Source organism: Onychomys torridus, chromosome 4, assembly GCF_903995425.1.
Source record: "Onychomys torridus chromosome 4, mOncTor1.1, whole genome shotgun sequence".
Taxonomy (NCBI): domain Eukaryota; kingdom Metazoa; phylum Chordata; class Mammalia; order Rodentia; family Cricetidae; genus Onychomys; species Onychomys torridus.
The window spans coordinates 140,504,299-140,575,053 of NC_050446.1; the positions used below are offsets into that span (position 1 = coordinate 140,504,299).

General features: G+C 45.7%; 3 protein-coding genes across 4 annotated transcripts; all 3 read right to left on the reverse strand.

Moving 5' to 3' along the window:
• Positions 1–3,264: 3,264 nt before the first annotated feature.
• LOC118581181 (BPI fold-containing family A member 5-like) lies at positions 3,265–7,530 on the reverse strand. Its single transcript, XM_036183150.1, has 7 exons — positions 7,296–7,530; positions 6,725–6,881; positions 5,369–5,476; positions 4,929–5,078; positions 3,954–4,032; positions 3,612–3,675; positions 3,265–3,305 (listed from the first exon to the last, which is right to left on the reverse strand). The coding sequence occupies exons 1-7, from the start codon at positions 7,528–7,530 to the stop codon at positions 3,265–3,267; spliced, it is 834 nt and encodes a 277-aa protein (XP_036039043.1).
• A 13,745-nt stretch (positions 7,531–21,275) lies between these two features.
• Positions 21,276–25,143, reverse strand: LOC118581134 (BPI fold-containing family A member 1-like). Its single transcript, XM_036183087.1, has 7 exons — positions 24,957–25,143; positions 24,628–24,787; positions 23,596–23,703; positions 23,146–23,298; positions 22,015–22,093; positions 21,659–21,722; positions 21,276–21,316 (listed from the first exon to the last, which is right to left on the reverse strand). The coding sequence occupies exons 1-7, from the start codon at positions 25,141–25,143 to the stop codon at positions 21,276–21,278; spliced, it is 792 nt and encodes a 263-aa protein (XP_036038980.1).
• A 7,158-nt stretch (positions 25,144–32,301) lies between these two features.
• Positions 32,302–38,070, reverse strand: Bpifa3 (BPI fold containing family A member 3). Of its 2 annotated transcripts, none has more exons than XM_036183118.1 (7): positions 37,744–38,070; positions 37,142–37,292; positions 35,240–35,347; positions 34,372–34,521; positions 33,420–33,504; positions 33,004–33,067; positions 32,302–32,517 (listed from the first exon to the last, which is right to left on the reverse strand). In XM_036183118.1, the coding sequence occupies exons 1-7, from the start codon at positions 37,868–37,870 to the stop codon at positions 32,504–32,506; spliced, it is 699 nt and encodes a 232-aa protein (XP_036039011.1). In that variant the 5' UTR covers positions 37,871–38,070; the 3' UTR covers positions 32,302–32,503. The 2 variants fall into 2 exon arrangements, with proteins under 2 accessions (XP_036039011.1, XP_036039010.1); XM_036183117.1 differs by having other exon boundaries at positions 32,302–32,522.
• Positions 38,071–70,755: the final 32,685 nt, after the last annotated feature.

The window sequence follows — 70,755 nt, forward strand, 5'->3', positions numbered from 1 at the left end:
GTGGAGTTCCACAGGGAAATATGTGGGTCCCTTAAGGACTCTGTTGGTGCTGTCTGATATTTTGAATTAAGAATTGATGGTTCTGGTTAGCTCTGGATCACTAAAAGTCAAAGCTTTGCTTTGCTGGGACAATCAATGCTGGTCAGCAGAAGTTGAGAAATTAGTGGTGATTAAGAAGAGACCAGCATCACTGAAGCAAAATCTTCTGGAAAGTGTTCCCTCAGGGTCATTTCACTGAAATGGTGGTCCAGAGGGGACCAGGGCTGTATATTCTGTGCTGGAAGCCAAATTTGATATGTGTAAGAGTCTCCTAGGTAGTGCTGGTTTGTTTGTTTGATTGTTTGTTGGTTTGTTTTGAGACAGGGTTTCTCTGTGTAGCTTTGGAGCCTGTCTTGGAACTTGCTCTATAGACCAGGCTGGCTTCAAACTCACAGAGATCCACCTGCCTCTGCCTTCCAAGTGCTGGAATCAAAGGTGTGTGCCACCACTGCCCAGCTAGTAGTGCTGGTTTTGAAGGCATAAAGGGATTACGGAGAACAATTGAGACTTGGCACTGTTTTGGCAGGATTTGAGTCTCTGAAGAGAATCTGGGAGAGACCATTGGTAAAGGTTCAGCTTCAGCTGTAGAAGAAGCACCAGGGATGAAGAGGTCATGGAGAGGAGTTGAGGACTGGCACTGTGTGGCAGAATCAGAGTCCCTAAAGAGAGCTCAGGAGAGGCTATTGGTGAAGTTGCAGCCAAGTTGCTGGGGAGATGTCAACATTTTGGAGATTCCAGTTCCATACATGGTGTGACTACCAAGGATCAGCAGCTAAGAAGTGAATGGGAGGCCAGTTCCCACCTTTACAAGTGTTTTTATGAGGAGGAGAGAGGGATAAGAAAATATTAGATAGAAAGATAGTGAAGAGGAGAAAGACAGAAACACAGGATAGCTTCGGGAGGACCTGGGTCAATACACAATGGCCTTTTCTGTTTATTCGAAAGGGCTTTTTATAACAATGCCAAGGGGTAAGTCAAAAGACACCCCCCCCCCCCCCCCCCGATCAAAACACACCACACAGCCAAGTGTAGATCCTTCCAAACACCTGGTAACCATGCCCATTGTCAAATCATCCCCTTATGCAGCCCTGCTGGGTAAAGCAAGCTCAGATTATCAGACCCTGAGTAAATTCTCACTAGGAAACCTCTGTGGGTCTCCACAGAAGAGGAGCTAGTTTGAGCCCCAGGGAGCACTGTCATGTGGCAAGCCCATCAGTGCCCCAGAAGTCTGACACTGAGGTTTATACAGTTGGACTTTAGTTTTGCATTGGTCTGATTGTGACTGTGCCCTGGTTCTCTCCTCTTCGAGTAAGAAAGGGTTGAACTTATTTTTTATTTTACAGGAGCCCACGATTGAGAAGGTGTTGGAATTTTAGAGAGACTGAACTCTTAGAGTATTTGAATTTTTAAAGACCGAGACTTTTAAAAATTGGAATGTTTTATATTGCAATACTAGCATTAACATGCCATCTTGGGGAAAAGGGAGAAAGGAAAAATTTGTTGCCAAGGGGCCAATTGTGCTGACTAATTTGTGTCAACTTGACACAAGCTGGAGTCATTTGGGGAGAGGGACTCTCAGTTGAGAAAGTGTCTCAGTAGTGCATTTTTTAATTAATTATTAATGTGGGAGGGCCCATCTCACTGGGGGTGATGCCAGGCCAGACAGGCAGTCCTGGGGTCTATAAGAAAGCAGGCTGAGGAGCAAGTCAGTAAGCAGCGTTCCTCCATGGCTTCTGCTTCAGTTTCTTGCTTCCAGGTTCCTCCCTTGAGTTCCTTCCCTGGCTTCCTCCAGTGATGGATTTATAAGCTGTGGTGTGAAAGAAACCTTTTCCTCCCAAGTTGCTTTTGGTCATTTTTTAAAAATCTTAGCTTTATTTATTTATTAATTTATTATGTGTGTGTATATGAATGTTTTGCTTGCATGTATATATGTGTACCCTGTGTGTGTGCCTGGTGCCTCCAGAAACCAGAAGAGGGCACTGAGTCTCCTGGAACTGGAGTTATAGATGGTTATGAGTCATCATGTGGATGCCACAAATCAAACCCAGGCCCTTTGCAAGAGCAACAATGTTCGTAACTAGTGAGCCATCTCTCTAGGGCCTGGTCATGTGTTTTATCACAGTAATATAAACCTTGGGTTAGATGCCCAGCCTGAGATATAGACGGGAGCCATATATATATGTTTTTACACACACAGTCCTTCCATGCACTGGACATCTCTTCTATCCGCTGCTTCACTTTTTGTGTGGTAACACTGTGTGTGCAAACATCTATGCCTGAGTAATTATCCACTCCCAGCTTCCTCACCGACACTCTGTAAGGACAGTAGGGCAGTTATCTGAACCCCAGCCCTCAGCTCTTCAAGACCACTCAGCTCTGTCTTGTGATGTCCAGCTCTGGTGTGGCCATGGCTACTGAGGCAGGGCTCTCTCCAGCCTCTAAAGCCTCAAGAGATGGGAGGAACATAAGACCCCAGTGTAGAAGCAGAGCCATTTTATTTAGTGATGAACATAGAATATTCATTAAGTCTGAGAAAGGAGGAGAGTGGGTTCCTTGAGAAGATGGCCATGACATTTTCCAGGACTTGGGTCCCCTTCTGTGAACCATGGGAAGCTGGGCAGGAGGAAGAAGACAGAGCAGCAAGAAATTGTTCTGTTGATAGAAGAGTTCAATCAGGAAGGAGGCTTAAGGTCAGCGACTCTCACTGGTACTGTTCCATCACCACCTGACACTCTGTGGGATGGGAACATGCTAAGACTCAATGCTGTCTCTGTGGCTTCTTGTGTGTGTGTGTTTGAGTGTGTGTCTGTGTACTCCTGAGGGCTTGGCTAGTGAGTTGCATATATGTGCCCATGTAGATGAGCATTTGACTGTCATGTCTATGTGCTTGAGTATGTACCCATGATCACATATGTTTCTCTTTGAAGCTGTATTGCTGTGGTTCTGGTTCGTCTCCACATCTGTCAGTCATTCTATTGATTTCATGCATCTCTGTGTCTCTGTCTATGTTTGGCTCTTTCCTGGGGTATTGCTATAGCTTGGGTCTACCATCTTTCCCCAAAGCCCATGTGTTAAGGTCTTAGTGCCCAGAGTGGTGCTGCTGTGGGTGCTGTTGTCTCAAGAGCCTTGCTTTCCTGTCCTAGAGGATGACAGCTAGTCCACAAATGCTGGGAGATGGGAACAGCACTTACTATCTCAGCAGAGACAGGGCCTTTCTTGGAAGACTTAGGCCTTAATGACAAATTGTACTCCATGCAGCAGCAAGTCTAGAAAAAAAATGACTAAAGTTATGATCCAGAGGGAAAGGAGGCCGAAAAGAACCTGAGTGTCTCCTGAGGCCCTGGAGCACCAGCCATGCTCAACCAACCATACCCAGACATGTCAGGGAGCTCTAGGTGTTCCCCTCCAGCCAGCCTAGCTGTTCTCAGGTCAGGCTGAGGAGGAAGCAGACTTTATCTCAAACACATCTGGATCATTCATGGGAACAAAGACACCTCCAACCAGGGAGGGTGTGGCTAATGAGACCTGGCTGCCCCATGGTGTGTAGGGACAAAACTGGAAACAGTACTTACCAGCAACGTCATGCATCAGAGTGACATCCAAGAGGCCAAGAATCCCATTGACCAGAGGACATACCTGACCCAGGCCAGAGAGGGAAGTTAGCCACAGGGCCTCCTGCAAGGAGACCCTCAGAGAAGCAGCATGCCCAAGGTGGGGTATGTTCAGGGATACTTCTACAGCCCAGAAGAAGCCAACCAATGTGTTTGGAGGGGTGGAAAGAGGTAACACATACAGATGGACACAAGACAGCTGGACTGATGGATAGCTATTTCTCATACAGAGCAGTTCAATTTAGCTCAGCCCAAGAAGCTCTAAGACCCCTAGAGCAGGGGACTGTCCCTTTGATCTCTTACCACACCCTGCACCAGGCCAGGAATGACTTTAGTCAAGATGTCTGTGAGGCTGTCTATCAGGCTTTGAAGGGGACTGAGTCTGGAAGAGAGACATAGGTGTGACCCAGAGGCTTGGGGTTGGTCTGGAGAAGTTCAGTAGCCAGTATGCACACTCAATCTTGGCACCCAGTACCTGAGACCAGGCCTTGCACACTCATGTCCAGGCAGATGTAATAAGGATCCTAGATGAAGAGAGTTACACCCAGCCCAGCTGTGCACACACAGAGGAATGTAGAATAAACACAAATTTCAAGGACATAGTAGGTACACAACAAGACTGTGGGATCCATGGATGCATGAAAAGCACTTAGCTTGTAGTTGTCATGGAGACTTAGTGAAATGATACACACAAAGCCCACAATATGCGTATTTAGCAAATGTATAGGTCCTATACACTATGAATGACTGGGCCTTCCCATGTGACAGGCAGCTGGAACAAATAAGTGCTACATCTATTTACCTCTTAGGAAGATTCTGTCAATAACCTCAATATAGGGTGTTTTTTTTTGTTTTTGTTTTTGTTTTTGTTTTTTGTTATAGATAAGCAAAGCCAGGCCAAATGGGGAGGAACCCTGGCCAGGCTCATGTCAGAGGCTCTCTGGTTCTCCTCATCAGATTATAAAAGGTAGTCTTAAACCATATTCTATATTGTCTATCCAGCATAGAATTGGTCATCTTGGTTCAAGAAGGGCTAAGTGCACATTTATTCATCCATTTATTCATCTGTTCATATACCTGCCTATACATGTCTCCCTACCCACCAAACATCTTACCATCCATTCATCCATCCATCCATCCATCCATCCATCCACCCATCAATCTATCCTCCACACACCCATCCATGCTTCCTCCCCCAACACATCTTTCATCCTGCCCTCTTGATCATCATTTTATCCTGCTGCCGCCGGGCAGGAGAAGCCAGCCCTTTGTCCTTACTTGTTAAGCAGCGAGATACGTAAGCTGCCAGGAGAGTGAATACAGTCACCAATGACCAGACGGCTCCTCCCATAAATGTCTCTCACAGCATAGACTTCTGCAGTGACATCCAGCTTCACAGCCAGCTCCAACAGACTTCCAACCACGAGTCTGACAGAGAAGGCACAAACAGCTCTAATGGCATCTGGCTTCTCCCATTCCAAGGTGGAGGGTTTCTTCTTGGCAGGAAGGAGTGCCAGCCTCACCTCACTCCATTTTGTTACAGTGGTATTGATCTCTGTGCCCAGTAGAAAACAAGGTTCAGAGAGATCGTGTGTTTCCCACATGATCTGAGTTTGTTCAACACACCAAATAGGTAAGGTTCAAGGCTCGGGCCTTTGCAGCTTTCCATGGCCATCAGGCCATCCTCCTGGCTACCACCAGCCTTGGGACCTACTCACGTGTTCACTTTGAGTTCAAAACCCAGAGGGATGGTGACGTAGAGGCGGTGGAAGTCATAGCTCTGCACGAGACCAAGTTCCAGCAGCTGGGGATTAGTGACTCTTATGCTGGTCAGGGAGGAACACGAGCATGTTAAGCCTCAAACCAGAGAACGACCTTTAACTAAATTTACTCATCCCAGAGGAAGAGCTGGCCTCCTGGCATGAGGACAGTCTTGGAATCAGAACCACCTGGGGTTCTGAGCCATGCCTCTATCATTTCAAACTTTCTTCTGGATCAGATCCCAACATACCCTCTGTTTACCTCAAGTCTAGGAGACATTTGAGGAAAGGGATTGAGTATGCTAGTTTGGAGCCCTTCAAAAAAAGAGGCTGACTTTTAACTTGGCGGGAAGATGAGTCATTGGGTATGGGGAGGGTGGATGGAGGAGGGAGTGGTTGGATGAAGGCAGGAAGAACGGATGGATGCATGGATGGGTACATTGTCAATAGAGATGACACAGCCTGCCCTGATCTCTAAGAGGCAGGAAGTTGGGAAGAATTCAGAAAGGGTGGGAGGGAGCCTTCCCTGAGCCATCCATGGTGCCAGGTATTTACCCTTCCCTCTTCTCCTCCACAGTCTTTCTCTGATGTACAATCCCCATCTCACAGATGGAGAAACCAAGCCCAGGAGACCAGGTGTCTGACCTTGGTCATCCAGCACAGACAGTTCTTATGGCAATCAAACTGAAGTCCATCTGACCGTCTACAGGTCAGGAAGCAAAGGCCTGGGGAGCTGGGAATCCTGGTAATAGTCCAATATAACTAAGGACCAGGGCTCGAGTATCTGGTCCCTGGTGACAAGCTCCCCATTGTGGCTTTGTGCCTAGGAAGTTCTCGGGTGGCTCACGGGAAGCTCCACATCAGGTCTCAGTCACATCACTTAGGTGATAGGGTTGAGGACAGGTTAGTGACAGCTGACATTCCCCAGATGGGATGAGCACAGTGTCTGCAGTGGGTGGAAAAAGTCCCAGCTTGGGGCTTCCCTGAGTTAGATTCCTGACTCTGCACCACCCTAGCTATATGAGCACAGGCACATCTCTGTGCCTCAGTTTTTCCATTTGGGAACTGAGGATTATGGAGCTGACATGGAAGGGTTGTCATGGGGATAATAGCTGGTGCTGGAGCCCAGGATGTGCCTTAGGACCGAGGGCAACTCCAGGTCCAAGGGCCACTGTTCCTGGTAGAGTGGAGAGAGGCCTGGGGACCTAGTCTTGGTTCCATGCTCAGCCCCCCCCGCCTCTGTAGGGCTGCTGCCTGGGGCTGGCAGGTCTTCAGCTGTTAGTGGGAACTGAATCCCTCTTTGGGGCTACTCACTCGAGGATGTTGTTCAGGATTGGGATTGATGAAATCACTTTTCCAAGCACCCCGACCAGCCCACCAGCATTGCTTCCTGCAGGTCTCACGTAGCTCAGGAGAGGCATGTGTTCCAGAAAGCCCAGAATCCCCCCAGACAGCAGGCCTTGGCTGAAAGCTGCAGAGTGGAGAATCTCAGGGTTCACATCTGCTAACTCTAGAGCAGCAGTTCTCAATCTGTGGGTTGCAACCCATATGGGGGTTAAATGACCCTTTCACAGGGGTCTGCTAAGACCATCAGAAAACATAGATATTTATATTACAATTCATAACAGTAGCAAAATTACAGCTATGAAGTTGCAACAAAAATAATGTTATGGTTGGGGTCACCATAACATAAGGAACTGTATTAAAGGGTTGAAGCATTAGGGAGGTTGAGAACCAATGTTCTAGAGTCTTAGCTCTTCTCACTGATGATTCCCTTCCTATTATTGGGAAGTTGTATAGATCAGAGCATACACACACACACACACACACACACACACACACACACACACACACACCTGAAAGAGACTGTCACAGACTCACTTACCATCTCTGAAGTTTTTAGCAAGATAGTCTGTAGGATATGTGGATATGACTGGGGTTGCCCCATAGGGCAGGCTCTGGCCCAGGTGCAAGGGCCGGCAGTGACCCACAGATGTGGGCAGGCCCTGGTTCAGTGGCAAGGGCAGACCCTGGTTCAGTGGCAAAGGCAGGCCTGCCAGCTGGGCCGAGCTCTGGGCCAGCAGCCCACAGAGGACAACGAGGCTCCCAACTAGAAACATCTCTTGGTATCTGCAGAAAGAATGGCAAGTCACTGTGGTATGGATATCAGAGGATTCTCTGCATTGTCTGCCCTGTCTCAGGCATGAGTTTCTTTTCTCCCCTGAACCCCAGGGGTGATAACTAGCAACAATAGCTAACACTGCCATAGTGTAGTCTGTCCCAGGCCACAGGCTGATACATTCAGTCACCAACTTCGTTGTCCCTGCATCCTCAGATGTGACAACCCCTACTGCACGGTTGGAGCAGAGGCCCAGTGATTCAAGGCAGTCTCCCCCAAGGTCATAAGTTGTAGCAGTGGGAGGAGCTGAAGTCAAGTGTGCCTGACCCAGAAACTTGTGTGGTTAAGTGACCATCAGATTTACTCTGGGACGTGACTATGGTGGTGGCCTGACCCTTTGCCCTCACCCCTGCTCTGCAGTGAGGATGGAGAGACTCCAATATGGTAGAGGCTGAAGATCTGAACTGCTTGGCCATCATCATCCCTGCTAAGGGATGATTTGTTGGCCTATGTTCAGACCATGATGGTTTGTGGATACCATCAAGAGCCATCGAATGTCCAAGGTCACATGACCAGAGACAGCTTCTCAACTGTGATGGCAACCTCAATTTCCCTAGAGTGTTGACTTAGGGCATGTAGAGAGCTCACGACTCTATCAATGCTGCCCTCTCTAGGAAAGGTGAGTGAATGGCCAGTCCTTGCCCCTGGCCAAGACCATCGCTGTTTCTCTTGTAAGGTCCCCAGTTATTGACAGTACAATCTGTGAGCACCAGGCTACAGTGAGGGGCTTGGCCTCCTGCTACCCGGAGTGTCTGTGGTGCAGAGGAAGGGGCAGGTCTCACCTGAGCTTCAAGGTCTTGGAGGCTGTCCTGGGATCCTCTCCTCCAACTTCTGCTGAGCAGCTGACAGCCTCTTTTATAGAGCAGGACTCAGGAAACATGAGATTAGATGATGTGCTTCTGGATAATTCCAAATTCTGCAATCTGGTGGCATCTTTCAGGGTTCTGCCAAGTAAATAATTACCAATCACCCAATCAGGTGAGTCAGCTGTTTGGTCCACAAGTTAAACAAGACGACTTAAGACAGCAGGTTATTAAAGACTTCATGGTCTCATGCATGAGGCTGACGTTGGAGATCCATGCTCGTGAGTGGCAGGAAGATCAGGTTTGGAATGGAGAGGAGCGGCCCTGTTAGGAACATCATCCTTAGCTCTCAGATCATATCCTTCCCTGGTCTTGTTCTTTTTCTCTGTTTGGTGATTTTTTGCTCACGCAATACATGTGGCCTTCTCAGCTCTGAACTATCCCTTAATTCTGTGCGTGCGTGCGTGTGTGCATGTGTGTGTGTGTGTGTGTGTGTGTGTGTGTGTGTAGGTGTGTGCGCACGCACATGTACATGGTGTTTTCTAAGTCCCTGGTGCATGATGGTTAGGTGCCTATAGGTCCTCACAAGGTTCCTGGTGGGGATGCTGCTTGTTTCCAGAGGAGAAAACTGAGGTGTGGTTAGGACAGGGCAGAGTTAGAAGTCAACTCACCAGGTCATTACAGCATTCAAACAATGGCAGCATTGAGCATGTGCCAGGTCCTCAGAGCCCCAGGGGTGGGATAGACAAGTGTTTACAGTGAGAAAGGGGACTGTGGTGTGGGGTGCAGGGCAGAGAGACGCTCGGTCTTTCTCCTGACCAGTGTGCTGAGAGATGAGGACAGCCTCCGCTAATTCGCTTGCCCTTTGCTTTCCTGCATCATGCTTCCCCTTCTTTTTTTCTGTTTCTGAATTTTTAATTACATTTTAACTTATTTTACATACCAACCACAGTTACTTCTCCCTCCTCTCCTCCCATCCCCTCCCCCACCTCCCTGTCTTCTCTCCCCTCCCCCATCCATTCCTCCTCTGTCTCCATTCAGAATGGGTAAGGTCTCCCATGGGAGTCGACAAAGCATGGCATATCGAGTTGAGGCAGGACCAAGCTCCCCCATGCCCACACCTCAAGCCTGAGCAAGGCATCCCACTATAGGGAATAGGTTCCAAAAAGCCAGCTCATGCATCAGGACAGATCCTGGTCCCACTGCTAGGCACCCCACAAACACACCAAGCTACACAACTGTCACCCACATGCAGAAGTGCGGTCCCATGCAGGCTCCACAAGCTCCGGTCAGCTGTCTCTATAGGTTTCCCCATCATGATCTTGACCACCCCCTTGCTCATATAATTCTTCCTCCCTCTCTTCAATTGGACTCCTGAGGTTGGCCCAGTGCTTGGCTGTGGATCTCTGCATCTGCTTCCATGAGTTACTGGATGAAGGGTCTATGATGATAATTAGGGTAGTCACCAATCTGATTACAGGAGAAGGCTAGTTCAGGGACCCTCTCCACTATTGCTAGGAGTCTTGCAGATTCCCAGAAATTTCCCTAGCACTAGGTTTCTGCCTAACCCCATAACAACTCTATCAAGATATTTCTTTCCTTGCTCTCCCGTCCCTCCCCAACTCGACCATCCTGATCCCTCATGTTCCCATCCACCTTCTCTCCCTCTGTTTACCTAGAAGATCTCATCTATTTCCCTTTCCCAAGAAAATCCATGCTTCCCTCTTAGCGTCCTCCTTGTTACCTAGTTTCTTTAAGGATGTGGATCATAGTCTAGTTGTCCTTTGCTTTATATCTACTATCCACTTCTGAGTGAGTACATACTGTGTTTGTCTTTCTGGGTTTGGGTTACCTTACTCAGGATGGTTTCTTCTAGTTCCATCCATTTGCCTGAAAATTCCATGATGTCATTGTTTTTTACCGCTGAGGTCTCTCTTGAATGTACTGTTCACGTTGGCTTTGCGGGCTGTTTCCTCAGTTTCAGTTTCCTCTGCCCAGTGCTAGAAACCTGAAATACTACAGGGATACTAAGAGTCACCTGTTACGGAGTTTGTGACCCCTGGAAAAGACCATAGACTCAGTTCAATTATAATGAAAAGATTCATTGATTAGCTCCTAGCAGGATGAACAATCTCTTAGATAAATTTGAGATTGCCGTGGAGCAGGGGTGTGGGGAAGGCTTCTAAAGGAGAAAACCACACGAAGACTTTCAATACCTGCCAAGTTAAGGGGTTAAGGCAACTCAAAACAATCATTGGGTATCTGCGTAAGCAAGTTACAGAAACAAAACAGCAGTTAGCCATATCATAATAAGTAGATAGTCATAGTTGTACATTTCTGGATAGGGGGGTGGTCACTGAGATCAGGGTTACTGGGAACTTCTCTTCCGGGGACTGGAGTCAGAGACAAAGGGCTGGTGGGTACCAAGATGGATGCCTACTCAAGAGTTTCTTCAGCAGACAGTCCATGGTAACCCTCTCTGTTCAACATCCCATAGTAATGTCACTCACCATAGTAATGCCACTCACCATAGTAATGTCACTCACCATAGTAATTCCACTCACTTTGTCAGAACCACAGCATGGGATTCACCTGTATCTGTCTCCTCAGGTTTTCCCATCTAGTTCTTTCAGGTTAAAAGCTCTTAATTGGACGCATTAATGCACATAACATATGTACCAAACAACCCAGGGGCCAGATATTTGATTTCTCATAATAACAACATAAGACACATTTGTTCGGGAGACATTTAATAAGACGTGCCAACAGATGTTCAAAACTCATACCGAGCTTGAATATTCTAGCTAACCCAGAATCTCCAAGCTTGATGTTTTGCTTTGATGTTGACTGGTTTCAGATCCTGGTGTGGCACGGTGTGAGCAGCTTCCTTGGTGACCTTCTCTTGAGGCCAGTGTGAACTGAGTCATCACACCATGAACACACTCCTCCTCATCTAGGTATTATCTGTCTTTGTTCCCTTTATAATTAGACTAGTCAGGTCAATACCTTCACAGTGTTCTATTACACTGTGCAGGGCTGTAGCAGTTTTAATGAGAGTACTCATCACAGGCCCATGGATCGTAACGCTTGGCCTTGGTTGGTGGCACAGTGGGAGCCCGGCTGGAATTTCATCACGGGAAGTGGGCTTTGACGTCCTGTAGCTTCATCTCACTTGCAGTTCATTCTTTGGGGTCCCCATATGTTGATAGAAATGTGACCAACCAGTTTCCTGCTCAAGCTGTCTGCTGCCATGCCTCCCCACCATCATGGATTTCCCTCTGCAACCATAAGCCAAAACAGACTCTGCCTGTAAGTTGCTTTTGGTCATGGCATTTTAGCACAGCAACAGAAAAGTAACTAATGCAAGGACTGTGTTGTTTCCGTTGAGAATGCCATCATAGTAATGGGTGATGTTGGATGCTTCAGCTTATGGAGCAAATTCACCTCAGAAACAACTGCATTTTTCAGATTCCACCATGGAGCCATAGTCAATCAAGTTCTTTCCAAACCAGTATCTTGACACTGATCTTTCTTTGGATCTTCTGACAGTGGCCACTGGAGCCCATGCTAGTGCTGTGGAGACTCTTATGGTCCTCTTCATTGAAGAGGTATGACAAGCCACCACTGATGAACCATCACCACCTTACCATCTTCCAAACCATGCTGCCCCAGCCCCTGCTTAATTCACACCTAGTAAACCATTGAGCCCAGAGCCAGAGGGCAGGAATTTCTCAGTTCCAGAGGCTGGAACCCATGGCCTTGGACCTGCTCAGCACACACTTTGCTATTGAGCTACACTCTCCTCTCCCACATTTTTATTGATAAGTCTATAACTTTACTCAGGGCCTAATAATTAATATATGGAAAGTGGTAAGTGCATATACCATTAGTACCCAGTTGGACATTAATCACATTCAAATTAAGTTTCTTCCAGAAAGTAGGCTGGCCATGTACAGAGCTTAGTCGTTAGAGGGCAAGCCTGGGCTTAACCTGTAGCGCTGTATAAAATAGAAGTGGTACATTCCTGTAATCCAGGTGTCTGGAGGTGGAGGCAGGAGGATCAGAAAGCTAAGGTCATCCTTGCTTACAAAGGGAGTTTTGAGGCCAGCTTGTGCTAGAGACCAAGTTGTCTTTTTGTTATTGTTACCTGTTTTTATAGTACTAGACTTGCCAGGAGCCCATGAGTTTCCCACCAGCAGCAAATTACCTGAGTGGTGGACCTTGACTGCTGGCGTCTGATAGACCCACGGCTTACAAGCTGTGTGACTTTGGGCTTTTAAGGCTCCATATCTGAGAAGATGAGATGAAATCCTTGCGAGCCCAGCTGGAGGAGTTCCTTCACAGTCCTGGAGGAGGACTAGTGTGTACATCAGCTCCGTCTTGTGGTTGCAGAGCTAACTGCACATTGATGCCTGATGAGGAGACAGAGGGCAGACCTAGGTCCCTTTATTACCTGCATTTACATCATTGTTCCTTTAAATGGTCTCTCTACTTTTCGAAGGGTAAAAGAGTTACAGGCAAAAATACATTTACACTGTCCTCTGTGTGTGTTTGTGAATGTATGTTCATGTATGTACAAGGGCATATATGTTTACGTGAATGTTCATGTGTGTGGCAGCCACTGTCCCTCAGAGGCTGTCCACATTGTTGTTTGAGAGAGAGTCTCTTACTGATGTAAAATTTGCCAAGAAGGTTAGGCTTGAGAGCCAGTGAATCTCAGAGATTCGTCTCTGCCTCTTCGATGCTGGGGCTACAAGTATGTGCGACCATGCCAAGGGATGTGTGTGTGTGTGTGTGTGTGTGTGTGCATGTGTGTATATGTGTGTGTATATTTGTGTGTTTATCTGTATATATGTATGTGTGCTTATGTGTGTGCATGTATGTGTGTGTGTATGTGTGAATGTGTGTGCATGTATGTGTGTGCATGTGTGTGTGTGTGTGTGTGTGTGTGTGTGTGTGTGTGTGTGTATTCCAGAGGACAAGCTTCAGTCTGTGCAAGGCAAGGCAGGCTTGAAAGGCAAGCACTTTACCTCCTGAGCCACTCCCAACCTTGTCATCTTATCCTTGCCTTGTACTCATCTGTAAGGTGTTCTTTATTTTTCTCCATTCCTTCCACTTTGCTGCCTTCCTTCTCTTCCAGCGTGAAGGACCCCCTGGAGGGCATGCTTCTTAGTGTCCGGTCTTGGGTTGTTTTGATCCTTTCTGTTTTTTTCTGGGAATACACCGACATCCATCCACTCACCCCAGACAGGGCGCTGCGGCTGGCCAAAGCGATGAGTTGAGAGGAAACTGCCACAAAATGTTTAGGCAGAAGTGATTTAAGTTTGCCAGACGTGGAGGCGCACACCTTCCGTCCCAACACTTGAGAGGCAGAGGCAGGTGGATCTCTGTGAGTTTGGGATCACACTGAGAGACCTAATCAAAAACGAAAGTCCTCCTACAGTTTTTATTCTGAGGTGCTGGGGTTAGGACAAGGCCTCATCTACCTGACACACCCCACTGCTGAGCTTCACCACAAGCCCCCTTTTCCCTCTTAGAGCACAGGGCCTCTGGATACTGAGTTCTTGGCTGAGAGTCTTGCCTCTTAGAACCCACAATTTCAGTCTGTTCGTCTCCCTTAGCTCACCGTGCTTCTCAGCTCCAGAGGTTTGGAAGTTTTTTCTCATTGATCTCTGTCATAGCATTGACACTCTCTATTTGAAAGACATTGTTCTGATATTTTTCTGTAGTTTTTTCACATGGTTTCTGTTGGGTTTGAATGAGAAAGGCCTCCACAGGCTCATATAATTAAATGATTGGGCCCCAGTTAGTGGACCTGTTTGGGAAGGATTAGGAGGTGTGGCTTGTTGGAGGAGGTGTGTCACTGGGGGGTGGGACTTTGAGGTTTCAAATGCCCATGCCAGGCCCAGTCTCTGTGACACCTGAAAGTTCTGAATCTGTTGTAGACTCTCAGCTACTGCTCCAGGGCCATGCCTGCTTGCTGCTATACTTCTTGTCATGAGGATCAAGGACTCACCCTCTGAAACTGTGAGCCAGCCCCCAATTAAAAGCTTCCTTTTGTAAGTTGCCTTAGTCATGATATTTAATCACAGCAATACAACAATGATTAAAAGTTTCTTGGATGTATGTTTATTGAACATATTTAAAATAGAAAAATTTTAAGTCTTTGTGTAGTAAGTTCAACATCTGAGAGTCCTTGGGTACTTCTCAAATGTAGGAGCTATATTTTCTTGTTCTTTTGTGTGTCTCATACTTTTTATAAATAGAACAATTAATATGATATTTTCCACCGGTGAATGTTTCGTCTGCATGCATGTATGTGCACCATGTGCATGGCATGAAATGCTCATGGAGTCCAGAAGAGGGCACCAGATTCCCTGGAACTGGAGTTACAGATGGTTGTGAGCCACCATGTGGGTGCTGGGAACCAAACCCAGGTCCTTGAGAAGAGCAGTAAGGGCTCTTAACCACTGAGCCATCTCTGCAGCCCCTGCTTCAGGCCTCTGTGCCTCATACCTATAAGTATAATACAACCACTTTGCAAATTGGATCGTTCCTCCCTTGCAGACTTTTCTTTTTGTTGTTGTAACTGGTTGTTTCAGGCATCTGTCTAATATTGAACTAATTCTTAAGCTTCTCTTCTTTGTGGTGTGTGGCTTCCTGGTTGTGCCGAGAGAGGAAGTCCTTTGCATACAGTGTTTTGACCCTTGGCTTGGCCAGGTTAAGAATGAGCCCTGGGCCTGGGACACTTCCATACTTTCATCCATAGTGGTGGAGATTCTGCTCCATGATATTTGTTGCCTGCAGCAGCCTAAAGAGTTCCTTTCCCTCTGCAGCCTCTGCACTCAGGTGAAACTGGATCCTTGGTTTCGCCAGAGAAAAGGATTCCAGTAGGAGCTTGTGTGGGAGACCAGCTGGGTGACCGGCTCCCACATTTTACCCAGGGTACTCTTGAGGAGTGCGGGATAAGATATTTAGATAGAAGGACAGAGGGGAGAGAGACAGATGGAAACACAGGGTAGCCTCGGGAGGGCCTGGATCTTTATCCATTGGCCCCTTCTGTCTCTTCTAAAGGGCTTTTTAAAAGGAATGCCAAGGGGTGGAGCAAAAGTCCTCCCCCCAGCATAGCCAAGTGCTTTCCAATCACCTGGTAACCATGCACATGGTCAAGCAATCCTCTAATGCAGCTCTGCTGGGTAAAGCCAGCTCAGATCTAGCTAGGAAACCTTTGTGGGCCTCCACAAGCTTGAATAGAGAGGAGCTGGAGTTTGTTGAAAAGGAGATGCTTAGCATAGATGTACACACATGCGTGTGAGAAGGGGAGGCATACCCAGGGCGTAGTGTGGGCCTCTCAAAGTGGAGCCAGCCTTCATCTTCTAAATTTATAACTGTCATACATACAATTTTGGCAGTTTTTGAAAGTTTTGTATTTAAAGGGCTGCCAAGGAATTTAAATGACGTAACAGAGTGTTTCCTGAGGTGCAGCAAACAAGATTATAAATAACTTATAACTCCTTAGATCATAGGGATTGGAGAAGTTAGTGTATCTCGTATCTTTATGTATACAAAAGTTCATAGTATTTGTGTGTGTGTGTGTGTGTGTGTGTGTGTGTGTGTGTGTGTATGTGTGATTCTCAGAAAGTATCTGGGGGAGGAGGGAGGCTCTACCTGAGGTTTTACACCCAGGCCTTAATCATGGTTTATTAATATTCTAGCATTGTCCCCTGAAAATATATTTCTATAGAAAAGGCAGTTTGTCTCTATGTTATAGCAACCCACAGAGAAAATGTTATCTTAACTGGAGTTACTCTCAGCAGCTGAGAGTTTTTAACCAAACCCCAGAGTGAGGAGTAGCTTTTCCTTCCAGCGGCCCACAACATCCCCATCTTTCTGTCTGGACTCAGTTACCATGAGATAAGAGGCCACAACACCCGTGCCTTGCCTGGGGATCCCTCTGCTTTAGACTGTCCTTCTTCACTGTGCATCAGCGTATGCATTAATGGCGGCAGAGGGGCCCCAGCTTTCAGATTTGCAGACTTCCGGGGGGGGGGGGATAGAAGTCTTTGTGGCCCAGCAGGGGTGTTCCTGGCTAGTTGCTGTCATCAGCTGCTGGTGTGGCCTCTCTCCTCCTCTGCCCTGTGTAAGTAAAGCATGATCATTAGGTGGTGAGCTGCTCCACACAACCCGGTCCTTCCTGCTGAAACTGTGAGTCAAAATAAATGTCACTTATGGATTTGTTCAGACATTTGTCTAGTCAGACAGTGACTGGAAACTATCAGCATTGTCCTAGCCAGCACCCAACTCTCCTGTGCTTTCCTTGAAGACGTCATCAACAGCAAGCCATGGGGACAAGCGTTTAAATTCTGCTCTGGGGGTTGGTGACCAGTATGTGCTGTTCTGCTCAGCAGTCTGGCACAGTAAGCAGGGTTACCAAGGAAACGGGCCACAACATTGTCAAATTACTCCAAGATGGGGTTAGCAGTGGGGTAGGGGGTGATGGGCTGACTAGGAGCTGGCCATCCTTTGGCTTTACAGGGACAATGTGGTGAATGAAGTCTCATCACATCCCAGATGATGCCTGGAGCACGTGGAGGGGCCTGTGCAAGGAACCCTCCCTGGTCTGGGTTGCTTGAGGCCCCCTAGTAAGACCTGTTTTCATGCATTGATGAAACTTACAGTCTTAATGAGAATGAGGCTTAAAATCAGGTCATTCTAAGGGACAGATTTGACAGTGAAAGAGCAGTATGGAAAAAAGGCCGGAGAAGCCTCACACCACAGCCAGATTGGCACTTGTTTGATAAAGGACCATCGCAGATATAAATGTTTGAGGCTGAATGGTGATCTCAGGGATGGGGCCAAATGACTGGTGGCCTTGTTACCCTGTTAAGATAAAAAAGGAGCCAGAGGAGGATGCAGACTTTCCTGTGGCTTTTGCATATTGGTGCTTCCATGACAAGATTTTCTGGTCTCCTTTGGAGACAATGGAAACAGATGACATCAGGTAATTTGAGGCTGATTTGCTGACCCAGGGTGTTTTTCTGCCTGTGGTGCTTATGTGCATATGGGCGGGGCTTTTTTTTTGCATTTTTGAGTGTTAGTGACTATGGTTCTTATTGCTTAGTGCATCACAGCATTGACACATTGGCTACTTGTGGAATAGAATGCCATCAGCACCCAAGGGAATATGCCTGCTCATAGTTAAGGATTTGAGCCATAGGAGGCAGATGCGTGAACCACTGCCTGCCAGCCAATCCCCAGTGGGTTAGTCAGCAAAAGCTATGCTGTGTAGCTGGAGGGAAATGAGATGCTTTCTTTGTTCATCCAGTAATTACTGAGGCAGAATGTCACAAACAACCTTGTCACTATGGAGAGGCCACTTTAGTTCACAAGGCTTCCAGGCATGAAGGCTGGCAGTGAGCTACAACAAACCAGATGCCTTTGACCCTGGGATAGCAGGTGCCATCACTGTCACTGAGACAGTGGCGCCCCCACTGGAGATTGGCATGCTGTTATTGGCTTGGTTAGTGCTGTTTTCGCCGTCTCCTTCTGAGATAGGGATGTAGACCGCTTATATGCCCACCTATCACTGCCCACAATCTGCTTCTGAAGGAAGACTTGCACCTCTGTAGCATGCCACACGTGGGTGGGGTTTGAGCATCAACAGGCCCAGGAACAGGAAAGTTCTAGTTACCCAGTATATCGATGACCTTCTGAGAGTAGAGCACCCTGAGAAACCAGAACTGATACTGACCTCAGTCCTTAACTAAACTAAACTCCAGAGTCTTGAATAGCAGGTGCATTTCCCAGGGGTCACATGGACAGGGAGCCAAGAGCATATCCCCCAAATGGTCAAATGATTTTTTTGCCTTTGGTAGTATCCATCATATGGGTTTGGGCTGAAGAGATGGCTCAGCAGGAAATGGTACTTGCCACCAAGCCTCATAATATGACAAGGGTTTTTGAGATCTAAGGACTGCATGTACTCTACCTAGATGCTTTTACTTTGGTCCCCTTAATCAAGGTGGCTTGCAAAGCCACTTGTTTTAAATGCCTTGGAAGACATTTAACAAGCCCTAGCCCATACATGGCCTTTAAGGCTTCTGGAGCTGCTGGCCCAGTGACACTGCCGGTGTCCAAATCTTTTGCCTATGCGGATTGGCTTTTATGGCAACAGGAACTATTCCTGGGGTGCACAGCTTCTAGGTTGTTGGATGCATATGTTGCCTGAAATGATTTCCGGACATACATCTTCAAATGGCAGCTCTTTGCTTACTACTGGGTGCTAGAGAAGACAAGACCATACACCTTATCATGGTGCATGACTTGAACTGCCTTCACTTGAATGAAGCCCCACTAATACAAATGAAGAGATCAAACAGAACTCTATTTCCAAATGGAATTGATACATACAAGAATGGCCCAGCCATAATCTCTAGGGTCTGGGAGGCTCCATGATCAAATAGTCAGCTCATCAGGAGGGACTGAACAACCAGATATGGTCTAAGATTCAAATATGTGCTGACATACTGACAGTTCTGCAGAACTAAAGGCCCATGGGGTACATGGGACCAAGGCGGTTCTTAGCTTTAATATGCGCTGAATGAGTGAGTCAATTCTGGTTCAGATTGACCTGCTGGGGCCTGGTGCTGGAACTAAACTGAGAGCAATGGCCTCTCATCATCTTATTCAACACACCTTAGTCTATACCACTTGGCTCACAGAATTTTCAGGTTAGCCAGAGGTGAGAGCCTAGGTCCTCCTTGGGCTGTTTTGAACCTCACCTCCTGCCCCACCCCAACACACACTCACCAGTGCGTTGTGTTTGTCTTCAATGTGAACACCACCTCAGGCAGCTGGCTAAGCAAGACCCCTGATTGTTTCTCAGCAAATACAGATGAACGATCTGTGCTACATTCCTAGTCTGTGAACTCTGCATCAGGTCAAATGAAGGCCAACTTAAAAATGTGCAGGGACCCAGTGAGCAGGCCACATGTTGCCATCACTCTGGGAAAAAGGCCTTGGAGTTGCTCTAACCCCTCCCTGGCTCTGGTGTCCACTGGCTGCCTTTTTTTTTTCTTTTTCTTTTTAACCAAGACTGTGGGCTTTTGATTTTCTGATGACCCAGAATTCTATACAATCTCAACTTTCCCCGTCTTCCTTTCTCACTTCCTCAAAATCAAGTTTCCCCTTAAAAACAACGACAGCTCCTGTTAGTCTCTTCACTGCTTTTCACAAGCAGTGAACCCTCGGACCACGGTGTTCTCGCTTCTACTCTTTCCTTTGTCATTTCTGTCCTACTGCTGCCGGAAGAACAGAAGAGAGGCCAGCAGGACAATGTCCTTTAGCTTTCCAGGTGTCTTCTTACAGGTCTCTCCAGCATCTTCACACAGAGTGGCCCCATTCAGGCCCTCTCTTCCTGCCATGATCAGTTCCTGGTTACCTCCAACACCTAGCCCGAGATGTGGACCAGAACCACATGTGTCCCCACACACCCTCCTCTCATGTTCAGCTCTGGAACCTGTCTACTATCGGCCTCTTCACTTCTTGTGTGGTAACCCGTGTGTGAGCATCGATGCCTGAGTGCTCATCCACACCACCTAAGAACAGCAGGGTAGCCATCCTAATCTCCATTCACCTGAACCCAAGCCCTCAGCTCTTCAAGACCACTCAGACACAGGATGTGAGACTCTAGGGCACGGCCCTGACTGCCCAGGTAGTGCTTTGTCTAGCTTCTTCTAAAGTTTCAGGTAATGGTGAACAACACAAGACATTATTGCAGATGAAGAGCGATTTTATTTAGTGATGATCATGGGATTAATCATTCCTAATGGGAAAGGAGACCAAGTTCCTTGGGGAGAAGGTAAGCATATCATTTCCCAGGACATAGGCCCTCTTCTGTGAGACATGGGAAGCTGGGCAAGAGGCAGCAGACTGAGCAGCAGCAATTCTTCTCTGTTGGGAGAATTCAGTCAGGAGGGAGGCGTGAAGTCAGTGTCTCTCGCTTGTATTGTTCATCATCAAACTGGCCCTCTGAGGGATGGAGGCATTCTGAGACCCAAGGATAAGATCTCAGCCATAAGGAGCCTGGCTCTTTGTACCTGTGTGGACTTGACTGTAGTGAGTCTGTATATGTTTGTATGTATGTGTAAGCATAGTGGTGTGAGACTGTATGCATTTGTATCACATATGTATCTGGCTGGCATGTGTGTGGTGTGTGTGTGTGTGTGTGTGTGTGTGTGTGTGTGTGTGTGTGTGTGTGTATGTGTGTGTGTGTATCCATGATGATGCATGTTTCTTTTGCAGTTGTGTTGATGTGGCACCTGTGTCTCTCCACCTCTGCCAGCTTTTCTGTGGACCTTTGTGTGTATTCCTGTGTGTGTTCATGTGGACACTTGTCTCTCTTTGGATAGTGCTATAACTTGAATCTTAGATGTTCTCTGAAGGGCCCAGATGTTAAAGGTGTGGTCCCCACAGTGGTGATCCTGGGAGACAGTGGAACCAGTGGGAGTGGAGTTTCTGGGCAGTGGGAGGTCTTTAGGTGACTGGCCATGCCCTCAGAGGGAACTGGAATTGTACCTCTTGCTGTCTTTTGGCTACTGAATGAATGAATGGCTTATTCTACTATAACATGCTGCCTTATCATGGCCTCAAAGCAATGGAACAATTCATCATGGACTGTGAGCCAAAAGAAACCCTTTTCTCTTTATAAGTTGGTTATCTTAGGTCTCTCATTAGAGTGATGGAAAGCTGACTAACACTGATGACGTTGTCCCTGGATTCCTGCTCCCTTCTAGAAGGACAATGGCCAAGCCTCAAATACTGAAGAATGTGGAAGAGTTACGCACCAGCTCAACTAAAGGCAGATCCTCCCTTCCTGGGAGGCCTAGATCTTGATGACAAATTGTAGTCCATGGATCAGTAATTCTGGACAACAAAACAACACAAAAGCCAGGTTAGAGTCACAATCTGGTGGGGAAGGAGTCCTGCAAGAGCTCTGGTCACCAGCCATGCTTGCCACCACACTCAGGCATGTGGGGAAGCATGAGCCTCCTTCTCCAGACAGCCCAGCCATTCTCAGGTCAGGCTGAGAGGGTGAGGCAGGCTTTACCTCAAACTCATCTGGATTCATGGGGACAAAGATACCCCCAAAGAGGGAGGGATGAGGTCAGTGAGGTCTGGCTGTCCCCTGATGTGCCAGGACAAAACTCCTGGGTGGGGGAACTGATGCTTCCTTGGAGTGGGAGAAGACTTGGAAACAGTACTTACCAGCAATGTCATGCACCAGGGTGACATCCAAACGGCTGAGAATCCCATTGACCAGAGGACATACCTGACCCAGGCCAGAGAGGGGAGTTAGACACAGGACCTCCTGCAAGGAGACTCTTGGAGAAGCAGCATGCCCAAGGTGGAATATATTCAGGGAAACTTTCTACAGCCCAGAAGAAGCCAACCAATGTGTTTGGAGGGGTGGAAAGAGGTAACACAGACAGCAGGACATAGGACAGCTGGACTGAGGATAGATATTTCTCATACAGAGTAGCTCAAGTTCACTCCAGGGCTCTCTTTCAGCCCAAGAAACATGAAGACCCATGGGACAGGGGATTGTCTTTTTGGTCCCTTACCTTTTCCTGCACCAGGTCAGGAAGGACTTTAGTCAGGATCCCTGTGAGGCTGTCTAAAACGCTTTGAAGGGGACTGAGTCTGGAACAGAAAAGCATGCATGTGGCTCAGAGGCTTGGGGTTGGTCTGGAGCAGGTCAGCAGCCACTACACACACTCCGTCTCAGCATCCAGTAACTAAGACCAGGCCTTGCACACTCATGTCCATGGCAGATGTAATAGCAAGGATCCTAGATGAAGACTCTTACACCTAGTCCAGGAATGCACACACAGAGGAGTGTAGAATAAACACACATTTCAAGGACATAGTAGGTACAAAACAAGACTGTGGAATCCATGAATGTATGAATAGAGCTTAGTAGGTAGTTGTCATGGGGACTTAGTGAAATGATACACACAAACCCCAATATACATATTTAGCAAATGTGAGCCACAGTGTGGACAGGTACTAGACACTATGAATGACTGGGCCTTCCCATGTGACAGGCAACTGGAACAAATAAGTGCTACATCTATTTACCTCTTAGCAGGATTCTGTCAATAACCTCAATGTAGTTTCATATTACAAATGAATAAGATGAGACAAAACTGGAGAAATACTAGTGAAGTTCATATCCCCTGTGACAGGTGGGGCTCAAATTCAAACTATTTATTGCCTAGTCCATTGTAAAATTGGTCATCCTATTATAAATATGATGATACAATAAACAAAATAATGTTCTCTAACACCACCTAACTTACTTTTTGAGTAACTCACAGTATTAAAATTTGTCTCTTTGTAATAACTAGATAAGATAATTTTAGATAGATTCTCTGTGAGGGTCCATGAAGCAGGTAAAACAGACAAAAAGTACTAATATCGCAATATATACACTGTTGCTTTTTCATAGCATTAAAGCATTGGCCATTCTGTCTAACAAGAGAGAAGTGAGCATTCATGTATTCATTTACTTATCCATCTGTCCATGTCTGTATATTTTCCCTTCCCTCACCAAACACACATCCATCAGTCTAGCTACCCACCCCCTCCTCACACACATCCTCCTTTCTATACTGTCACTCATCTGTCTACCCATTGTTCCGTAACTCCACACTGCTGTCTCTGGGTGGGAGAAGCTAGCTAGTTAGCCTCACCCATTGAGCAAGGTGATTTGCAGGCTGCCAGGGGAGTGGGTGCAGTCTCCAAGGACCAGGTGGATCCTCCCCTGATTATCTTTCACGGCTAAGACTTCTGCGGTGATGTTCAGCTTCACAGCCAGTTCCAAAATTCCAATTCCAACCAGGGGCCTGCCAGAAAAGGAGGAAACAACCCCACTGGTACCTGACCCTTCCCTGCATTTCAAGGGGGAGGGTTTCTTCTTGAGAGAAAAACCAGGCTCACCTCACCCTATCATTTTCATAATAGTTTTCACTTCCCAAGTAGGAGAAAGCGAGGCTCAGAGAGGTCAAACTACATGGCTAAGTTTGCTCCACAAAAAGGCAAATGTGCTAAGGTTGGAGACCCAGGCATTTGCAGCTTCTCAGAGCCATCAAGCTCTCCCTTTGTGAGCCATCCCCTTATTCACCCCCTTGAGACCTACTCACGTATTCACTTTGAGTCTCAAGCCCAGAGGGATGGTAACATAGAGGCGATGGCCGTCAGGGCTCTGCACAAGGCCAAGTTCCAGCAGTTGGGCGTCAGTGATTTTTATGCTGTTTTGGGGCAAATATTAGAGGGATGAAAATCAGTGCCTCAAGTCTGAAGCCTGGAAACCACTTTCACACAAATTTACCCATCTCAGAGGGGGAGCTGGCCACTCAAGATGAGGAAGACAGGAAGACAGTCTTCCAGTCACATCCATCTTCCTTAAATTCTGCCTGAATGGAATCCTAACACACAAGGTCCTCTGTCCATCTCAGGTCTAGGAGGTATTTGATAAAAGAGACTGTGCATGACAGTGCAGAACCTTTTAAAGCAAGATGATGGTTCTGTGGGTTGAGAAGAGATGGGTAATTGGATATGTAGAAGGGTGGTTAGAAGAGCAAGTAGATGAAAGGAAGGAAAGATGGATGGATGGATGGATGGATGGATGGATGGATGGATGGATGGATGGACTGTCACAGAAGATACATGGGGAACTAGAATAAACCATGCACAGGACTTAGGGCAGAAATCACTTGTTCTGTCATGATCTACAGTAGCATATCAGCCCTTAGTGCCTATCACAGGGCTTAATGAGCAGAGGTTGGGAAGAATGGAAAATGGTGGGAGGGAGCCTTCCCTGAGCCATCCATGGTGCCAGGTATTTACCCTTCCCTCTTCTCCTCCACAGTCTTTCTCTGATGTACAATCCCCATCTCACAGATGGAGAAACCAAGCCCAGGAGACCAGGTGTCTGACCTCGGTCATCCAGCACAGACAGTTCTTATGGCAATCAAACTGAAGTCCATCTGACCGTCTGCAGGTCAGGAAGCAAAGGCCTGGGGAGCTGGGAATCCTGGTAATAGTCCAGTCTGACTAAGGACCAGGGCTCGAGTATTTGGTCCCTGGTGACAAGTTCCCCATTGTGGCTTTGTGCCTAGGAAGTTCTCGGGTGGCTCACGGGAAGCTCCACATCCCTCTTTGGGGCAACTTACTCAAGAATACTGTTCAGGAGAGGGATTGATGAAGTCAGTTTTCCAAGCAGGCCCCCGACCAGGCCATTAGAGTTCCCTTCTCCAGACTTTAGAATATCCAGGAGTGGAATATTTTCCAAAATGCCCAGCAGTCCCCCAGATAGCAGGCCACCACTGAGAGCTGCAATGAGAAAAGGGCCTCAGGGGTCACGTCGGCTGACCTCAAGTCCTCACAACTGCTTTCTCACTCATGTTTCCCTTTCTGGTACTGGGAGGTTGTATACACTAGAGCATGTATAAACACAGACATACATGCACACGTACCCTCAAAGAGACTGTCATGGACTCACCATCTGTGAAGCTTCCAGCAAGATGGCCTGTGGGATTTGAAGGCAGAACTGGGGTCACGGCCAAAGGCAGGCCTTGGTTCAGTGGCAAGGGCAGGCCTTGTCCCAAGGGCAAGGGCAGGCCTGCCAGCTGGGTTGAGCTCTGGGCCAGCAGCCCACAGAGGACAACTAGGCTCCCAACTAGAAACATCTCTTGGTATCTGCAGAAAGAATGGCAAGTCACTGTGGTATGGATATCAGAGGATTCTCTGCATTGTCTGCCCTGTCTCGGGCATGAGTTTCTTTCCTCCCCTGAACCCCAGGGGTGATAACTAGCAACAATAGTTAACACTGCCATAGTGTAGTCTGTCCCAGGCCACAGGCTGATACATTCACTCACCAACTTTGTTGTCCCCGCATCCTCAGATGTGATAACCCCTACTGCACGGTTGGAGCAGAGGCCCAGTGACTCAAGGCAGTCTCCCCCAAGGTCACAAGTTGTAGCAGTGGGAGGAGCTGAAGTCAAGTGTGCCTGACCCAGAAACTTGTGTGGTTAAGTGACCATCAGATTTACTCTGTGGCCGGGGGACGTGACTGTGGTGGTGGCCTGACCCTTTGCCCTCACCCCTGCTCTGCAGTGTGGATGGAGAGACTCCAATATGGTAGAGGCTGAAGATCTGAACTGCTTGGCCATCATCATCCCTGCTAAGGGATGGTTTGTTGGCCTGTGTTCAGACCATGATGGTTTGTGGATACCATCAAGAGCCACCGAATGTCCAAGGTCACATGACCAGAGACAGCTTCTCAACTGTGATGGCAACCTCAACTTCCCTAGAGTGTTGACTTAGGGCATGTAGAGAGCTCACGACTCTATCAATGCTGCCCTCTCTAGGAAAGGTGAGCGAATGGCCAGTCCTTGCCCCTGGCCAAGACCATCGCTGTTTCTCTTGTAAGGTCCCCAGTTATTGACAGTACAATCTGTGAGCACCAGGCTACAGTGAGGCGCTTGGCCTCCTGCTACCCGGAGTGTCTGTGGTGCAGAGGAAGGGGCAGGTCTCACCTGAGTCTCAAGGTCTCAGTGGTTGTCCCGGGCTTGTCTCCTACTGCTTCTCCCACTGAGGAATCAGCCTCTTTTATAGAATGGGAATTGGGAAACCCGATATTGGTTGATGGGCTTCAAGATAACTCCAATTTCTGCAATGTGCAAGTGTCTTTCAGGGCTCTCCAATGTAAATAATTGTCAATCAGTTTAACAGGTGAGTCAGTTAAGCTGTTCAGTCCACAAATTAAACAAGAAAATCTGAGATGGAGGCTTACTCAAGACTTCATGGTTTCATGCATGAGGCAGAAGTTGAAGGCCCCTGCTCACATGGCTGGAAGACCAGACTTTCAGTGTTGAAAGAGCAGTCAGGATTCTTGATCTTGTTCTCATCTCTTGTGGCTCTTGCCCCATTCTTTCCTTCTACAGTTGGCAAACTCTTGTTCCTACCGTGTTAGGAGTCAAACTACATTTGCCCTCCCTATCTTGAGCTACCCTTCAGTTTCATTTGTGTGCATATATGAGGTGGATCTTTTGTTTTTCAAGCCCTTGGTACATGGCTGTCATGTGCCTATAGGTCCTCATAAAATCTTGGGACAGAAAGGTCACTGCTGTTTCCTTACAGAGGAGGAAACTTGGGCCCAGTTAGCACAAATGGTCCAGAGAGGAAGTGGTAGAGTTCGAAGTCAGCTCATTGGATAATAATAGCAAGGAACCAATGCCAGGAATGAACATTTCCCAGGCTCTAGCCCATGCCAGGTCCATTAATCCTGGCAAAGTGGGGTTTGGGTTTCTACAGTGAGAAACTGGGGCTTGAGCCTTCCCCACACTTGCTCTCCAACTTGATTCCTCACACTTACTCTCTGTTTTGATTTCCCGCATTACACTTTCCACTTCTGTGTTCTGGAAACATCTTTCTGGATTGCCATGCTTGAGGGATTCTACACCCGCCTGATCTCTCCCCTAACTCCTATCCTTTCCTCAGAGTAATGAAATACTCTCTTAGTACTATGAGGACTATTATACAGAGGGAAAAACCAAGACAGGGAGGTCTTGAATCGTGAGAACAACCAGGCCAAGCGGTATCATATGAGATTTCCTTGAAGTCACTATGAAGCCCAGGCTGGACTTGAACTTATCCTCCTGCCTCAGACTCCTGAGTGCTAGGATGACAGGCATGCCCCTAAGCCTGGTATGAGAGTAGGTCTTGCTATTAACCTTTGGGTAAATTGAAGCAGATAAGGCCTGGAAAAGAGCTGGGGTTGTGTGTTCAGTTGATGGAAATCTTTAAAGTTAGGAGGCTGGGTATGTGTTATAGCAGAAAACAGGGCAGGTTGGGTCTTAGCTATATGCTGACTTGGGAGGGCCACTCCAGTTATGGAAGCTTTTTCCTCCTGTCTAAGATGGAGATGGCATCACACACCTCAGGGCTGTGAGGAGAGCATGCTTGGGGAGCTGGTACACATCTTGTTGGGTAGCATAGGCATCCACACATTCTTCCAGTTTACACACCATCTGCTCTTTCTGATGGCATTTTGTTCAGTTACAGAAATGTCTTCATCTCCCTCTGAGGTCTCATTTCTGCTCCAGGGGCCTTACCTGTACCACAGTGCTCAGAGGAAGGAAACTTGACTGGAAAAACAGGTAGATCACGTGCCACCTGGCTTCCTCAGATTTAGCATTTACTGTCTCCTCCTTGGATACACAGCATTGTCTCTGCCCATTCCCTCTAGACTATGGGGGCTGTTAGCTCAGCTGCCTGTGCCCACCTAAGCCCTCTGGCTCATCATCTTTCCTGGGTCACTCCTTGTCTTGGCCTTGGGCAGGGGTGTGAGCACAGGCACCCTCCATTCCCCACTCAGCATGTCTGTGGTGTGGGTTTCCTGAGTTCATCCACACCAGGTTCTGTCTTGGGAGGGAGAGAGGCAGTGTGTGATGCCTTTTGAAACCCTGGAACCGTGTTCTTTTCAGTTTCTCTTGGATTCCTCCTATCCCCACTCCAACACAGGGGATTGTCTAATCTTGAAGGTGGGAACTCTTGTTTTACATCCTTACATTTGCTTTCAGCACTCTGCCCTGAGTTTAAAAAGTCCCAGATTGGGCAAACACACTAAGGTGACATTCAGTAAAAACACCCTGCTCTCAGTGTGACTTGTATGAATTCTAACCTAATATTGCTTTGTGGGACCATCATAGTAGGAGCCAGGGCATTTCAGTCGGAAACATTCCCCATCCATACTGCCCTTGGTACCCATCCATCTGCTCTCACTAGCTGGGCCCAAACCTTAGACTTATGAAACTTAACACCTCCCATCTCTGCTTCTGCTGGAATTGCTTCTTGAGGAGTTCCATGGGTTGCATCCTTGGTGCCCCAGCAGGGACGCTCTTGAGCAGGCACAACAGCAAGACTCACGGTTAATGTTCCAGACCCTCAGGGGACACTGATGAGGCCCAACATGCTTCAGAGAAGTCACATGTTGGCGGTGCCCCTTCATCCCCTTCCCAGATATACTCATTGCACTCTGGAGCCTGAACTGGTGGTGTGCGTGGATCACAGTTTTGGTTTTCATATTAACCAAGAACAGAAGACACAATCTGCAGAGGCTTAAGAAAAATCTGTCTCACAGAATATAGCCTGGTGGTATAGAAGACATTCTAAGACCACTGAAATCCAGCCCCAGCCAACACAAGCTTGATTTTTAAAGAGCAGAGCCAAGTTTCCTTCTTAAAAGACTACAGTCTATTCCAGGTTCATTCTCTAGAACTGGGACTGGACTACAAGGGAGGTAAACTTGAGAAGGATTTCAGATGGGCTTAGAAACTCCAGAGGGCAGAGGGGGTGGGGGAAGGAGGGAGGAAGGAAGGGAGGAAGGAAGGGAGGAAGGAAGGGAGGAAGGAAAGGAGGAAGGAAGGGAGGAAGGAGAGAGTTTGATGAGAAAATGGGTCTAACAGGTCTTCTCAGGCAGTGTTAGCCACAGGCAAACCCCCCTTGAGACTGACCTCACCAGCATCAGGAACAGACAGCAGCAAAACCCTCTTAGGAGGCACTGGGGACTTATACCACTTGTCACAATCTTTTGGAGGAAACTGAGGTTCAGATAAAGCTGTGACCTTCTTGAGGTCACCTCAGCTAGAGAGAGAAGTGACAACAGGCTATTCTCATTAGGGCTTGTCGTTTCAGTGCCTTTCAAGTTTGCAGACTCCTCAGTTCAGGAAGAACTGGCCATGTTCTCTGGAGGCCTCATATGGACCACGACGTCAGTGGGCGCAGAATTCCAACCTGGCAGGCTCATCACCACCTGAATGACGCTAGGAAAAATGTTTCTCTCCTCACCCTTTCCTTCTCTTTCCTTTCGGTTTTATTACTTTTTGAATTAAAAAAAATTGTGGTAATAACTCAACCTAAAGCCTACTCTCTTAGTGGTCTTTAGAGTATGAGTTACACCACTGCTAACTATAGGAACTGTGAGGGAAAACTCTAGAACATTTTCAAGGCTTCTCTTTGAGCTAGGTTACCTCCCCTATAACATATGATTAAGCACAAACAGGTCCCAGGGCTGTGAGAGGCTAAAGTTTGGGGAAAGTGGTGTAGTGCCAGCTACAGAGCTGATTCAAAGGCTGTCTGGACACCAAAGGGCAAAGAAAGTTTAAGGCACCCAGAGGTGGGACCTGGACAAAAGTTCGGACTATTGAGGGATACATTTCTGCTTTATCTACCCATTGCTGTGGACCCCAAGAGCACCAGAGGGATCAATAGTCCAACAAGCTGTCCTGGGAGCAAGTTGGAAAAGCTCTGATTCTGTGAACCTTATAACGAAGACCGGATTAGAGAACACCAAGGGGACATCTTGATGGAGACCGTGAGAAGCCCCAGGAGGTGCCAGGAGGAATGCAGACAAGCTGTCCCCCAAGGAAACAGCAGCCTTTTGGCCTAGCCCTCCTGTGTTTGCTCTTTGACTCAAGAGCAGGAAGAACCCTGTAAGCCAAAAGCTATAAAGTGGAATGTTCGGGAACATGGCGTTTAGGGTTGCAAATCCCCGGTGAAGCATTTCGGATTAGGGAGTTTGAACTGAAAGATGGAGATAAGAGGTTCTCTGGCCCTCCTCTCATCTCTGAGCTGTGGACACTTCCTTGTTTGTGTTGTCAATTCACCTGAACCTGGATTTCATCATATTCCCCTTGGGTGGGAGGGAAGGCTGGAGGGGTGTTGGGAAGAAGGGAAGACTTGGCAGTGTGTGTGTGTGTGTGTGTGTGTGTGTGTGTGTGTGTGTGTGTGTGAGAGAGAGAGAGAGAGAGAGAGAGAGAGAGAGAGAGAGAGAGAGAGAGAGAGATCACAATTAAGAGTGTGAGCTTTGGAATCTTTCTGCCTTCATGTGACTGATGGGGTTGACAGGGCTGACATGGCCAGTTCCTCTCTGTCTGACTTTAGACAAGTAACTTTCTCTTCCAGAATTCTCATGTGTAAACTGGGTGACAGTTTTATACCTCACAGAGTCGCTATGAGGCATTTAATGAGATGATGGCAATTTTTCATGTGCTTATGATATATGCTACTACTATTTATTTATTTTTAAAGATTTATTTTTATCTATGGGTATGTATATGTGTGCCATGTGAATGCTCATGGAAACCAGAGGAGGTGCTGGATTTTCCTAGAGCTGGAATTACAGGCAGTTATGGGCCACTCAACATGGGTGCTGGGATCTGAAATTGGGACTTCTGGAAGAACAGTAAACACTCTTAACCACTGATTCATCTTTCTAGCACATGCTGCTATTATTAATAAGTGTATGTTATACTGATCCTCAACCTTTGATGGGTTAGGGTGGGACTCAACATTCAATCACTGAGTAGCCAGTAGGCAAATAGTTGACAATGAACTCAGTGGCCTTGAATAAAACATTTTTCCACATGGAAAAAAATCTTGCAAATGGTTTTTCATATACTCCACACACATGTGCTGCATGCTAAATCAGGCCCTCTGGATAAGTGAGACAATTGAATAGCTTGATCTGTTTGGGAGGTTCCCAGGCAATGGGACCGGGATCTGTCCTTAGTGCATGAGCTGGCTGTTTGGAACCTTGGGCTTACACAGGGACACACGCTCAGCCTGGAAGGAGGGGACTGGACCTGCCTGTACTGAATCCACCAGGTTTAAATGAGTCCCCAGGGGTGTCTTGGTCCTGGAGGAGATGGGAATGGAGGGGAGGGGCTGGAGGGAAGGTAGGGGTGGGGGCGGGAGGGGGGGGGACAGGGGAACCCATGGCTGATGTATAAAATTAAAACACATAATAGTAAAAAAAATAAAATAAAAATTGTTAAACTGTATTATGTCTTAGCAAAAGGTACATACACAAATAACTGAGTGAGTTTTCCACAGACTGAACACTTTTTCCCCCATAGCCAGCACCAGGTCAAGAAATAGACCATGACCACTTCTCTAGAGGTCCTTCCCTGTTGCTGAGCCTCACCTACCATAATTACCCTGATCTCCAGCAGTGTGCGTTCATTAGCTTCGCTACTTTTGACCTCTGTGTTGCCACACGTGCTCTTCAGTTTGGGCTCTTCTGATGCAACTTTGGAAGATTCACCCAAATGGCTGTGTGAAGTGGAGGGTCATTTTCATCACTATTTCATCACAACGTGTGAGTCTCCTACCTTCCTACCTGCCTGTCAGGTCTCTGGAGGTATTCGGGAACATTACCACTTTATTGTGACCATGGCACCCTTGTCTTTTGACACCTAGTGGTGAACCTGCCACATTACCAAGCAGGTGCAGCACTCAGCTTGACTAAATGTTGCCAGTATCCTGAAGTGGTGGTTTCCTTGACACCAGCAGTGTGCTATGGGTCCTGTAGAATTTTTAGTCCCACATTGCAGGTGGGGGTGAGGGCTTTTGTCTAAGACACAGAGAGTGAGTTCTCAAGCCAGGAGTCATCCACTCATTTTACTCCAAACCTTCGCTGAGCTTGCCCTCTTACCATCTTTTGCGTTGGGGCTGGGGACACTGGTTGTTTTTATAGAGCTGAGTCTGGTCTGATCCTGGGTCTCTTTTGTATTTGTCCTTTATTATGTTTTCTCTGTGACTTCTGGGAGCCCAGCAACAGACATGGCACAGAGTAGGTGCTCGCTAAACATAGATGAGCAAATGAGAAGTGAGACACCTTTGGCTTTTCCCTGCTTTGGCAAGGTCCCTGGTTGCAAACAGCAGGCTAGAATGGGTATTCTCACCATTGCTGGGCTGATGAGCAAACCAGGGATATTTGCACAAAAGCTCAAGGCAGGGTGGGTTTAGGGAGTGGTGGTATCCTTCAGGCGGGGCTAATGTATCCTTCAGAGTTAGAGTTTATTGTTGGAGAGGACAGGATGTCTTGGAACCTGGGGGTCCTGTTTCCAGGGGACAGCAGAAGACCAACATTAAGAGAGACTTAAGGTCTCAACCGGAACTATCTCCTTCTGACCAATGGCAGGTAGCAGGAGGCCCCTTGAGCCTGGCGCCCAAGAGGTTTGACTGATTCAGAGTTGACCAAGATTATGAGCAGCCACCTGTTCTGAAAGGAGAAGGGGAGTCTTGGTTGCTAGGTGACCCTTCTAATCCCCAAGTCCACAGAGGAGGGAGTGTTTTCCCATCCATCCTCCAAGGGCTGGGGCCAGGAGCATTCCTATCACTTGCTCAGAATGACATCCCCTGATGGATGACTTCCTGCCCTCCATTCCCAAGACTGTGAACTCCACCCGGGCAGGGGATGAAGCAGTCCACCTGTCTCTGGACCAGGGATAGCCTTGCGTTTAGATGGGGGTGTCCTTCCTACTGGACTTGCAAAGCTCTTGGGGCAAGCTAGAATCTCTGGTTTGGTGATTTGGTAGGGTACAGCCTAGTTGGCAGGGCTTCCTTCTAGTCTTTCCACTCTTTTAGGGGGACATTACAATTGAGTCCCTCTAATACATTCTTACAGCACAAGAGAATTATGGCTCCTCCCTTGGTACTTACCAATCCCAATGAAGCCTCCCAGGATGGACCCCAACACTCACCCACAAGGCCTTTCAACAGCTTCACATCCAGCTGTCGGAGGATCTCAGCGATCAGAGGACATACCTAGGTCCCCAGCACAGAGACAGGGTCAGCCAGGGATAGGAAGGAACTGAGGTCTCTGAGGCAAAGAGCCCCAGCACCACTGGATTACAGCAGAACCCAGTCAACCCTAGGAGTCATGCACAGCACACCCATGCCCTGCCTCCTGAAGCCCCACAATTCTGAGGTGGGGACTTCAACTGCCTGTGCTACACTCGAGGACGTGGATACTTAGGGTGGCTGTCCCTTGGTTGTGGAAACAAATCTGATGGCAACTGGGGTTTGCTGTCAGGTTCCAAAACCCAGAGTTAGAAGTTCTCTGCTAAATTACCCAGATGTGTGCCTGTTGGGCAGATGGCACTCACAGACACCTTACCTGACTTTCTACTAGGTTTGGGATAACTTTCCCCAGGCTTTCTCGGATGTTGTGGAGAAAATGTTTCATCTTGGGTGGGACTGCCCTAGGAAAAGAGGTGGGAATTCAGGACAGAATGAACTAGTCTGGGCCACACTAACGCTGGGAGGGGAGTATTGAACACACTCTCCTACTCTGGATCCTAGCTTGGTCTTCTAGGGAGGTATTCTTGTCAGCCATAGTCAGTTGGGACCCAGAGAGGTGATGTGACATTGGCCAAGATCACACAACAAGTAAGTGCTGAGTCTCATCAGGACATGGCAGGATAGCACTAGAGTTCATGGTCTTCCTCTACTGTGTCAATGTCTGCTACAGTTTAAGTTGGCACCACACACCTGATGTCTACATGGCAGGCACGAAGGATGTCATGGTTCAGCACTCGGGAATTACAGAGAGAAATCAGCACACCCTTCACAGTGGTGTGTTGAGATGGACAGTTGGTTGGTCAGTCTCCAGAACTCCATGCAACTCTTGTGCCTGTCTTGTTCACCCTGGTGTCTCTAGCATTAGGCTGGGTACCTGGCACCAGGAACTTCTTGAGAAATACTTGGGAATATCTTCATGAGGTACTAAATGCATTCTAGAAAGAGATATCACCATGTGCAGGCATGGGGTGTGGAGATGAGTAACCGTTAGTGGAGGATAAATGGCCACAGATCTGGGCAGGGATGAGGACCCAGGGCTCAGGAGGCTTTTCTGAATGTGTTATGCCCCTTAAAGGCTTTGGAGTGGGAACCAGGGGGAAGGAGCAGAGTTCTGCATTAGGAACTTATTTCTGTGGCGGGCAGAGAATCGGGTGGGGTCAGGGAACACAGCGGGGGAGGGCCTGGCTTCTGGGAGGGGACACAGGAGGGGATATGAAGCCACAGCTGCTCACGAGTCAGGGCTGCCCCAGAAAGGCAGAAGGCCTTACTCAGTGGACATAGATGAATCCTCACTGCTGGGCTCCATGTGGCATCTGCCCATCACCAGCTCCCTCCGGCCAAACTCATCTTTCTCCAGCCAGGACTCTGCAGCAAGGCCCATGCGGGCATGCGTTTTGATGATATTCGAATTGAAGGGCCTATGGTGAGAGAGGAAGAGGCAGAAGGGATGAAGTAGGAGGAGCTGGGGGAAGCCAGCAAGAAGAGTGGCAAGCCAGGCACCACCCACTGTCCTCTCAACAACTGTGTCCACTAAACCCTAGGTTAGTGAGTAAGGAGAAAGCAGCCATTGACCGTGGAGACCGCTATGCTTCCCCGCCCCCCTCCGGTGCTTGAAATGGAGTGCAAAGCCTGGGCATGTTCAACATGGCCTCTACCATTGAACTCGCTACCACACTCCCTTCCCACTCCCAACTTGGAGTGATGTTTGAAAGTTGCTTAAGGAGGTCAGTTTAGGAGTCTTTGGAAATTCAAGAGTTGAGAGTAAATTGTTATTTTAAGAGCTTTTCTCTGTGGCTGAATCTCCTGGCTCCCTTCCAGGAAGTCTGAGCAGGAGGAGAATGAGCAGAGGGAGAGCGGCTCCTCGCCTTTTCTTTCACTGGACTCAGCTGATGATGTCACAGGGATCTGAATGAGCAAATGATCCCTTTGCTATGAGTGTCATGTCTGCTGCAGCAGAAGAAACCAAGGTTCAGGGAAGGTCACAGTGAGTTAGTGCAGGGGGTCAGGATTTGAGTTCAGGTTTGGGTCCCCTAATCTGGCTTTTCTAGTCTGCCACCCCAGCCCACCCTGAGCGCCCAGGTCCCCGAGAAGGAGGAACAGTGCCTGAGAGACTCTGCTTTGTTGGGTAGGACTCACAGTCGGAATTCAATGTCAAATTCCAGCGTGATGTTTGCGGAGAACCACTCTTTAGGGAAAGCCATCTGGATCCCATCACAGTCCAGCTGCACATTGGTGATGTTGATGCTACCCGTGGAAAAAGCAGAGGCCCCACAAAGATGAGGGATAGCAATTCAGAAGCAAGGCCAGCCTGGACTGTAGGGAGGAGCAGGTGGTCATGCTGGGAATCAGCGCTTGGTGCAGATGCTCTGACAGCCTGAGTGACCAGCTGTCCCAGGGCTCCTGAAGCATCCCCCACAGCTGTGGATTGTACATTCCAGAGCCAGATGTTGACAGGCTCCATCTTCCCTCCCAGGACCCTGGGCCACTTCTCAGACCAAGGCTCCCTTCGTAACAGACAGCCCTATCATCTGTTTGGGACTCCACAGGGAAGCTCCTTGGGTTTCTCACACATTATACCCCAACTTTTTTGGTATATTGCTACTTGCAAATCACCTTGGCCTACTTGCAACATACATGAGTTTGACTACCTCTGTTGCTTACATCGTCTCTTCCTGAAGATGCTTCAGTTCCTTCCTGGGCTCCCTGTTGCAGTCTTGGCCTCTCTGTAGACTATTCTCCATGAGGCAGCCCGGGTGGCCTGCATACAACCTCTTTTTCTCTGGTTCCTCCATACTTTTGTCATAATATACAAACTGTACACCATGGTCCCCAAGACTGTGGGTCTATACACAGTTGCCTTGTGGCACTGGTTTCCCCACCTCTACCACCCACACTTCGCTCAGCCTGACTTTGGGGGGGGTGCTCGCTCTTCTTCAAACACACCCATCTCTTTCCTACCTCTGGGCCTTTGCACCTACAGCCTCTTCTTCCCCGACCACTCTCCCATATCTCATGTTATTGGCCCTCTTCTCTGCATTCCAGGGTCGCTTCTCAGACAGGTCCTGATCAGCCTCCTTGCTACCACCCTCACCTTGTTAAATTTGTTCTTGTGGCATGTCTCTTCATCACCCGGAGTTAATTATTACTCTCTGAGGCCTATTTCACTGGGATGCGAGCTCCCCAAAGGTAAAGGTCATAGGTCTTGTTCATAGCTCTATTTCCAGTGTGACTTGTACACAATAGATGTTTGATGATAATTGTAACATTTGTTAAAGGAATGACTGAAAAGGGTGATTTTGGCTGCATGTTTCATAGGAAAGCCCTCCTTGTGACTACTGCTGGAGAGAAATGGGGAGTTCAGGTCAAGAGAAGGTAGGTGCTCGGGAGCAGAGCAGGTAGAAGACGGCACTGCCAGGGCAGAATGGAGACCTGGGAAGTAGAAGGTTCAAGAGAGCAGTCTCGGTGGGTGAGGGTAGGATGTACCCAGTACTGTCATGGAAACCCCAGCTACCAAGAGTTATATGTCCCCTGTATTCACTACAGAGGTTCTGTGCAGGCCTGTCAGAGTCCCCAGCATCTCCTGCAGTGAGACCTTCACTGTGACTGTTTCTCTGATGAGGGCCCAAGGTTTGTGGGCAGTGCAGAGCCACAAAGCTGTGCCCCACTTGAACTGAGATTCAAGTGTCTGGTTGCAGCCTGGTCTTGTCTGATAACCCAGGTGTTCATCCAGGCTCGGTTCTGTGTCTGTTGTACAGGTGAGTTCAGAATGGCTGAGCCATTTCCCCAAAGTTGGAGGCAAAGGTGGGCTTTAAGTGCAGATAGTCTGCTTCTGAGTTGTTATTGCTAAGTGCCCGATGTGCCACCTCCCCAAACAGCTCCTGACAGTGGCCTCAAGTTTACTCTCATCTTGGGTTTTGTGTCTTGCCTTCCTTGAGTCTGAATGCCTCCCTTCTTCAGAAGCCTTGTTCTCTGTTTTGTCCTCTGATCTGGGGGTCCATAGAGTGTCCCCAGAGTCTTGAGTGGGATTCAATGTCTCACCTGATCTCTTGCTGCTGCTGGAAGTTCATGCCACCAATCAGCCAACCCACCATCCCTGGGGCTGCCATCGCTGAGACATTCAGACGGTCCAGGAGCCGCATGCTCTGGATCCGGCCTTCAGCATTGTGCTTCAGGAGGCCCTGCGCAATAACTGGAAATGGAGAAGGGGAGGTGATGTTCATATTGTCGTGTAAGAGTCAGGTACAGAGAAAATAGGCCTGGTGTGAGGCCAGGATATCTTTCTGCTGAGCACTTATGTCTCCAAGTCTCCCACAGAGAAGAAATGGATCCATTTTAAGAAGTTTCCTAAGTAGAAACGGTGGCTGAAGATCTCTCCCAGTTGTACCAAAAACACCAGCTAGGATTTTAATTAGAAAATCACTTACTCTGCAACAAAAACTATACATTCTTGAGGGATCAACTTGAGAAACTGCTTAAAAAATAAATAAGCAAGTAGATAAATAACTAAACCAATAAATAATAAGTAAATGAATCAGTTAGATGAGAGGCTGGCCAAAGTGGTTCAGCAGTCAGTGGTGGGGCCCAGGCTGTACCCTCTCCACACTCTATGGACAGCAGGGCATGCCCAGGGGAAAGCTCACTTCTTGCTAGGGTGGACCTTCCATCCTTGTGGGCCGTGGTCAGTCCAGGCCAAGGCTGTTTGAGCAGGGCTGAGGGCAAGGCTAGCAACCCCAGGAGGAGGACCAGGAACCTCCAGAGTGGATGCATCTCAGGAGCTGGCACCTGAACCTGCAGGTGTTAGTAAGCCTCCCGCAGGGCCCAGGTAGCTGGCTGTGAGTATGGCCACCCAGATGGGTGGGCTTACGGCTTTCTTCAGGCAGGTGGCTCCACGGCTGCCCCCAGCATGCTGTGGGAGATGTTGCAAATGGCTCTGGCAGCTGCGCCCAGGGCTGGCTCACATGGCCAGCAGATGCCAGAGGCCAGGGCTGCAGAGGCAAGCCTGGTTGCTTGGAGACGCTCACCAGAGCTACTGTTGGGTCATCCAGCAGGAGTCCTCTCCCCGGTCCTAGTACAAGCTGCATGTTGGTGATGCTTCAGTGAGTGAGGATGACCAGCCCAGCATTGTCCAATTGCAATAGATGTTGATTTTTTTCTTTTGGGGGGAAGAGGGTCTACAGAATTTATTCATCTCCTAGCTGCAAGGCTGTATCCCCTGAACCCCATCTCCTCACCTATCTCCCCCTGTAACATGACCTGTTTTACTCTATTTCTGTGCTTTCTACTTTTTTATTTATTATTTTTTCTTTTTCAAATTTTATTACTATTATTATTATTATTATTATTATTATTTTGTTTGTCTTTCAAGACAGGGTTTCTCTGTGTAGCTTTGCGCCTTTCCTGGAACTCACTTGGTAGCCCAGGCTTGCCTCAAACTCATAGAGATCCACCTGCCTCTGCCTCCCAGGTGCTGGGATTAAAGGTGTGCGCCACCACTGCCCGGCCAAATTTTATTATTTTTTTATACGGATATTTGTGTTTCAATTTTACATATCAGCCATGGGTTCCCCTGTCCTCCCCCCTCCCGCCCCCACCCCTGCCTTCCTCCCAGCCCCTGCCCCCCATTCCCATCTCCTCCAGGGCCAAGACTCCCCTGGGGATTCAGCTCAACTTGGTAGATTCAGTCCAGGCAGGTCCAGTCCCCTCCTTCCAGGCTGAGCAAAGTGTCCCCGCATAAGCCCCAGGTTCCAAACAGCCAACTCATGCACTAAGGACAGGTCCCTGTCCCACTGCCTGGGTGCCTCCCAAACAGTTCAAGCTATTCAATTGTCTCACTTATCCAGAGGGCCTGATCCAGTTGGGGGCTCCACAGCTTTTGGTTCATAATTCATGTGTTTGGCTATTTGTCCCTGTGCTTTTTCCAATCTTGGTCTCAACAATTCTCGCTCATACAGTCCCTCCTCTTTCTCGACAATTGGACTCCTGGAGCTCCACCTGGGGCCTGGCCGAGGATCTCTGCATCCACTTCCATCAGTTATTGGATGAGTGTTCTGGTACAACAATTAGGGTGTTTGGCCATCCGATCACCAGACTAGGTCAGTTCGCCCTTCAACTGAAGAATGGATAAAGAAAATGTGGTACATATACACAATGGAGTACTACTCAGCAGAGAAAAACAATGACATCATGAAGTTTGCAGGCAAATGGATAGATCTAGAAAAAAATCATCCCGAGTGAGGTAACCCAGACTCAGAAAGACAAACATAGTATGTACTCACTCATAGGAGGATACTAGATGTAAAACAAAGATGGCTTTCTACTTCTTTAGATCCTAATTTCAAGTGAGCTCACACAACATTTGTCTTTCAACATTTGGCTTGTCACACATAGCAGAATAGCCTCCTGGTTTGTTCACGTCATCATAAATGGTGGTACTTTCTTCTTTGTGAAGGCTTAATAATCTTCTATTCATCCACTGACAAACACTGAAATTGTTGTGAACACTGCCTCAGTGAACATAGGAGGACAGGTGTTTCTCTGATGTGGATTTTTATTTCCCCTGTATACCCAGAAGTGGGATTGCTAGATCATATGGTGGTTGTTTATTTTTTTTTGAGGTTTTATTGTTTTCCATATAACCAATTTAAATTCCCATCAGCAATATAAATGGGATCACTTAATCTTCTCTCCAACATTTGACATCTTTCAACTTTGTTTTTTAAAATACAATATTTTTGTTTATCTCTGAGTATTTCTTATGCTTATACAGTATATTTTGGTCATATCTACCTCTCTCTTTCTTCCAGCTTCCTCCAGGCCCCACAACACATCTCCCTTCAGTTAGTGCTGCCCATATGCACAAGCATATGAAACCATCCACTAGACCATGGGTAACCTACCAGAAGCCACATACCCAAAGCAGAAGGACTCTCCCTCTTAGAAGCCAACAGTTATCTCTGCTAAGGACAGGTTCTTGTGAACCCCTCCACTTACCATGCTAGCATTTGGGCTGATTTGGTCTTTGTGCAGGTAAGCAAGCTGCTGTGAGTTCCTGAGTGCAATGGCCATGCTGTGTCCAGAAGACTGCATTTCATGGCTCTCCCCCTCATCTTCTAGCTCTCACATCCTTTCCCCCTTTTGCAGTGTTCTCAGCCTTTGGGAAGGGTAGACATGGAGGCCTCATTGCAAGATGACCATGCACAGTGACTTTCAGCACTTTGATAAGTTAAGTCTCTGTGTTAACTGCTGCCCACTGCAAAAAGGGCTTCTCTGACTGAGGTGAAGAGTATTACTAATCTATGAGTATAAACATAAATACTTAGAAGGCAGTTTGAGAATATGTCTATTTAGCAAAACAATAGTAATATGTTTCCCTAGGATCTATGACTACCTCAGCTATGGGCTTTTGACAAGGTTTACAGTTGTAGGTGTAAATTTCCTCCTGTGGAGCAGGTGTCAAATCCAATCAGAAAGTGATTAGTTCTTTCCATAACAGTCATACCATTATTGCACCAGGAGGTATATCTTGCCTGATGGGTTGATACTGTAGCCTGAAGGGTCCAGTACTGGATACTATCATTGCTGTACACCCCACCCAGAGGACTAACTACCACATAGTACTTCCAGTACTTTTAAAGCTAGGCAACTGGAAAAAAGTGTCTTGGTCATCTCCAGATTGATCTATGTCCTACAACCAAGTACATGATGTCTTCGATTTTTAGGTAAGCATACAAAATGTTGGATTTCATCATGATGCCTTCATGTATATAGATTATTGCACTTTGTTCTTATTTTCTCCTCCTGCCTCCCCACTGCTCTGCTCCACTCCTTCTGCCCTGTTTCAGCTGGTTCTTTTCCTTCCTGCTTTCTTACCTCCTGTGTTCCATTGCTCCTTATATTCCTCACTTCTCTTAAGATAGCTTTCTTCCCTTCCATGATCTCCTTTCTAGTTTTGTAATCCTCCACACATACATTGACACACACATGCAATTTTAAATCTAGTTCCACACATAAGAGAAAATATGTGGTATTTGTCTTTCTAATTCTGATTATTTCACTTAACATAATAATTTCTAGTTCCATCCATTTTCATACAAATGTCATGATATCATTCCTCTTTACAACTGCTTACACTTCAGTTGTAGCATGTAACACATTTTTTTTTTTTAAATCCACTCATCTGGTGACAGACCTCTAAGCTAGTCCTATTTTTTGACTATTGTGAGTAGGGCAGCTAAAAACACAAATGTGCAAGAATATCTGTGGTATGTTGACTTAGTGTTATTCAGGTACAGCTGACTCATTTGGTAGGTCTATTTTTCACTTTTTTTGAGGAAAGTTTATACTGATTTCCATAGTAGCTGCTTCTTTTAGTGAGTGTTCTATTGCTTGAAGAGATACCATGACCAAGGCAACTCTTATAAAGAAAGCATCTAACTGGGGCTGGCTTGCAGTTTTAGAGGTTTAGTCCATTATCATCAAGGTGGGAAGCATGGCGGCACACAGACATACATGGTGCTGAAGAAGTAGCTGAGAATTCTAAGTCCAGATCTGAAGGCAGCAGGAACGTGGAGGCACTGGGCCTGGCTTGGACTTTTGAAACCTCAAAGCCCATCGCCAGTGACACTCTTCCTCCAACAAGGACATAACTCCTAATCCTTTTTAAGTAGCACCACTCCCTGATGACTAAGAATTCGAATATATGAACCCATGGGGGCCATTCTTATTCAAACCACCACACTGCCCTAGTTTACATTCTCACTATGAATGTATCACTTCAGCTCTTCCTCACAGTCCATACACTGTTGTCATTGTTTTCTCAGTGGTAACCATTCTCTGTGGGGTGATATGGAATCTCAGTGCAGTTTTGATTTATAAGATGACTCTAGATGTTGGACACTTTTACTAGTGTGCATTGGCTGTTTGCATTTCTTCTTTTGAGAATCATCTTTTTAATTCACTAGTTCATCTATTGATGGGAATTTTTTGTTTGTTTGTTGTTTTGTTTTCCAAGATAGGGCTTCTCTGTGTAGCCTTGGCTGTCCTGGAGTTCACTCTGTGGACCAGGTTGGCCTCAAACTCAGAGATCCACTGCCACCACCACCTGATATTTGCATTTTTTTTGATGTTCAATTTTTGCAGTTCTTTGTAAATCCTAGGTATTAATTCCCCATCTGATATGTAGTGAAAAAAGATTTTTCCCCCAGTTCCATGGGTTGTGCCTTTGCTCTGATGATGGTTTCCTTTGCTGTGTGAAAGCTTTTTAATTATACCTGATCCTATTTTCCAATTATTGGGATTATTTCCTGTGCTATCAGTAAGTCCTTATCTATGAATATATTTTGAAATGCCTTCCCTGTGTTTTTCTCTTAGCTTCAAAGTTTTGGGTCTTGTATTACAGTATTTGATCAATTTAAAAAAGCTATTTTTGCCGGGTGAAAGATAGGGATCTAGTTTCATTCTTTTTTTTTTTTTTTTTTTTTTTTTTTTGAGACATGATTTTTCTTTTATGTATCCCTGGCTGTCCTGGAACTCACTGATTCTGTAAACCAGGCTGGCCTCGAACTCACAGAGATCCATCTGGCTCTGCTTCCCAAGTGCTGGGATTAAAGGCCTAGCTTATTTTCATTCTTCTACATGTGGCAATCCATCTTCCTCAACATTTGTTAACCATTTGTTAAAGAGGCTTGGGTCATACTTTCTTGAAGGCGTGATGAACATTAATCTGGACCAACACACATACTTTCCTGAAAGAATGTACTAATGAGATTAAGTGCCAATGAAATTTTGAGTGACTAAGTGAACAGATGAGTGAAGATGTCTCTGGTACTCAGTTTAAGATACAGTGGCAAGATACTAAGACAAACAAAAGGAGTGGGGTTTATTGATGCTTCTGTTTTCTGAGGTCTCAGTCCCTGACTGGTTGGCCTGGTTGCTTTGGAACCTACAGTGGGGTACTCTATTATGAGGGAGCACATGACAGAGGAAAGGTGCTTACCAGATGGTAGCCAGGAAGCAAGGACAGCTGCTCATCTTCATAACAAACCCGTTTATTTTAGTTAGTGTTCTATTGCTGTGAAGAGACACCATAACCAAGGCAACTCTTATAAAAAAAGGCATTTAACTGGATAGTTGCTTACAGTTTCACAGGTTTAGTCCATTTTCATCATGGTGGAAAATATGGCAGTATGCAGACAGGTGCAGGAACAGTAGCTGAAAGCTTTACATCCTGATCCATAGATAGATAGAGAGAGAGACTCTGGGCATGGCATGGGCTTTCGAAATGTCAAAGCCCACCCCAGTGCCACCCTTCCTCCAACAAAGCCACACTCCCTAATCCTTCTAATCCTTTCAAACAGTGCCACTCCACAGTGACCAAGCGTTCAAACACATGAGCCTATGAGGGCCATTCTTATTCAAACACCACACTCTCCCTTGAAACCCCATAAATATGAGTCCATTAAAGGCTCCATCCATTAGTGAGGTGAAAGGCCACCTGATTCAGCTCTCTGCTAGCCCCTCTTCCTTTGAGTGCCATGGCACGAGGGACCAAGCCTCAGCATTATGAGCTTTGGGGAATATTTAAGGTCAAACCATAACAATGCATTGCCTCTGTATCTTCCCTAAATTTTGAGGGAAGGGCATGTGTCTAATTAGTCCTGTGTCTATAGTACCTACCATGTTTGCCACTGAGTAGTTACTAAATGAATGATTGGATTGATGAGTGGGTTGGTGGGTGGCTGATGGATGGGTGGATGGTGGAAGGATGGATGAAATTAATCTTTTGGGTAAGTTCAGAAGAGGAACAGAGAGGCTGGAAATAGAAGCACTGGGATTTCCTAGTAGTCCTAGTATGTGTGTAGGTCAGAGAATTCAGATCACATCCTGCCTTCTTTGTCTCAAAAGTGGTCCCCTGAAGTCCCAGTTGCAGCCTTCAAGCTGCATCTGACTCCTCTGCCAGCTCCCTCTATTCACCCATCAGGAGATCCTGGCCACATTTTCACAGTCTTACTACCTCAGGCCACCCACCACTTTGCCTTGAGCCATTGCAAAAGATTCCTAACTGGTCTCCAGCTTCTGTACTTCCACTTAACAATCATCTTCTGCACAATTGCCCAAGAAGTCATCTGAATTTGTTAATCAGACCATGCCACATCTTTGCTTGAAGTTCTGCTATTACACACAACAAGAAAGTCTGTGCACACCCCTGTCCAAGGCCTAGCAGGGTCCTTGCACCCTCTCTGACTTTTCATCCTATCCTAGCCAATGAGCTTCAGGGATATACCCATTTCCCCGCAGCCCCAGCTGAAGCCCCTAGTTTTTACATGGGCATGGTGGATCCAAATTCGGGTCCTCGTGTTTGTCAGTATGCACTTTACTGATGAAGCCATCTCTTTAGCCTTCCTCAAAGGAATTGCACTCCCTGACACATGGGAGAAGGGTCAGGCCAGGTGATGGAGAACAGGTCTCACAGAAGCACTAGCCCATACTGGGATTGTACACTCCGGTTTTGCAAGAGATCATATTGAGAACTTTAGCTCAGGGTGTTGGCATTGCACTGTTTGAGATCCTTTCTCACAGTTCACGCCCCCCTTGAGGATGTTTGCAGAGTATCAATTACTTCCTAGTGTACTTTGGTGCCCTTCCTGGTCTTATGTAAGTAGTTAGAATTTCATTATTTTTGTCAAGAAAGTTGAGCAGGGTGGGCACCACTGAGGGAAAAACTTGGTGCTCTGGCTCTTAGTTGTCATTGCCTCGGGATAGGGGGAAGGTGGTGGCTGGGATGCTGTCTGTCCTATCTTCTTGTAACTCTAGTTCTCAGGCCTTAGAGTCCCATGACATGATAATGTGGAGATTGTGGTGTCACAGACCTTGCGCATTTAACAAGAACAGAAGAGGAGGGAGGAGAGGGCCGTGTTCAGGGTGGCTGCTACTTTTGGACCCAGCTGTGTGCAGAATGACATACAGCTGAGAGCATGTGTTTCACAGTCATGAAGACAAGATTTAACTCCTGCCTCTGCCCCTTGGCTCAGGGAATAGAGGACCACAGTACAGACATCAGATGTGGATGAGCATGGAAGGAAGTGTGTACATAGACTTTTACCTCTTGCATCTTTATCAGTATCTGAGACTCAGCTTCCTCATCTGCAGACCAGAGCAGCATAATAAATGATAGAAAGTGTGGGTATCCCAAGATAGTGCCAGAGACATGGGAAATAAGTGGCATATAAAAAAAAGACTATCATTAATGAGAACACAACTTCTCGTGTGCAGGTGATAAAGTCATTGAGTGCTGTTTTCAGCTGAAGAGAGGCCAGGCAGGGTCTTTGTCCTCATGGAGCTTGCTCACATGGAGATGGACAGTCTTCAAAAAATCACAGCAGCTGGGTGGGATTGGAAGTGTGGCCTGTCTGGGAAGGAGGTTGGAATGAGGAGGGATGGGGCAGGGGAGGGGAGACCTATTTAGTGAGGGTGTCGGGGAAAGACTTCTCTGGGGACATGAGTTGGACCTGAGATCTATAGGAAGACCACAAGTCGGCTGACCAGTATAACATTGCATTCTGGTTGCTCTAAGGGAAGATGATGTGGGATGAGGGATGTTTTTTCATAAGTAATTCCCTAGAGGGCACTGCTGTTATGGTAAGGCTCAATCCTCACACCTAGCCGACTCTCTAGTCCTTACATGAGTGAAGGACCTGGGAGGCAGAGAAACCAACTCAAGCTTCCAGCCAGGCCCTGGCCAGACTGCTACCTAAGTGGGCTCTCCCTTCTCAAAACTGCCCAAGATGCCAGCTCCTCCAGAGGCTGGCATACCTGGAGAACAGTAGACCTAACACAGGCACACTTCTCCAGCATTCTGAGTAGCTTTCTTCAGCACTGGCATTTTATTTTATATTTTTTTAAGGAGGGGTGGCATTTTGAAAATATGATGACTGCTTCAGTTTTTCTTTAAAAAACACAGTTTAAAAAGTGGCTCCTGGTACCAGAATTATTCTGGACTCCCTAAGGCTGCCCTTTGACCTAATGCCAAAACGTTTGCCTAGGGAGGTTGGCTTCCTAGCATTTTGACTAGGATAAAATTGATCCTCTCTCTCTCTCTCTCTCTCTCTCTCTCTCTCTCTCTCTCTCTCTCTCTCTCTCTCGTGTGTGTGTGTGTGTGTGTGTGTGTGTGTGTGTGTGTGTGTGTGTGTGTGTAGGTACACATATTCTTCTTTCTGCATCCACCTGTATGTCTGAGAAGGCCAGAGACTGATGGCTAGTATCTTCTTCTCCTCTCTACCTTGTGTTCTGAGATTGTCTCTCCCTGAACCTGGAGCTCTGTCACTGATTCAGCGAGACTGTTTGGTGAGCAATCTTCAAGGATCTACTGCCTCCACCTGCCCACTGCTAAGATTATTCATTTTGTCTTTCTGTTGTTTTTACAATGTATAATTTTTGACACCTTTTGTCAGAGATTAGGTGGCTGTAACTGTGGGTTTACTTCTGAGTTCTTCATACCATTTGTTCCTGGATCTTGCTCTGTAGACCAGGCTGACCCTGAACTCACAAAGATCCACCTGCCTCTGCCTCCCGAGTGCTGGGATTAAAGGCGTGCGCCACCAAGGCCCGGCCATGCTGTTTTGATTACTATGGATCTGTTATATAATTTGATATCAAGTACCAAGGTAGCTCCTGTTATGAATTATTGTTCTGGGGGACCCCCAAGAGTATCCCACTTGTTCAGGGAAACATGCCGGCATGCTGGGCAGATGCAGTAGCTGCAGAACACAGTCACTCACATGAGACACAGTCACTCACACCCCTGCTCTGCATCCACATGAAGAGAGTTTAATTAGAAAGATATAAAGATAGAGAAAAAGAGAGAGAGGAGGAGAAAGAGGAGAAAAAGCGGAGGAGTGCACATCTCATGGCAGGTTAGGGGGGAAAGGCAGAAGAGAGAGGAAGGGGCAGAGTTTTTCCTTAAAATGAGGCTTTTACATCAGGATGCAGGGTGGCCCCCAAGGTTGGGACTTCAAGGGGATGGGTCAGAATGTTAATATTCATCCATTTTTATAAAAAGAGGTGAGTTATGGGAGCAAGTGGGTGAGCTAGGGTGCTGCACTCTCAAGGCTGCTTCAAGCTGACAAGGGCCCAAGTGGGGAGGGGGAAGCTGGGAGTCACACACAGCAGGAGGCAGGAGTGAGGAAGCATAGTTAGCTGTCAGCCTGAAAATCTCAGATGTGGAGACCTGAGGTGTCTGTTCCTTGAGGTTGCTAGGAGAAAAAATAGATTGTTACCATTGGCTTTGAGCTGGGCTAGCCATGGGAAGTGATAACCATCAAAATGAATGGAGCAGAGAAGTTCTCTGGACATACAGAAGAGGCAAGAGTAAATGAGTAAAACACAAGAGCAGATATGTCCTTCATTGTGACATCTTTGAGAACCAGGTTCATGTGTTTGGTCCTGTGCCTGCCTGAGCCTGGAACTCACAGAGATCCAGAGGGATTTCGGCTTCTGGAATGCTAGGATTAAAGGTGTGAGTGCCACCATTTTCTAGCCTCTGTATCTAGTGGCTGTTTTGTTCTTTGATCCTAGATAAGTTTATTAGGGTGCACAATATTTTGAGGAACACAATACCACCACACAGTCCTCTATTCAGGGGGTTTCCTTTGGACCAAGCATTTCAGCCTATTTTGGACAGGAAACATGAGATGATGTATTCTCTTCTGTAACTCTTCAAGCTGGTATTGGAGTGTTATTTTCAGGGTCCCCAAAAAGGGTGCTGCCCTTAGTAAAGATGTCAGTGAGGTCATATGACCTGTCCATTTTGATATTAGCCAAGAAAACACCTGATCATGTGACTGCCCTTATTTAAGATGACACCTGAGCTCGTGACTGCCCTTACCAATATGGTGGGTGACTATGTGGTCATGTGGTTTTTATTTTATTTTTTGAAAATAAATTGAACAGATAAAGTGAAGCATTTGAAAGTTAGTGAGAAACAAGTTAATGTGTCCATCTCTCAAGGCCCAGTAACAGCAGCAGTAGAGGAAAGGTGGGCTGATGGAAGGGCTTGGCTCTGAGCAGTGGCAGAACACCCAGTGGAGTGGGGGAAGGGCCCTGCACCAGAGTCCTGTCAGTGGAACAGGATGTCCCAGCAACACAGCCAAGTGACAGAGAGAAAAGACTTAAGAGGTAGAATTACAGACAAGGAGAGTAAGTAGAGGCAAGGGTGTACAAGCCATGTAAAGGAACCTGGTGACAAGTGATGATGTAATTGCTTAGCAGAGTCTGGAGGAGCAGGGAGGAGTTGGCAATGAGGAAGAAGCTGGGATGGGAGTTGGGTAGGCACGCTTTCCCACAATGAGGTATAAGGCCCAGAAGATTGACCTCCACCATCCCAGAGGTCCAGAGGGCCAACCATAATGGCTCAAGATAGCCAATGGACCATGATCAGAAAGGCTGTGTGTGGTGGAATTTAGGTATAGGGTGTCTCCATATACCATCACAGAGTGATGGGGGCCAAAGGGTTTAAAGCCTGAAAGACACATGGTAGCAGTAAGCAAACCAAGAAAAATCTGACCTCCAGCATCCCAGAGAGTCAGCGAGGACTAGAGGATGGTGCAAGATAGCCCCATGTTGTGTACCAAAACTATGAATTATGCATGCAGGAGACATAAGATTGACTGGACCAGGGCTCACATATGGGAGCAAATTTGCTGGTATGCTGGGAAGATGTAGTGGCAGGCTGGGTAGATGCATGCCATCCAGGCATGGCAGCAGCAGCAGCCGCCAGTAATTCACACCCCAGATGCTGCATCCATGCAGAAAGAGTTTTTTAGAAAGATAAAGATAGAAAGGAGAGAGAGAAAGAGAGAGGGAAATTTGAGGGGGAACGCTTTGTGGGAGAAAAACAGAAGAGAGGAGGGATGAAAGGGAGGAGTTCTCCTTAAAGGGAGGCTTTTATGCCAGGAGGCAGGGTGACACCGAGGGGTGGGATCAAGGGGGCAGATCAGATTATCAACAGCGCCAGCAATTCTCTTCTTTCTGCTTAAGATTATTTGACTCTTGAGGGTCTTTTTGTGCTTCTGTATGGATTTTAGGATTTTTTTTTTTTAAAGAATTTCAAGTGAATATTGATAGGAATTGCATTGAATCTGTAATCTGCTTTCTGTTGCATATTCCAAATTGTTAATCTGTCAATCTATTAGCACAGAATGCCTTTCTGTTTTCTACTATCTTCTTCAGTGTGTTATATTTTCCATGTATGGAATGCCATCATCTCTTTTGAGGCAGGGCCTCTTGTTGGCTTGGAACTCATCAATTAGGCTAGGCTGGTTGGCCTGCAAATGGCAAAGAGTCTCCTGTCTCTGTCTCCCCAGCACTAGATTTACATGAATCCGCACATCCAGCATTTTTTGTGTGGGTCCTGGGGCTCAAACTCAGTTCCTCACTTTTGCAAGGCAGGCATTTTTACCAACTGAACTATCTCCCAACATCTCTTCTGTTTCCTAATTTTATTCCTTTAATTTCTTTCTTTGCTCTCATTGTTCAGATAAGACTTCCAGCACTATTTCAAGTATAAGGGGCCACCCCTGACTCATTCCTGATTTTAAAGGAAATGATTATAGTTTTTCTTCATTTAGTATACTGCTGGATATAGGTTTGCAATAAATCATCCTGCTGAGTTATGTTGAGGTGTTCTTCTTCTGTTCCTAGTTTCTTCAGAGTTTTTGATATGAGCTTTGTCCGAGGCCTTCTCTGCCTCTGTTCACAGCTTCTGGGGTCTCTGTCTTGAAGCCTATTTATGTCTTAGTCAGGGTTACTATTGCTGTTATGAAACACCATGGCAGAAGCAACTTTGGGAAGAAAGGGTTTATTCAGCTTTACAGTTCCCCAGCACTGTTTATCCCTGAAGGAAGTCAGGACAGGAACTCAAACAGGCAGGAACCTGGAGGCAGGAGCTGATGCAGTGGTCATGTGCTTACTGGCTTACTCCTCATGGCATGTTCAGCCTGATTATTTATAGAGTCCAGGATCACCAGCACAGGGATATCACTACTCACCATGGGCTGTCAATCACTAATTAAGAAAATACCTTACAGATGGGATCTTATGGAAGACTCCTCACTTGTATTTTTCTCCTTTCAGGTGACTCTAGCTTGTATCAAGTTGACATAAAACTAGCCAGGACAATTACACTTAGTGGTTTGTGTGTGTTGAGACAATCTGGAGCCCCTAGAATGAATCTAATTTGATCGTAGGGTATGATCTTCTTAAATGTGCTCTTGCATTTAGTTAGTAAGAATTTTATTGAGAAGTTTTTGATTTTTGTTCATCAGGGAAATTGTGTTATTGTTATTTATTTGTTATTGTGTCTTTATCCAGTTGTGGTTTTACGGCAATACTGGGTTTATAGAATGACTTCAGTAGCATTCCTTCCCTTTCTATTTTATGAGACAGTTTAGAGAGCATTGGTCTGAACTCTTTTGTTTGGTAGGATTTGGCAGTGAATCTGTCTGGTCCAGGTCTCTTTGTTGGAAGGCTCTATTCTTGTTTCAATCTCACTATATGTTATAGACACACATCTGTTTTCTTTTTCTTTTGCTATGATAAAATGGTCTGACCAAAGAAAGTTGAGGAAAAAAAGAAGTGAGTTTCCTATGGGGGAAAGAGCAGAACCCCACTTTCTGGAACTATGCAGAGTGATGAGATGCATGCTGGGAAATAAGCAAGGCTCCTGGGAGGGTTAGATGCGGCGCCCATGGGAACATCTCCTGTACCATCCTGAGTTCTGCTTGCCATCTTCCCAGGTACAATGCTTTTGTAGAGAGAATAGTGGGAACAGGAAGTGGAAATTGATGGCCAGTGTGGGAGAAGTGCAAGAAGACTAGCATCGGGGGTCCTTGTCCTCGAGGAAGGCAAAGGGACAGGAGTGTGGGACAATGGAAACTGTGGGTTCACCTGGTCTGAGCTAGGTATGACAGTTAATTCTCTATTGCCATGCTAAAACACCATGACCAAGGGAACTGATAGAAGGAAGTTTATTTGGGCATATAGTTCTAGAAGGAAAAGAGTTCATCACCATCATGGTGGGGAAACACAGCAAAAGGCAAAATGCTGACTGGGGCAGTTGAGAGCTCACATCTTGAGCCACCAGCAGGAAATAGAGCCAAGAGGGAGTGTCCTAAGGCTTAGGAATGTCGAAGGTGACCCTAGTGACATACTTTCTCTTACAAGGCCAGACTTTCTAAGTCTCTGCCAATAGCACCAACTGAGGACTAAGTATTCAAATTCCAGAGACTGTGAGGGACATTTATCATTCAAACCACCATGCAAAGATAGTCTAGGAACCCCATAGCTTCAGGGGGTCAAATCTTGTCACTGACCCTTGCTTACTCTGTGGTCTGAATGAACCAGTTTGTCCCTATGAACATCAGTTACTTCCTGTAGTTATCAGGATGTGGTAAACTGTGAAGGAGACCTCATGAGTTGCAGCCTCCTTGACAAGCATTGAGTCAGGGACCACATGGGTGTCACCAGCCCCCTGGCCTCCCCAGGGAGACTAAGCTTTTTAGAATCTTATAGGTGACATCCAGGTGCAGAGCAGCAATTGGAGGGCTAAGTGAGAATGGAGAAGATATGGGCTCCAACTGCCCCTGAGGAAGAGAGAGGCAGGAAAGGGCACAGCCACCTGAGCCTGTCAGCCTATGCTCCTTCATCTCTTTAAACAGGGTGATCCTCATTCTGCACCAGTTCTTAGGACCACTGAAGAGACTTGACAAAAGTCTGTGTGAAGTTGTATTCTAGCATGGCCTCATCCTACTGCCTATGTGGTGCATAGTTGGTCCTCAATACACTTTTTAAACATGTAGCTGGATGGTGGGCTTGTGCCACAGACACAGAGGGACTGTTTGGCCACTCTCTCCATGCTTCCACAATGCTATGCATAAAGAAAATCTGTAAGGTATGTGCTGATGGCCCTTCCAACTCTGGATCTCTCTCTGTCACTCAGTTTCCATCTCAGTCCACACATACCCCATAGCTTGCCAATAACTCCTATTGCAAGAACTGTGAGAAGGCATTCATCAGGATGCAGTGGGATTTTTATTTCAGTAGTAGTGATAACAGGTGTTGATACCACTGAGAAAAGAAGAGAGTCTGGGCTCAGGCACAGTTTGTGTGGCTCATAGACAAAATTATGAGAGGAAGATGCCACAAGAAGTCATATGAAGCCATTGGGCACCAACCTGGAAAGAGAACACAGGGCTTCAGAACATTGGCTGTCACAGACAATGATTGGGCACAAACTGGCCTGGCCCTGCTGTCTTCACTCCTTGCACAATGCCCAATATGGCTGAGGCCATGGAAAAGAGAGTCAGCTGTGGATTTGTGGTCTAGTTCTGGCACCTGACTCGAACCCCTTCTCATCCCTTCTGGAGCACTGGAAGGTGGGAAATGATTGAGTAGAGGCCAAGCCTAAGTTAGGGTGAAAGTTCAGTCTACAGTCATGTGTCTGTGTACAAAGTTAGAGCTCAGTCACTAACTCCTTGTAAAATGTTTGAGAATCCAAGACCCCAGGTCAGTCATGATCCAAGCTCAGGGTCAAGGTAGTACTCAACATCAGAGTTCATCCTGGAGTCAGGATCAGGTTGCAGTTTCTCTTGTCTTGTGACAGAAGCCTAAGCCTGGCCTTGGCTTCCTGACGAGCTGATGTGACAGAGTGCAGAGTCTACCTGTGGGGTTTAATGAGAACAGCCACTATAGGCTCATTTGATGGAATATTTGTTCCCTGGTTAAAAACTATTTGGGAAGAATTAGGAGGTGTGGCTTCATGAGTGGAAGTATGTCACTAGGGATGGGATCTGAGGTTTCAAAAGCCATGTTCTTCCCAATCTCACTGTCTGGTAGTTGTATCTCCAGATATAAGCTCTCAGGTACTGCTTCAGTGCCAGCCCTGCCTGCCGACTGCCATGCTCCACACCATTGATGGTCTAATTCTCTGGAATTGTGAGACCCATATTAAGTGTTTTATTTCATAATTTCCCTTGGTCATGTTGTTCTGTCACAACTGTAGAAAAGTAACGAGGAATCTATACCAGTAGGATGTCATGACATTCCTCTTTCTGCTCCTTCCTCTTCAGATGGAGACTGGTTTTCTTCCACGCTAGATCAGCTGAAGGAATCAAGTCAAGATCAGCATCAGTCTTTGTCATGGAAAACTGAACAGAAGCCTACCCAGCTCATTACCTTCATCACCTCCCTGAGCCTGTCACTGTGACAATTATGTGACCTCAAGTGTGTCACTGTTCACCTGAAGGTGAGCAAGGACCGTGGCCCTGTACAGACTCTCCTGAGAATCCAATGAGGTAGTGTGTGCAAGACACAGAAGCGTTGTGTAAAGGGACTTTTCCATAGAAGGGTCACCTCCAGGGTCTGTTGCCCCAGCTAACTTGTCAATCAGGGGAGAAAAAGGCTCAAAGAATCCTTCAGGGAGGGGAGGAGAAACTAAAAGCCTGCCTTGGTCAGGATGCAAGGTCCCTGCCTGGGGCCCTCCCACAGCTGTTGTCTTGGCCCATGGAAGGCTCTTCAGTCCCCAGGGTATGACTTACAATGACCTGAATAAGCAGTTTGAGAGGAGCATCACTCATTTCAAGTATCTGAGAGGCAGAGAGAAGGTGAAGGAGGAGAATGGGGAGAGAGAAGGAAAACAGATGAGACTTTGCTGACAACACACTTTCTACCCTCCCAGACAGAGGGGCTCATTTCCAGGACCTGAGAACAGTAAACATTAGCAACTGGAACTGTGAAATTGTAGCATCCTGAATCACAGCTGTCCCAGGCTTTTAAGTACCCACTACCTCAGGATGTCTGAGGTTCAGGATCTGGAGATCTAGCATCCAGAACATTAACATCCCAGACTCCTTAAACCTTGAAAGAACCCTGGAAATTCAATCCCCTCAGAAGGCTTAAGCCTTTGGGGAGCTCCAGTTCCCAGTTCCCTGTAGCTTCTCATTCACAGGTACTTCAACAGTCATTTAATAAAAGTCTGTTGATCACATGAGACATTAGCCTAAAGGGCACAAGCAGTGATGGATGTGGGAAACAGCTCAAGGCATCATCTGTGATTTCTGCCTCCTCTCTCTGCTGCCCAGCAATGGAGGAGGACTAGGTGTCCACAGACCTCCCAAATAGAAATCTGCACCTCACAGGAGACAGTGTCCTGAGCACACAGCCACACCTACAGATACCTCTCCTGCCCATATCAGGCTCTAAGTACCAAGAGCTGCTGGAGGACTCACCTGGTTTTTCATCGGAAAAGACACTCTCTCTATCACGAAAATAGATACTCTGTCCGTGAAGCTGTCCATCATGAGGTTATGTCTGCAAAAAGAGGGACTTACAAAGCTTGGTTAATATTTCAACATGGCTGAGATTCCTCTTGAGGTCAGGTGACCCACAACTCTGCTCCATTGTCTCATTATTGTTGCCCAGTGGCTCATGTCAGGATGGACCATCAATGAGCATCTTAACATTTCATTCCTATGTATCTTTTTCCTCAGTGCCTGGGTACTCATCACAACCCTTACACAACATCATTTACTCAGCCCCCACTTACTCAGCACCAGGATGAGCTTTGGGATACCTGGCAAAAAATATTCTGCCTTTAACTTCCTTCATACACAAGTCTCACTGATGTGGTCTCCTCCCCTTCAACTCTCCTCCAGTTGTTATCCCCTGAGGTTCCCATCCTGAGTGTTCCCTGAAAGGAGGGTTTGCTTTCCTGTGCCCTGCTAATATGATGGTCTGTGTAGGGCTCCTCATTTCCCTTGAACTCACTGATAGACCAAATACTCCCTGCCTCCCTTGTCCTCAGCATATGTTTAAAGGGACAGAGAGCCTGTGTGTTTTCACCAAGTCATTGTGCTGAGCCTGATCACATAGCGGATATTTGACTAGCCGAATTAGTAAAGGGGTAGGGAGTTATCTCTGTCCAAATATCATTTTCCCAGTAGGCATGAGTGCCCAGTTCCATCCTTAAGACCTTCTTAAGTAGGAAAGAAGGAAAAGCCAGGTGAGAGCAAACCCTTGTAATCCAGAGCAGTGAAGACAGACCTGGGTAGATTCCTCAGCGGGCTTAGCCTACTTGGTGAGCTCCAGCCACTGACTCTTGTGCATGTGTGCCTGCACACAAACACCCATTCCTTTCTTACAAAAATAAACAAAGAACAGGTCCTATTAAATAGTGTGACATTTGGTCTGGTGTTACCCAACTATGACCCCACCACTCAGGAGATAGAGGCAGGTAGATCTCTTAGATTGAAGCTAACCAGAGCTGTATAGTGAGACCCTGTCACAAATGTGTGTGTACACATGACAACAGAGACAAGTACTCTGAAGGACATGAGGATATTCTTATAAGAAAAAGAGAAGGTTGGGTGGTGGTGGCACATGCCTTTAATCCCAGCATTTGAGAGGCAAAGCCAGGAGGATCTCTGTGAGTTTGAGGCCAGACTGGTCTACAGAGAGAGATCCAGGTCAGGCACCAAAACTACAGAGAGAAACCCTGTCTCAACAAGACCAAAGAAGAAGAAAAAGCAAAGAAAGCTAGTAAAGGCCCTGAAAGTTGAAAAGAGTCAGTGAATTTGAGTCAGTTGAGAGATATTTTACAAAATTACAAATTCTATGCCAAGGTCCTGTCTAAGGAAAATGCTCATCTATGGCACAAAACTTAAGACAATGTGTTTAACGTAGGGCAAGAGGAGAGAGTCTTCACGGTCATAGAGATGCTGACCCAGTAGAGCAACATGAGTTTCCTGGGTCTGCTGGGCAGAGCAGTGTCTAGCAGGACCAATATGTTTTTATTACATGCCCAAACTGTGGTCCTGTCTTTGACTTGAGATCAGAACTTCGGTAGAGGGACGATGGGTGACCTCAGTTCATGGTCATCAAGTTTGAATTAGAGGCCATCCTTGTATTCCTGACCAAGGTTTCTTAGCCCCAGCCCTTGGCTTGCAGGTGATGTTTCCTCTCCCAGACACTGGGTAGCATCACCTGTCCCCACCTTGTACCTGAGGCAAACTTTCTTTTCCAAGAATACAATTGAAGATGCAGATTTTGAGGATCAATGGAGATCAGTGATAGGAAATGTCAGGATTAGTATGCCAAGATGTCACTGTAGATTTTTGCATTGGCAGAGAGTAATTCATGCAAATAGGGCCCTTGACAGCAAATAATTTTCACTTTGGTGTGGATATAAATGTTAACATCTTCAGATGCACAAGGCACACTGACCCAGCTGAAAGTTGCAAATGCATGATTATGGCTGTCAGGGTCCATCCTTCTGCCTCAGCAATGGAATGGAGCAGCCCATAGACTCAGTGTGGATCTCAAGATTCTTGAGCACTTAGCGAGTTCCAGGCTCTCAGCTGAACTTGTGTGTTTTCTCATGTCTTCCTCCCAGAATCTGGTAAGTATAGGTCTCTACTGTTCTATTGCACAGATGTGGAAACTGAGGTCTCAAAAACTGCAGTGTGACAGCACTGACAGTAGAGACAGAGTATATCCTTTAGTCTGGTCTGACTGTGTATTCCACCATCTGCTTCCCAGGTGCAGGGACAGGATTAAAGTCAGGTCCCAAAGCTGCCCTGAGAGCCCAGACTGCTGGGATGGATGAGTCTTACCTGCCTGTTAAGTCAGAGATGTCCTTCATTGTTTCATTTGAGCATTTCCACATGGTCACACTAGGCAGGCTGTTCTGGCTCTCTCTTTCAACCCTTAATGAAACTTCACATTCCAAGGCAATGGTGGTGATGTCCCTGGGATTATCATTAGGCCTGCAGAAAATAAAAGTCACACTGAACACATGACTACAAGGCTTTGCAGGCTGCCCTGGTTTTCATCATCTGAGTGGATGCAATGATGTGTGTCTGAAGGCATTGTCAATTCCATCTAGGTAATGTCAACATGCTACCTATTCTCCACAAAATTTATGCACTTGTATTAGAGTTCTCTGTGTCTTGCATGTCCTGCACATGTGAGCTTTTCCCTTGGCATTAGACTAAGAATGCAGATAATTGGTAACATATGTGACACAAATTATCTGTGTTCAGTTAAAGAATTACCCATGGTTTAACCAATGTAATCAATACAAGAATGCTGGGAGATAAATCGCACTCTTTTCAGAGTGAGGAGACCTGGGTATAGTGAGGTTAAGTAAGTACCCAAGATCTCACAACTCATGGCTGCATGATTGCATGGACTTCATACCGGCCCTATGCCCCCCACTGCTGTTGATGGAAGCCAGGCTGTCACATGTACTGGACAAGTGCTCTACCTGAAATATACCCCCAGTCTCTGAAACTCTTTTGTACAGGTCCTTTACTTGGTCTTTTCCTTATCTCTCTTTTCAATTTAAAAAATTTTAATTGTATCTTACTTGTTCATCTAGTCTATCCATAATCTCTGAGTTCTAGTTTCTATGAGAAATCACATCTCAAAAATTAATGTGTCAAAAGGTTGAGGCAGATTCCTGATTTTTGCCTCTGACTTCCACCATCACTTGTGAGTACATATGTGAGTCTATATACACACATATGCACACATGCAACAACACACGGAAGTATGTTGCCTAGACCATTCTTTTGAAAGAGATTTACCATGGCCTGTTTTCACTAGAATACTTTAAAGATTGGGTTTTTAGGCCTCAGAGTGTCTCCCCTTTTACAGATAATGAAACGGAGGGCAGAGGTCATAAAGTACCTGGGAATGAAGTGCCTAGTCAAAATGGCCAGGTCACCACACCCTCTAAATCCAATGGCATCTACTCACATAAGCACAGAAGCATCCACAGGCAGGGACCTCTTCATTTGTGTGCCATTCTTTTTGGTGTACAGGCCAGCTTTCACGTCCGGGATAAACAATTCTTTGAGTTGAGTCCTGCACAAACCACAAGTGCTCTCTAGTCATTCCTCCTGCAATCTTTGAAGTCTCCTCACCACCCTCGTGTCCTCACTATGTCCTGTTCAGGAATGTGAGCCTCTATATTCTCAAGGATAGTCACAGAGCCAGGAAATCAATAGACAGCAGAGCCAGAACTTGAACCCAGGACTGAGTGACTCAAAACTCTTGGAAGTCACTACTTGGGATGAGTTGGGTGAGGATTCCAGTTCCTTGTCCCTGGAAGGAACTTTGACTTTCACTTTTAGCTAAATTTAAGGATGACAGTGTTATTCTTAGAGAAAGGCTTTCCATACCACCATGAAGGTGGAGATGTGGACAAATGGAAGTTCACCTTGAGCCTGAAATTACACACTGTGGGAAAACAGATGTGTGAAGTGTCCAAACAGGGCATGTAGCCAGCCCTCAAACTTATTCAAGATCTAATGTGCTTTGTCTCAGAACTCCTTAGCTCTGTGGAGGAGACAAGTCTTATCAATGAGTCTTTGATCTTGAACTGGCCTCCCCAGAGGGGTTATCCCTTTTCTGGGAGCAAAGACTCACCAACTCACCTCTTATTATTCATAAATAAAGAGAAGTTAAATCTGTTGTTTTTCAGTGTGGTCTTAGGTACTTGAACTTTGTTCTCGATTGACCTGTCCCGTAGATGCTCTTTCTGAGTGAATTCTCTTGGCACATTCAGAAAGGTCACTGTCAGAAAAGTCATCATCAGTGTCTGCACCACTAGGGAATTATCTCCTATCCTCCTGGTCTCAGAGATGTCAGTTTCCCTGAGCTCTTTCATTAAACCTCTGCCACAGCTCCATTGTTCAGAAGAGGAGCCTGATTCCTAAGATGATGTATGCCTGTTTTCAGGGATGCCTTGAGGATCTGTTGCTCTTGATGAGTTTGTTGTGTGAGTTTGAAAAACTTAGTCAAGCACTTGAGAGAATAAACCAAGAAATGGAAAAATCTAGAATCAGGAAAAAAAATCATAGAGGGCAAATATTGCTCCAAACATTGTACGTTGGAAATAGGAGTCCCAAAATGACAGCTTGGTGTCAGGCCCAGAGAAGAATAATTGAAATTGTAGCAGGACTGTAGAGTGTCCTAAGAAGATCTCAGAGAGCAACTGGGAAATGCATAGAATAGGTGTCATGTGCCAGACCTAAAATGTGAATGAATAGGGATGTCTATGCAGAATATGTCTCTAATGTGTAATAAAGAAATTATTAAATGGCCCTATTTTTAAAATGAGCCATGACTTAAAATGACACTTTAACATATTGATTTTATAACAGTTTTGACTTTTAATTTCTCCGCAGTTTGTATCCTGCTTCATTTATTAGTTTAGATGGGAATCATGATGTCATAACTGTTTTGTCTCACTTTAACAGTGATGTTTCAATTCATCCTTCAGCTTTATTTATTTATTTATGTAAAATTATTTAAATAATAAAATTATTTAGCTGTAGGTTGAATAATTTTAAAGTTATATAAAGTTATATCAAATAATTTCATACACCTGTGAAGATTAGCCTTGTTTCTGTAGACTGGTTTACTGTTTTGTATTGAGTATCTTTATGTGCTGTTGAAAGGTTTCATATCTTCCATTGGGGTCTTTGTAATACATACATGCATGCATACATACCTACATATATACATGCATACATTCATACATAAAAATATACAAGTGGGCTTGACATTTTTTAAGTAAGGACTTCATGTATGACCATATACTATCGGTGATTTTAATCCAGTGTTGAGCTGGAGAGTTGGCTCAATAGTGCTTGCTTCTATTGCAGAGAACTAGAGCATCAGCACCATACTGAACAGTTCATAACCATCTGTAACTCCAGGGGATCTGACACCCTCTTCTGTCTTGTGTGGGCATTCACACAGATGTGAACACAGAGACACATACACATGAATAAAAATAAAATCTTAAAATCATTTTCAATAAATCATAATTTCAATACTGCATCTTGGCTCTGTCCTGACACAATAATTTTGACATGACACTTTATATTATGTAAACCAGTAGTAAATATATGAAAAATGAGAGGATAGTTAGAGAAATGCAAAGTGAGATGAGTCACAGTCTCTCATCTCTGATTATGGCAAACCAGTTAAAGGTGTCTGGGTTAGTGCAAGAGGGCGGTGTGGGAGACAGGGTCCCTCAAACTGCTAGAGAAAGTGAATAGGGGAATGTTTGTCAACAGTTCATATAAATTAAAATATAAACCTTAGACATTTTGAAATCTCACTTTGAAGAATTTATCCTGTGCAAAATATTCTATTAGGATATGATGTCAATGCATTGGTTACATCTAAAACTATAAATGAGTGACAGGAACTGAAAGGCTGCACATTTCTCAGTAAGCCACCAAAAATGGGCAACACCACCCCCTCCCAGCACTATCTGGTATTGCACGTGTGGTGTTTATTAGGGTGACTCCTAGAACTAGCTGGTGTAAACTTTACTGTCTCATTTCCAGAGACAGAATTCAGAATGTCCAAATTAGTCAGGTTAGTGCCAATATTACCTGAAAGTGATGCTGAGGTCCCAGTGAGCAGGACATACAAGACAATAAGGGTCCCAAGTTGGATCATCTTTGTTTCTTACACCTGTATTGTCACAGAGGAAGAAAAGGAAAGAATTATCCACATTGAACACCTGTCACTCTCACACTTGACCTTCCAAGAAGACATATGTGCTTCTGTTCATAGTAGGTAAAAAATGGAACCAGCAGAGATGGCCACCATTGCCAGTGAATAAAGAAATTGAGGCCAAGTGCACAAGGGAGTTTTGTTCAGCCATGAAGAAAAACGAAATCATGATATTTCTGGGAAATGAATGGAAAAGGAAGTCATTGTGCTAAACAAGATAACCCAGATTCAGAATGGCAAAAGACCCCATTTTCTGTCTTGTACAAATGAGATTTAAAATTATGTATATATATATATATATATATATATATATATATATATGTGTGTGTGTGTGTGTGTGTGTGTGTGTTTGAACATGTTGAACATGTGTGAGGTCATAATATAAGGAGACCATGAGAGAAGAAGAAATCCTAAGGAAAGAGAGGAGGGGAAGGAGACAAGCAACAAAGAATGCTTGTGACTGGAAGGTAAATGGAAAGAAGAAGAGATTAGCTTGTGGTTGAGGTGAGGAAGGACAGCAGGGGAGGGAGAGGGAGAGCAACTAAGTGTGTAGGAAAACGCCACAGTGAACCCCACTAATAGTGAATTTAGAAACAGCAGACACAACGACATACAATAATAACTGAGAACAACAGTTGGTTTGTTCTGGAGATGAGCTGGCAAGGTTGGAGGGAGACAAACTTTAGAGACACAGCCAGGGTGTGGAGGAGCGGTGCTTGGAAAGACAAGCTGCCCCAAGCTCTTTATGTCAGGTCCTTTGTGCTTGCTGCCTTCTCAGCTTGAAACATACTTCCTCCTTGATCTGTTACCTAAATCTGGTCTCTTGTTTCAGGGAAACTTCACAGCTTCTGTGAAGCCAGCTTCAGACCCTCCCCAGAGAACAGTTCAAGGCTCCCAATACCAGGTTCCATCAAGCTTGGGGCCACACTGTCCTTAGTGAAACAGCAATGGCTTGTGTCATTGTTGAGCCTAGACTCCAGGAAGAAGCCTTTCTCCATACACTGAGACAAGGCATTGATGAGTAAAATCTGATCTGTCAACAGAATCATTAACCTAGGTTGTCATTAGTCAGACACAGTATCATCTATGTCTTCAAATCCATTAGAGTCAAAAATTTCCTAGCACAGACAGTGCCTTCCCTCTGCTTCTTGCTCCAAAGCCTCCTGAAGACCTTCATGTGGGAGTTTACATGGGGGGACTACTTACTGGTATGGAGGAGGATGCACATAAATTACTTGTTTCTCTTCACAGTCTCCTGGGATGCTTGGGTCACAGGGGCCTTATATAGTGGTCACAGGATTAGAAGTAATTCCTCATTTCAGGATGTTCTCAGAGGACTCCAAAGTAAATACCTAAGGTTAGTCAAGATATTCCAACCAAAAGGTCAAAGAGCATGCTTGAGTGGCTATGATGGATAGTGATGACCTTGTGTCAACACTAAGACCCAGAGTTGTGGAACGTGAGGCTGCCATGAAGGGGTGAGCTCAGTGTGAGCTGGGAAGAAGACCCAGCATGGATGAGTAGGAGGGTGTTTTGGTGGGAAAGCTCACAGTGTTTTCCTAGGCTAGTCCATTTCATCATTTGGAAACTCAGAGGTAAAGACAGCTCTTTGTGGTCATGCAATAAGTAGAGTAGAATTGTGGCTCCCACATAACCTGCCCATCCTTCCTTTGTTCCTTTTCTGCATTTGAATACCCTTGTGATCACTGGTAAGCAGACCTAGCCTCTAAGAATGGGTGCTGTGACCTATCAATCACAAGAACTCACCCTACCTTTCTGTCTCAAGTACATGTATTTAATACCAGATACCTAGATGATTTTGTTTAATGCCTTCCCCAAGAATGTTATTGCTCAGTGTAGAAAATTACAGCAACATTAAAAACAAAGGAGGAAAATAAGTGGGATCATGACCACTGTGCTGTCCATGGTTAGTGTTTCTTCTTAATGGAGACATCAAAGCTGGTTGAATAATTCTCATCCTTCTTACCTTGATAGAGGACATGTGTATAGCGTGATTGTGTGACCAATTGTTGTCATTGCACAGGAGATAGATGTTGTATGAACACATAAACCAGGATGGCTCTGGGCAGAGAGAGAGGAACCCGGGTTCCTTCAGATAAAACAAAGAAGAGGGGAGAATTAGGATATGAAATGAAAACTCATGGACTTCATCTGACTTAGGTTATAGCAGGACCCAGGTCCTTAAATGATGTCCTTTAATTCATGTTCTTAATAATGGCTTTATTCTCTGGTGAACTTTGGCAGATTGTTATAGTTGAATAACGTATGGATGAAGACAGACAAGGAGGTTCTGTGGACACTCCTCTCCTGTGTGGTTGGAGATATTTTTTATTGCCATCAGTGAGCTTGTGACTTAGATTCCTTTTTGTAGGCAGAAAATGTGTTGTTTTCTTCATGTTAGCCCATGTCTCTTCTTGAGTCTGTGAGATGGGTCAGCAGAAGAGGAACTTGCTGCATAGGCCCAATGACTCATGTTTGCTTGGCAGAGCACACAGGAAAGTGAAAGAGGTGCCAACAACTTCTGACAGTCATGCTCTGACATCAACAGGCACATTGTCACAAATGACCTTCACTCACACAGGTACATCATCCAGACACATAAACACACAATAAAAGCAAAAATATAAATATTATAGAGATGTTTCTTAGGTCACATAGATAGATTGTGGACTCAGACCAAAGCTGGTATCTGGCCTCCCTAGGATGTCAGGGACATAAAGAGCTGAAGTATAGGACTCAGGGATGACTGCCATCTTACATTTCGTGAGCGCATCCTGTTCTGACCTTAAGAGCCCATGCTGCATCTCCAAAGCCTTATGTGCACAGCTCTTCACAGTGTGGATTGCAGAAGCATAAACCCAGTTAAGCTGTTCTAGCACACAGCCTCTGGGTGAGCAATGAATAGGACTCAGTCTCCCTGAAGGTAGATGAAGCCATTTGCCTGCTCTTTGATCTTTAGTCCTGATACACTTTGTTAGTCTAGTCAACAGGAGGTAAGTTTCAAATCCTCATTTTTGATCGGAAGAAACAGGTTTCTGAGAGGCCCACAGGTGTCAAGGTTGTACAGATTTGGAACCCAGTGCTTGGGTCCTTCCACCTACAGCAGCAGCAGCAACAGGGTTTCAGGGCAGGACTGTCCCTAGGCCTGTACAGCCTGTTTCACACAGTACCATTGTTTGAGTTGGTCGCCAACGGTGTGCCCATGTCAAGTCAGAGCAGCACAGAGATAAGTGGGATGTGGGGATAGCACAGAGCGGGTCACTGCTATTTACTAAGTCCTCAGGCCCAGTCATCAACACAGGGTAACCATTGCAGAGGACATCATGAACTTGTGATTCTCAGAGCTCTGGCAGTCAGAGCCTGCTCTGGCCTTTCATGGCTTGCTTCTGTATGGAGACTCTCTAACTGTCTTCCTGTCACCATGTTTCACTCATCCATGAATACTCAGTTGCCAGCTATGGGGCACAGATCCATGGGCCATGCTGAAATCTTGTTAGGAGGGTTTTCCACAGCCAAGGAACACAGCTGGAGTTGGAGGTGGTGACCTCATTTGCCTTAGCTGCTAAATAATTTAACTCACCACTTGTACCCAGATATTTTTGGCTTTATGGGCAGGGAAGTGTGTATGGCACCATGATCTTGGTGAGGGGACTTTGAGCGGTCTGTTCAGAACCTCTCACTAGGCTTAGGAGGACCTGGCTTCAAATCCTCACTCTACGCACTCCTGGCTGCATGACCTGGGAAGGGGTTCTTTCTTCTCTGTAAAGTATGATTGGAAACTGCACCTTACCTCCCTGCTATCCATGTGCAGAGAAAACAGGTGGGAAACACATGTGAATGTCCTTATTGGGCAGGCTGAGCAAACAGCTGACAGAAATGTCTGCAATTACATTACATAGCACACACAAAGGGCTCTTGTTAGGGAGAAGTTGGTCTATCAGAGGCTATCTAGCCCTGTGCTGGGTCTTCTGAATCACCTTGGAAAGAGCATCCCTCTTTGTGTACAGAACGTCTGCTTGAATGTAAAGTACTTGTCTGTCAGGGTCAATGACTGGGCAATAAGTGTTGTGGGATGAATTTCTGATTGAAAGTCTCCTGTGAAGGTTAAGCATTCTCTGTTCTGGGCTAGGACATTATATTCCCAACATGTGATAATCTCTAGTCATGACAGCTTCCTGGTCCCACTTACCCCAGCACTTAAGTTGTTCCTAACATAACTCAGTGCACTGTTTGGAAAAGGCAACTGAGATCAGAGAGGCCAATCTTGAGGCTGGGGTCACATGGGAACCTGGCTTGGATGTAGCCTAGAGGCTCTGCTTCCTAGATGTCCCTTACCGAGAAGGACAGAAGCATTCCCCAGGCCTTCTCACAGTACAGCATACACAGATGTGTGCCACCACTCTCCTAATGCCATGTTGTTTTTAAACTGTGGCAGATTCTCTATTATGGAGTTACACCCCAACCTGCAAAGTCTTTTTTTGAGCCCAAGGTATAGAGCCAGAGTGACAGAGCCAGAGAGAAAGTTCATTTACTTTACTCCATTCTCACATATAAACCACCTGCTTGAAAGTTATTGTGAATAAGGAAGACAACGGTAGAAAAATATGTTCAAGCAGGTGCCCTTTTATCACAGTGAAACTAGCAATTAGTGAAACTATATAACCTAGTGTCTGAAGATATTTAATTATACTTTTAGCAATGTTGACATTATCACGGTGACATACTTGATTTACCCTGCACATTGAGCAGTAGTTGTTTTCCAGAACCCAAAATACAGCTCACAAGTGCCTGTGACTTCTTGTCCCTGGGGATTCACAGTCCTCCTCTGACCTCCTCACGACATTACACATACATGGTGCACATAAACTCATGCGAGTGATGATAATTACACACACAAAAAAAAAACAAGTAAATCTTTAAAAGAAAATAACACATAACTCTAACCTTGTTTACACATTGCCCTCAGGCCCTCTCTTGGAAGATGGGAAGTAACCAAGGGTCTTGAACCCTCTTGCCTGGGATTTGCATCCTCTTGTTCTATGGAATTGTCCTTGAGCATTTGCTGAAAATTTTCAAAGAAGCCAAAAAGTGGGCCCAGAAGGAGTTCTTGGTGGTTCTGGGTCCTCTGAACTGCTTGTTGTCTGGGTGTCTGCTTTTTCCATCTTTGTCACTAGAGCTGGCTCCTGAACTACAGTGGGGGACAGTTGTTTGTGGGAGAAAAGAAGGGTGAGAGAAAAGACAAAGCAAGGTGATGAGATGGAGAGAGGAAATGAAAGAATTACAGGCAGGGTCTGAGGGAGGAAAGGAGAGAGTGAAGGAAGAAAAGAAGAAAAGGTGGAGGAATAGGAAGAAGAAATGGAGCAGGATACAATGGTGGTGGACATAGCTCTGTACTGAGAGTGTGGAAACTGAAGGCTGGAGCCACTGTCCTTGGTCTCTCCATGTCCTACACAGTGTCCTGCAAGTTCAGTATCATTGGCTGAGCTGCTGGCCACATGAGGATGTGCTAGGCATCCCATAGCTATGGCCAGTTTGTTGAACTTCTTGGTGTTCCTGGTCAACTCCCAGGATTTGCTTTAGATTCTTCCTGAAGTAGTGGACCTGCCTTTAAATATCTGTATGTTCTTCTCTATTTGTTCATCCCAAGAATCTTGTGTAGAACCGTTGTTGCTTTAGATAACTGTCTTTCAACTGTAAAAGATGAAGTGGTTTTTTTTGTTTGTTTGTTTGTTTTTTATTTTTATTTTTTTGTTTTGTTTTTTGTTTTTTTAATGGAGCTGTGAACTGAACTCAGGGCCTTGAGCTTGCTAGGCAAGCACTCTACCACCGAGCTAAATCCTCAACCCCAAAGATGAAGTTTTTAAGTTCTATCCCTGGATTTGGAGACTTCCAGAATCGTCAGTGATCCCCAGTAGTCAGCTCACCACTGAAAGGAAGCTCATCAGCCTCTCCAGCACCATGTCTTCATTGAGGAGGAGCTGAGAGATAGGGAAGCGTTGTTGTTTAGCGGGAAACAGCCAGACAGAAAGATGAATGCTCCATGAAGTCCTTTGCTGGTGAGTTCTGAAAATGAAATCCCTCTAATACAGAATAACCAAAATGATGGTCACCAGGTATGTTGAAAAGAATTGTTGTCACTAGTGTTCTCATAACTTGTGATTTCATGTTCATTTCATTCTAGGATATTTTAATTTCCCCCTTGATTTCTACAATGACCATTGGTCACTCAAGAATTCACTACTGCTACTCTCAGTATTTGTATAATTTCTCTTGCTGTTGATTTTTTTAGTGTCTTTCAATTTTTATCTGAAAGGATGGAAGAAATTATTTTAGTTATCTTATACTTTTAAAGACTTGCTTTGTTGCTTAAAGCGTGGTCTATTTTAGAGACAATTCTATAGACTTTAGAGAAAAATGTATATTGTGTATCAGGTGATTAGAAGGTTTTACAGGTATCTGTTTTGCCAGTGTCCATGTCAGAGGAGCAGCAGGAGATCAGCCCACCAGGAAACAGAACCCTGATGGGTGAATCTTGTATAGGTAATTCCCTAAGGGCCCCGGCCCCAAAATGTTTCTTCTGTTGCTGTGTCTTTGTAGGTTTTGCTGCTGCCATTTTTCTCTGGTATCTGTCACGGTGTGAATAGGTGTGGGGAGATCCCCACTGCCCTTAATGTAGTGTGATCATTCCTGGAAAATTCCCATTCTACTGGCAATTTTATCTGTGGATTATTATGAAGATGATTTTCTTATACGCTGTACTGTTTAACTGAAATAATGATTTTATACAATAATAGTGTTAGTTCAAATACGCTTTTGGTGATTGAGGGTTATTAATAAATACAGTAAATAATCACAATAGAGGTTATTTTAGTGGACAATTTAATATGGGTAAAGATAGGAAAAAATGTTGTCCCTGCCTCTGATAAAGAACAAGCTGCAGAAGATAAAAAATAAACAAGGCAGTGTCACACAGCTAGAACACATGAGTTTCTATTTAGGAGCCACATAGACTCTGGCATAGGGTAATGATTAAGAAAAACAATTGAGTCCCAGTAGCCCAAGTAGCTTAAATTCTTTTAATCTTAATGTTAGGAGATATGTTGTTCACAGGTTTCAGAGTACATAATTTTGAAACAAAGCTTTGACAATAACTTAAGTTTAGACTAGATGTTTTTGTCAAATATCTTTAAGATGAAACATGCCAAGAATACAATCTAAAGTTTAGAAAGGCACATAGTTGAGTGAGGAACACTTTATGGTCAGGGGACAAGAACACAACAGTCCAGTTTTCATTAGCTGACATGTCTATGCAACTTGAGGATCTAAAATAGAGCTGACTGATTATTTTTCATCTATAAAAGTTTTGATTTGTGATTTTTCTAAGATTTCTTATTGGATTACCTCTTGAGATAAATAATAAAATGATTGGTCCTTTCTTTGTAACCACCAAATGCAGCCTGCCAGGGAAAGAATTGACTGAAAAAAAAATACCTTGCTCACTCACACTCTGTTAATCTATAATAAATTGCTTGGACATGAATGTATGTGGGTTTTTGAGACACTTGCTTTTCACTTGTAATACATAAAATGTTTAATAATGTAAGGGATATGAAAAATATTCTGTATTTTTTACTTTTATTCATTGTAATCATTTAATTGAAAAATAGAATGAAAGTACATTGTAATTTTTGTATTGTTTGAAAGGTTCTACTGGGGTTTATAAGCTGTAAGGAAAAAAATAAGGTGCATTAAAAGGAAAACTTCAAGAATGAGAGAAGGAATACACTAGGAAAGAAGTAGAGGTTAAAAAAAAAAGAAGAAGAATAAAGACAAATTCAGAATAAAACCATCAAGAGAGTTTGTGTGTCTTTTCCTTTACTCCCTCAGATAAAAATGTCTTCATTCAATGACTCCATGGAACCCCACCAAACCATGCACTGCTGGAGTCTGGTGCTCACAGTAATAGTACTGTTAAATCTATTTGATCTATGGTCTGTTGAGGTCTGTAGTTTTTATATTGATCTTTTAGTTTTGGTTTCCCATTTAAAAATAAAAATAGTCTGTTGATGTCAGCCCCTCTAATTGTGTCAGAATCCATCTGACCTCGGGTGGCCATTTTCATTTTTATGATTTTCAGAGCACCCACATTTGGTGCACTCATATTTATAATTGCTATATATCCCAGTGAAATGTTTTTTTTTTCCGTTCATGTGTAGTTGATGTATCTCTATTTTGCACCTAATTTTGACTTGAACTTCACTATGCTATCTATTTTTTGGCTTCCACTCACCTGAAAATTTGACTTCCATCCTTTGAATCTCATTCTCAGGGTCTCTTTACTAGTGAGGGTTTTTCTTAAAGAAAATAATCACTTTGATGTATTAGTTCTTAAATGCAGTCAATCAGTCTGCATCTCTTTATTGATGACTTTATGCCATTTACATTTGGAGTTTTCATTGACCTATGTTAATTTGTAATCACTCTGTCTCTGTCCGTCTCTCTCTCTCTGTGTATGGCGTGGGTGTGGGAAGCACAATTGCCACAGCACATTTCCATGTTAGAGAACACCTTTTTGGTGTCAGGTCTCTTGTCTCCTTCTACCTTGTTGAGGCAGTATCTTTAATGTAGTTCCTCTACTCTAGGCTGGAATGAGATTTGGGGCAGTTCTCCGGTTCCTTTCTCCTCTTTTATCTCACGGTAGGAATGCTGGTATCACAAATGTCATCCAGGACATCTGGCTTTTTGTGTGTTCCAGGATGTGGTGGTTTGAATAGAAATGGCCCTCATAAACTCATGTGTTTGGATGCATAAATAGGGAGTGGCACTACTAGGAGATGTGGCCTTGTTGGAGGAAGTGTATCATTTTGGGGGCAATAGTGAGGTTTCATATGCTCAAGCTATACCCAGTGTGGCATACAGTCTCCTTCTGCTGCCTGTGGATCAAGATGTAGAAGTCTTAGCTCCTTCTCTTGCACCATGTCTGCCTGCATGCTGGCATGCTTCTTGCCATGAAGATAATGTACTAAACTGTAGGCAGAAGTTTCTGTCTCATCAGCAGCTCCCAAATAAATACATCGAGGCTTATATTAATTACAAATGCTTGATGAATAGCTCAGGCTTGTTACTAGCTAAATTTTATATTGATATTGACCCATATTTCTAATCTATGCTTTGCTATGTGGCTTGGAACCTTTTCTCAGTATAGCATGACCATCTTGCATCTCTCTGTCTGTCTGGCAACTCCCTGACCCCTCCCTTCCTCATCCCAATCAACTTTTTCTTATCAACGAGAACAACATATTTTCACAGTGTACAGAATTACTCCATAGCACTAAACCTTTGAAAATGTAAGGTAGTTTGAATGAAATGTTTTCCTTTATAAGAGTTGTCATGGTCGTGGAGTCTTTTGAAATCAATAAAACCGTAACTAAGAAGGTGTTACCAAGAGTGGGGTATTTCTTTGATAGGCCTGACCTTGCTTTTATTTGAAGGAATGTGGATTTTGGGACTTTGGATTTGGAAAGCAGTAGAGTGCTTTAAGCAGGGCCCCAAGTAGGCCATGCTAGTAGCAACATGGAAGACAATGATGCTTAATGTGATTTTAGCTGTGGGACTGGGCTCAAGAAGTTTCACAGGATTTTAGTATGCATCCTAGAGACTGTTCTTGTGATATTTTGGCAAAGAATGTAGCTGCTTTTTACCATTATTCTGAAAGTCTTCCTGAAGCTAAAGTGAAGAGTTTTGGATTATTTTATTAGACAGAGGAAATCTCAGAACAGCCTAGTCTTGACTCTGTCATGTGGTTACCTGTGTTCACTTTTATGAAGATCTATAATGAAAAGCAGCAAGCTCAGAAAGGAAAAATAAAATCTACACTTTGAGGAGAAATGGGGCACCAGGAAGTGGAATACAGCTAAATACCATGTTCAGGGAGAAGAACAGAATAAAGATAAGCCTGAAATTGAAAGAGAGTGGTGACCTCAGGGCCAGACCCCACTCAGCTAAGATTCCAACTTGTGAAAATGAATTAAAGAAAAGCGAAAGGA

Coding starts and splice junctions, on each gene's coding strand:
- LOC118581134 (XM_036183087.1), bottom strand. CDS start 25,143: ATGTTTCTAGTTGGGAGCCTAGTTGTCCTCTGTGGGCTGCTGGCCCAG. Junction 23,299..23,595: donor TTGAGACTCAAAGTGAATAC/GTGAGTAGGTCT, acceptor CTTTTCTGGCAG/GCCCCTGGTTGGAATTGGAA. Junction 21,723..22,014: donor CTGACCTGGTGCAGGAAAAG/GTAAGGGACCAA, acceptor GGCCTGGGTCAG/GTATGTCCTCTGGTCAATGG.
- LOC118581181 (XM_036183150.1), bottom strand. CDS start 7,530: ATGTTTCTAGTTGGGAGCCTCGTTGTCCTCTGTGGGCTGCTGGCCCAG. Junction 6,882..7,295: donor TGCTAAAAACTTCAGAGATG/GTAAGTGAGTCT, acceptor TCCACTCTGCAG/CTTTCAGCCAAGGCCTGCTG. Junction 4,033..4,928: donor CGTATCTCGCTGCTTAACAA/GTAAGGACAAAG, acceptor TCTCTCTTCCAG/ACTCAGTCCCCTTCAAAGCC.
- Bpifa3 (XM_036183117.1), bottom strand. CDS start 37,870: ATGCATCCACTCTGGAGGTTCCTGGTCCTCCTCCTGGGGTTGCTAGCC. Junction 33,505..34,371: donor GATTCATCTATGTCCACTGA/GTAAGGCCTTCT, acceptor CTCTTTTCCTAG/GGCAGTCCCACCCAAGATGA. Junction 32,523..33,003: donor GCTGTTGAAAGGCCTTGTGG/GTGAGTGTTGGG, acceptor TTCTCCTTTCAG/AACAGGTGGCTGCTCATAAT.